Consider the following 72089-nt stretch of genomic DNA (forward strand, 5'->3'; position numbering starts at 1 on the left):
TGCTATGAGGATAAACATGTAGGATACCAGAACAATAAGAAGAGACACAATCAAATCAAAAGCTGCAAAGATCATAACAATAAATGCGATTTCCTCTGCATGTGAACAGAGTAGAGACAGCAAGGGGATACAGTCACAGTAGAAATGGTTAATGACATTGTAGCCACAGAAGGATGAAGTAAAAATCTTCACTGTGATGAGAAGAGACACAAATGTGCAGTAGAGATAAGGCATTGACATAAGAACCCAACATAGTTTTTGGGACATGAGGACAGTGTAGAGCAGAGGCTTACAGATGGCCACATAGCGGTCATAGGACATCGCAGAGAGAATGAATAGCTCACTACCAATGAATACAAGAAAGAAAGCTAGTTGTGTGGCACAAAGATTAAATGAAATTGTATTTTGATCTACAACAAAATTTTCCAACATTTTGGGTCCCACAGCTGTAGAATATCCAAGATCTGTAATAGCCAGGTGTCTGAGAAAGAAGTACATGGGTGTTTGCAGGCGTGAGTCCACTGTGGTGAGAACAATGATTCCCAAATTACCTACCATTGAGGTCATGTATATGGCAAGGAACAGCCCAAATAATGGGGCCTGCAATTCAGAGTGGTCACTGATACCCATTAGGATGAATTCAGTCATTACTGTGAGATTGTGTTCCTTCATTCTCCTGCATCAAAAAAAAAAAAAAAAAAAAAAAAAAAAAAAAAAAACCAAAAAACCAAAAACAACAAATAACAAACAAACAAACAAAACAAAACAAAACAAAACAAAACAAAACAAAAACAAAGAAGAAAAAACAGTGAATAGCTCTTACATACTTGGCATAAAAAATATACATTATGCTGCACCATTAGATTATGATGTATCAAAATTGTGTGTGTACACGTGCTTGTGTGAATGTGCTTGAAAATATACACTTTATACTTTTGTTTAAAAGATATATATACATGTATACATACACACACACACACACACACACACACACATATATATATGGGCAGATTCATGAATATATAGATGATTGTTTTACATGATCCTTAACACATAACAGTACTATATTTATAATGATATTTATAGTATACAGTGAAAAAGGCTTTCACTATCATGTAATACCAAAATGGTATTAATAAGGCATTGAATTGTGTTTGAGAAAAACACAATTTGAATTATTAATAAATTTTTTTAAAAACTGAAATAGATAAATATAGCAGTATATGCTACATGATATCTGTATGGAATAAATAATAAAATAGTTATAAAATATATACCTGTGCCAATACATTTATAGGTCAAAAATAAAAGAATATTTGAACATTAAAATTTTTATTTGTAAAAATTAGTTGTATGTTGATGTGGAAGAGGAAATCTCACCATAGTAGACTCATGCCTGCAAACACCCATGTACTTATTACAGTATCTTACCTCTACCCAAAGAAATTAAGGCAACTAATGACTGCCAAGGGATGTGAGTCCCTTCATTGGTTGTTCAAACAAAAATAGTTTTTGTGAAACTATAAACACATAAACAGCAAAAACTAACTCACCTTGCTTTATTTATGTACTTCGGCATGTGTGAATATATGTGTATATATGGGTGTTTGTATATGTGTAAAATAATCTATGATAAAGAAGTCATAAGTCTGACAGGAGGGCATAAAGAAAGGGGCTAGAAAAAAAGATAGAAAGTTTTGAGAAGTAATGTTATTATATTTTGATTAAAATATAAAAATGATGTGGGATTAGTTAATTGTTATTTTAAAGTTCACAATTTCCAGATATTACCTGCATATGAATCTAATTTCTTTGTGATATTAATAGCTAATTTAATATTGTTATATATTTAATATATAGATAAATTAGAATTTCTATTGGCAAATCTGTAAGGTGTGTAGAATTCCATCAATTAAAACGTCATTATATTGAAAGAGATAAAGAGCAGACAATAGATGGAAACAAAATAACTAAATGTGCAGTTTAGTTTAATCAGATATTATTTTAAATACATTTAAAATTTCATCATCTGATACATTTTTCTAAAACCAATACTTAGTAATATATATTTTTAATATCTAATGGTCAAGAGTAATGTATATCTTGCAATCACATTTGTTGGGAGCTGCAGGAAAGACTATGAGGAGGTTGAGATAATACTTAGCTACATTCAGCCTGGGATATAAGAAAACTGGTCTTTAAAAATGTTTCATTAATAAAGAAAATTAAATTTCTATATAATCTTTACAAGTAAAGATATTCATCCAAAAAGTATAAAAATTAGTGAAAGTAATGTGTTATACTTTTCAATTCTGGATCATACAGCTTAGAATAATCTCATTATATAAAAAATAATGCAGATAATGTATCATAAACATAAAACCTAGAACTCATATTAACTTTGCTTACACAAACTTTACAAGGGACTAGGATTTATCAAAAACTCTATAGGGCTCTGTGCAGTACCTGGAGTGAAGCCAACTGCTTATAGAAAAACGAGCTTATACCTTCAAAATTTATTCCTAACAGACATGAGTGTATTTCCACTCACTGCCAATCTTCTGTACCACTTCTTATTTTAACTCAGTAGTTTAGAATGTAACTGCATACATGTTCTTGAGACTTATTTTTCTGTATATGTGTGAATAGCTACATGTATGTATGTGCACTCAGTACATACCTGGAGGCCAGAAAAGGTCATTAAATTAGAGCTACAAACAATAATCTGTCATCATATGGATGCTCAGAAACAAATCTGGGACTGTGTAAAAGCAGCAAGTGCTTTTAACTGCTGAGTCCTCTCTTCAACCCTTTAGTTACATTTCTATTGTTAATACAGAATACAATTATCGATGCAAATAAGAAAAAAGTCTCTATATGAAACATCTTTTGCTGTTGTTGGGAAGGAAAAGTATCACAAGATATGTCAATTGTTCCATGACTCTAGAAGTAATCTTCTAAGAAAATATAATTTTAATATGTGTTTTTATTTTTAAATTGTGATAATTTAATTAAAAGAAGTTTTAGATATGTGGGTTTTTATTCTGTGTAAGTGTTTGCATGTGTGTGTGTCTGTTCCTCTGTGTGTAAGGTTTGTCAGGTTTTAGTGATAAATATTTGTTGAAGAGAGTTAGTGTTGACCATCAGGATGAATTTTATCATCATTCTGAGACTGTTGCTAAACTTAGCACATCTCTTAGTGGCTTGACCCAAATTAAACAGTCATTTTGACTATATGTAATTTTTTACAATATCTCAAGGTAAGTTTTTTACATAAATTATCCTATTATTCATGCCCATGGACAATTTCACATTCATTGAAACTTGTTAATTTTTCCAAAGCAAATTATCAGAATTTTGTTGTGCAAGATCCTGGGGAAATAATGGGATATCTGAACAAATTAATAAGAAAAAGAAAGACTACTGGCTTTGATGTCACATAAATAAGACTAATAAAAACCTTTATTTGTAAGAATGATATCTTAAAAGAAAACAATTACATTCAGTAATTCATGTTATGTTTCTACATTGCATTATTATAGAGATAAATATCATATATTAAAGGTGTTTATATATACATATATAATTGTGTGTAGTATACTCATATTCACTTATTTAACATTCATATATAGGAATATCAAAGTCATTTATAGAATCTTCAGTGTAATATAACTGACAAAAATGTCCCCATGATTCGTAGCACATTATTCTAAAATAATTCTAAGTACCGGTAACAGTGCAGAGGTTATTATTTGCATCATGGTGCCAAAACAATACATCAAAGTAAGTAGCTGTTACATCAGGTCAAAATTATAACCACCAATATCCTTAGTGTTTTAATGACACACTTCACAGCAGAAATTGGAAAGACAGCTCTCTCTAGAAATACAATCACACAATTATGCATACAACTTGTGGATATTAATTGCATTTCATAGGAAACAGTCTCTATGAATGTTACTACCTGGGAAAGATTCTTAGTACTATTCAACTCTGACCCCATCTATGCATCTTCCTTATAGATGAACACATATCAGATCATAACCTTAAATAAATGCAGGGTTATTTAGGGTTTAAGTCTTGCTTTTGGTTCTTATAACAGTTGTATTTGTAATCATGAAACACAACACTGTAGCTGCACCTAATAAACATCTATAGTCTGCTATGTAAATGGAGATAATACTGTTTTATCTCAGCTATATTTAAATTTAGTGGATAGAAATATATTGCTGTTTCATATTTTACATACACAGAGCTTATATTTATCTTTTAACACTATAATCAAGAAAAATTAATTAATTCCCACAATGAAATACATGGCATTGTGCCATTGCCACAGACTGGAATATTTAAAAATACTTTCATACTGACAACGTGTTAGTATTTAAGAAAATTAGCAATGAGTCTCACACAAGCCTTCATTTATAGAATGACTGAGAATCAACACAGATCTATAGTCTCTAAAGGCCTAAGTGTTTACAAGGATGTTGAATGTATTCATCTTTCTAATTCCTCTCTAACACAGAACAAAACAAACAACAAAAGTCCCACCATGCAATCTTTACTTTTAAATCAATGCTTTCTCTTCATTTCTGTCATATTTTGTCATACAAAATAATATGCCAACATAAATAATTTCCAAACTAAAATAACAAAGGTCATTTTTCCAGACTGAGTGTGAGAATGTTCTCTTTTAATTTAGTAGTAGATAGAGAAAATAAATATGAAGAATAGAGCACATGGGTCTGGCTACTGCTGCATATCATGGAAAAAATCACAGACAGAATCAAAAATGAGCACTTACGCTACCCAGGAAGACCACAGCACCACCTCACCATTACCACTGCTACTGGGCACACACAGAATCTCAGGAAAGAAGTTGGTTTTCTTACCTGCAAAGAGATTTCTCTTCTAATTATTTGATCTGTTATTTAACATGGAATTTTTAAGATAATTTATACTTTTTTTTAACTTTAGAGACTTCCCTCTAAGGAATTACTGAGTAATTTGTTGATTACACTGGAGAATTTCATATGGTCTGTTGTCAGGGACAACTTCTTTCTCTCTCTCCCTCTCTCTAATAAAACCTGTTTCTGAGTTTTGTCCAAAAATATTGGCAGTTACAAGCAGGGTATCCTGCCATGCGTAATAATAAATGTAATCTTATAGAGAGCACCCTAAATGAAGTATATCACTTATAGGGCAAATACTGCCAGCTGACTTGTCCATATCCTTAGGTCTAGAGTAATGCACCCTTATAGTACTAAAGATTGTATTCAAAGGAACAAATTGTGAAAAATGATTATTCATTAATAAGTATACACAGAATATGAATTATAAAAATAATGTACTGAAACAATCTGGGAAGAAGTTTGCTGTATTACCGTACTGTGTATTTGAAAAACTAAAAGAACCAATTTGATATTTAGCACAATAAAATGCAATAAAAAAGGCAAGAGAAGTTGTAATATGTTTCTTGTGAAAGTTGGGCATAAATAGCTATTGACATCTCTGAAAAAAAAAAAAACTTTTCCGTTGACACCCTTTTTCTGTTGACAAAACACTTACTGATATAAATGTAGGAAGACTTAGACTGCAATGTCCATATAGGTCAGTCTTCCTCAGGGACATTAGTATCAGGATGAGTTGCCATTATCTGCAGAGAGAAGCTGTCAATGGAGGGAATGCTGATGATACAATTAGATGGTTTCTTAATTCCTAATGATGATTCTATAAAATTCCTAAATTTATACTATTAATCATTGAGCCCTTTATAAAGGGGGCCACAATTAGGACTCTGCAAGCCCTTACATGTCATGATTTAATTGCACTAAGAGAAAAATCAGGAGTGTAACAGATTTACAATCAAACATTTCTTTCAGACAAACTCTGAAACCATTATCTGATAAAGGTCATAAAAGGGATTAAATAATTTATTGTAGGTTCAAGGACAGAATATATAAATGTAGGAAGACTTTTGACTGGATTTATCTATACAAAATTTCAATATGAATAAGAAACTAGACAGATGATTTGCTTCCTAATTTGACATTACAATTACTGATTTAAACTCTCAATAATACTATGGAGCTCCCAGGCACTAAACCATCAACCAAAGGGTTCACATGTAGCGACCAATGCCTCCAGCACCATATGTAGCAGAGGATGGCCTTGTTGGGCATCAAAGAGAGGAGAGGCTCTTGGACCTGTGAGGGATGGATTCCCCATTTTAAGGGAATGCCAACAGGAGTGGGTGAGTGGGTGGTGTAGGAACACCCTTGTAGAAGCTCGGGAAAGGGGGATGGGTTAGGGGGGTTCCAGAGGGTAAGCCGGGAAAAGGGATAACATTTAAAATTTAAATAAAGAAAATATCCAATCCAAAAAAAAAAAAAAGAAGAAGAAGAAGAAGAAAAAAAAGAATGTTTAGTTAGATAACTATTCTCAATGGAAAAACATGTAAACATCTCTTTTACCTACTCATTAAATTTTCTGATTTGAGTTTATGTTTAAACTCATTGTGACCTTTTGAAAAAAGATGCTTAGAGTACTATGTTATCTAATCACCTGAACAAAAACAAGAACTACAAATGATGATAATGGAGAGATGAGAAGAGACAAAGGAGAGCAGAGCAGAACAGAGTAGAGGGAGCAGACAAGCTTCTTCTCTGCATGAGACATGTTTTTCCTTAACAGCAAAGCTTCCTCTTACTGAAAAGAACAGAGCTTTTTGTCTTACAGATGTGGGTTTCCTTCGTTTATCAAAATTAGAAGGTTTTTCTTTCTCTATGCAATAAAAATTTGACCTATTTTTCATCCAAAATGAGTGAGTTCTTTCTGCACTGGGGCTTGGTCTTGGTCTTTTGCTCCATCCACAAAGTATATATATATATGCATATATATGCATATGTAAATCTCTCTCTCTCTCTCTCTCTCTCTCTCTCTCTCTCTCTCTCTCTCTCTCTCTCTCTGTGTGTGTGTGTGTGTGTGTGTGTGTGTGTGTGTGTTTGAATTGATGAAATAGATAGCTGAGTGGCTTAGTCTGGCCAAAGGATATGTGTGTAAGAATATGTGTATATGAATGTATGTATGAATATATGTGTGTTTCTGGACATATTTACTTGTGTTAATCACTTGGGGAGTGTTGCTGGAGAGATGGCTCAGCAGTTAAGAGTACTGACTGGGACAACCGCCAGCTACCCACAACACCCACCACATGATCTTAAGACTTCTGGTGAGTGGAACACAGCATCTGCTCCAATCTAATCACAGGGGACCTAAGACTGCATTAGTTAGGGAAGCAGAAAACCCAGTCTGAGTAGGGGCACAAGTCCCTTCCGGTCCAAGCAGCACCGGGGTAGCTAGGGCGCAGAGTCGGCTGACACCCGCCAGCTACCCAAAACACCCACCATGGGATCTTAAGACTTCTGAGGATTGAGATCTGCCCAGCACAGGAGCACTTTGCCTGAGCATCAGCAGCAGACTTCTTGGTGCCAGGACCCTGCCGAGTGTACCCTGCACAGACATCTTGGTTCCAGGACCCCGCCGAGTGTATCCTACACAGCTACAGAGAATACCAGATGGCGAAAGGCAAACGTAAGAATCCTACTAACAGAAAGCAAGACCACTCACCATCATCTGAACGCAGCACTTCCACCCCACCTAGTCCTAGGCACCCCAACACAACTGAAAAGCTAGACCCGGATTTAAAAGCATATCTCATGATGATGGTCGAGGACATCAAGAAGGATTTTAATAACTCACTTAAAGAAATACAGGAGAACACTGCTAAAGAGTTACAAGTCCTTAAAGAAAAACAGGAAAACACAACCAAACAGGTAGAAGTCCTTATAGAAAAAAACAGAAAAACACATCCAAACAGGTGATGGAAATGAACAAAACCATAACTAGACATAAAAAGGGAAGTAGACACAATAAAGAAAACCCAAAGTGAGGGAATGCTGGAGATAGAAACCCTAGGAAAGAAATCTGGAACCATACATGCCAGCATCAGCAACAGAATGCAAGAGATAGAAGAGAGAATCTCAGGTGCAGAAGATTCCTTAGAGAACATTGGCACAACAATCAAAGAAAATACAAAATGCAGAAGGATCCTAACTCAAAACATCCAGGAAATCCAGGACACAAGGAGAAGACCAAACCTACGGAAAATAGGAGTTGATGAGAATGATTTTCAACTTAAAGGGCCAGCAAATATATTCAACAAAATTATAGAAGGAAACTTCCCAAATCTAAAGAAAGAAATGCCCATGAAAATACAGGAAGCCTACAGAACTCCAAATAGACTGGACCAGAAAAGAAATTCCTCCCGACACATAATAATCAGAACAACAAATGCACTAAATAAAGATAGAATATTAAAAGCAGTAAGAGAGAAAGGTCAAGTAACATATAAAGGCAGGCCTATCAGAATTACACCAGACTTTTCACCAGAGTCAATGAAAGCCAGAAGAGCCTGGACAGATGTTATACAGACACTAAGAGAACACAAATGCCAACCCAGGCTACTATACCCGGCCAAACTCTCAATTACCATAGATGGAGAAACCAAAGTATTCCATGACAAAACCAAATTTACACATTATCTTTCCACGAATCCAGCCCTTCAAAGGATAATAACAGAAAAAAAAACAATACAAAAACAATACAAGGATGGAAATCACACCCTAGAAAAAGCAAGAAAGTATTCCCTCAACAAACCAAAAAGAAGACAGCCACAAGAACAAAATGCCAACTTTAACAACAAAAATAAAAGGAAGCAACATTTACTTTTCCTTAATATCTCTTAATATTAATATCAATGGACTCGATTCCCCAATAAAAAGACATAGACTAACAGACTGGCTACACAAACAGAACCCAACATTCTGCTGTTTACAGGAAACCCATCTCAGGGAAAAAGACAGACACTACCTCACAGTGAAAGGCTGGAAAACAATTTTCCAAGCAAATGGTCTGAAGAAACAAGCTGGAGTAGCGATTCTAATATCGAATAAAATCGACTTCCAACCCAAAGTTATCAAAAAAGACAAGGAGGGACACTTCATATTCATCAAAGGTAAAATCCTCCAAGAGGAACTCTCAATGCTGAATATCTATGCCCCAAATGCAAGGGTAGCCACATTATTTAAAGACACATTAGTAAAGCTCAAAACACACATTGCACCTCACACAATAATAGTGGGAGACTTCAACACACCACTTTCATCAATGGACAGATTGGGGAAACAGAAACTAAACAGGGACACAGTGAACCTAACAGAAGTTATGAAACAAATGGACTTAAAAGATATCTACAGAACACTTTATCCTAAAACAAAAGGATTTACCTTCTTCTCAGCCTTCATGGGGCCTTCTCCAAAATTGACCATATAATTGGTCACAAAACAGGCCTCAACACATACAAATATATTGAAATCATCCCATGCATCCTATCAGACCACCATGGACTAAGGCTGATCTTCAATAACAACATAAATAATGGAAAGCCAACATTCACGTGGAAACTGAACAACACTCTTCTCAATGACACCTTGGTCAAGGAAGGAATAAAGAAAGAAATTAAAGACTTTTTAGAGTTTAATGAAAATGAAGCAACAACATACTTAAACCTATGGGACACAATGAAAGCATTTCTAAGAGGGAAACTCATAGCTCTGAGTGCCTCCAAAAAGAAACTAGAAAGAACATAAACTAGCAGCTTGACAACACATCTAAAAGCTCTAGAAAAAAAAAGGAAGAAAATTCACCCAAGAGGAGTAGATGGCAGGAAATAATCAAACTCAGGGGTGAAATCAAACAAGTGGAAACAAGAAGAACTATTCAAAGAATTAATGATTAAGTCAATCAAGGAGTTGGTTCTTTGAAAAAATCAACAAGATAGGTAAACCCTTAGCCAGTCTCATTAGAGGGCACAGGGACAGCATCCTAATTAACAAAATAAGAAATGAAAAGGGAGACATAACAACAGATCCTGGAGAAATCCAAAACACCATCAGATCCTTCTACAAAAGGCTATACTCAACAAAACGGGAAAACCTGGACGAAATGGACAAATTTCTAGACAGATGCTAGGTACCAAAGATAAATCAGGATCAAGTTAAAGATCTAAACAGTCCCATATCCCCTAAAGAAATAGAAGCAGTCATTAATAGTCTCCCAGCCAAAAAAGCCCAGGACCAGATGGGTTTAGTGCAGAGTTCTACCATACCTTCAAAGAAGATCTAACTCCAGTTCTGCATAAACTATTCCACAAAGTAGAAGTAGAAGGAACTCTACCCAACTCATTCTATGAAGCCACAATTACTCTCATACCTAAACCACAGAAAGATCGAAAAAGATAGAGAACTTCAGACCAATTCCCCTTATAAATATAGATGCAAAAATCCTCAATAAAATTCTCGCTAACCAAATCCAAGAACACATTAAAGCAATCATCCATCCTGACCAAGTAGTTTTTATTCCAGGGATGCAGGGTTGGTTTAATATACAGAAATCCATCAACGTAATCCATTATATAAACAAACTCAAAGACAAAAACCACATGATCATCTCCTTAGATGGGGAAAAAGCATTCGACAAGATCCAACACCCATTCATGATAAAAGTCTTGGAAAGATCAGGAATTCAAGGCCCATACCTAACCATGATAAAAGCAATCTACAGCAAACCAGTAGCCAACATCAAAGTAAATGGAGAGAAGCTTGAAGCAATCCCACTAAAATCAGGGACTAGACAAGGCTGCTCACTTTCTCCCTACCTTTTCAACATAGTACTTGAAGTATTAGCCAGAGCAATTCGACAACAAAAGGAGATCAAGGGGATACAAATTGGAAAAGAGGAAGTCAAAATATGACTTTTTGCAGATGATATGATAGTATATATAAGTGACCCTAAAATTTCCACCAGAGAACTCCTAAAACTGATAAACAGCTTCGGTGAAGTAGCTGGATATAAAATTAACTCAAACAAGTAAATGGCCTTTCTCTATACAAAGAATAAACAGGCTGAGAAAGAAATTAGGGAAACAACACCCTTCTCAAGAGTCACAAATAATATAAAATATCTTGGCGTGACTCTAACTAAGGACATGGAAGATCTATATGATAAGAACTTCAAGTCTCTGAAGAAAGAAATTAAAGAAGATCTCAGAAGATGGAAAGAACTCCCATGCTCATGGATTGGCAGGATCAACATTGTAAAAATGGCTATCTTGCCAAAAGCAATCTACAGATTCAATGCAATCCCCATCAAAATTCCAACTCAATTCTTCAACGAATTAGAAAGAGCAATTTGCAAATTCATCTGGAATAACAAAAAACCTAGGATAGCAAAAAGTCTTCTCAAGGATAAAAGAACCTCTGGTGGAATCACCATCCCTGACCTAAAGCTTTACTACAGAGCAATTGTGATAAAAACTGCATGGTACTGGTATAGTGACAGATAAGTAGACCAATGGACTAGAATTGAAGACCCAAAATGAACCCACACACATATGGCCACTTGATCTTCGACAAGGGAGCTAAAACCATCCACTGGAAGAAAGATAGCATTTTCAACAAATGGTGCTGTCACAACTGGTTGTTATCATGTAGTAGAATGCAAATCGATCCATTCCTATCTCCTTGTACTAAGGTCAAATCTAAGTGGATCAAGGAACTTCACATAAAACCAGAGACACTGAAACTTATAGAGGAGAAAGTGGGGAAAAGCCTCGAAGATATGGGCATAGGGGAAAAATTCCTGAATAGAACAGCAATGGCTTGTGCTGTAAGATCGAGAATGGACAAATGGGACCTCATGAAACTGTAAAGCTTCTGTAAGGCAAAAGACACCGTTAATAAGACAAAAAGACCACCAACAGATTGGGAAAGGCTCTTTACCTATCCTAAATCAGATAGGAGACTAATATCCAATATATAAAAAGAACTGAAGAGGGTGGACTCCAGAAAATCAAATAACCCCATTAAAAATGGGGCTCAGAATTGAACAAAGAATTCTCACCTGAGGAATATCGAATGGCAGAGAAGCATCCGAAAAAATGTTCAACATCCTGAATTATCAGGGAAATGCAAATCAAAAGTACACTGAGATTCCACCTCACACCAGTCAGAATGGCTAAGATCAAAAATTCAGGTGACAGCAGATGCTGGCAAGGATGTGGAGAAAGAGGAACACTCCTCCATTGTTGCTGGGATTGTAAGCTTGTACAACCACTCTGGAAATCAGTCTGGTGGTTCCTTAGAAAATTGGACATAATTCTACTGGAGGATCCAGCAATACCTCTTCTGGGTATATATCCAGAAGATGTCCCAACCTGTATGAGGGACACATGCTCAGCCTTATTTATAATAGCCAGAAGCTGGAAAGAACTCAGATGCCCCTCAACAGAGCAATGGATACAGAAAATGTGGTACATTTACACAATGGAGTACTACTCAGCTATTAACAAGAATGAATTTACAAAATTCCTAGGCAAATGGATGGACCTGGAGGGCATCATCCTGAGCAAGGTAACCCAATCACAAAGGAACTCACACAATATGTACTTACTGATAAGTGGATACTAGCCCAAAACTTAGGATACCCAAGATATAAGATACAATTTGCCAAATGCATGAAACTCTAGAAGAATGAAGACCAAAGTATGGACACTGTGCCCCTTCTTAGAATTGGGAACAAAACACCCACGGAAGGAGTTACAGAGACAAAGTTTGGAGCTGCGACAAAAGGATGGACCATCTAGAGACTGCCATATCTAGGGATCCACCACATAATCAGCTTGCAAACGCTGACACTACTGCATACACTAGCAATATTTTGCTGAAAGGACCCAGATATAGCTGTCTCTTGTGAGACTAGGCCGGGGCCTAGTAAACACATAAGTGGATGATCACAGTCAGCTATTGGATGGATCACAGTGCCCCCAATGGAGGAGCTAGAGAAAGTATCCAAGGAGCTAATGAGATCTGCAACCCTGTAGGTCCAATAGCATTATGAACTAACCAGTACCCCCTGGAGCTCTTGTCTCTAGCTACATATGTATCAAAAGATGGTCTATTTGTCCATCACTGGAAAGAGAGGCCCATTGGACACACAAACTTTATATGCCCCAGTACTGGGGAATGCCAGGGCCAAAAAAATGGGAATGGGTGGGTAGGGAAGTGGTGGGGGGGAGGGTATGGGGGACTTTTGGGTTAGTATTGGAAATGTTATTGAGGAAAATACGTAATAAAAAAAAAGGAAAAAAAAAAGAAAAAAGAGTACTGACTGCTCTTCCAGAGGTCCTGAGTTCAATTCCCAACAACCACATGGTGGCTCACAACCATCTGTAATGGAATATCATGCCCTCTTCTGTCTGAAGACAGCTACAGTGTACTCATAAAATCAATCTTTTTTAGTGAGCTCCAGGACAGCCAGGGCTATACAGAGAAATCCTGTCTCGAAAAACCAAAACAACAAAAACAAAAACAAAAACAAACAAAAAAAAAACAATTTTTTTAAGTACTTTTCTTTCTGCAAACATGACTCTTTTTTCCTGATTTAGTAAAATTTTATTGGTTGAGTCCTTCCTCTTGGCTAGCCAATGAGAAGAATGGTTCCTGGGCAAAACAGAAAACAAGCCTTAGCAATAAATCTTCTACTAAATTATCCACTGCTACACAACATATGTTAATTGCCAGAGAATGTTAATGTAAACAGGAGATAAGTTTTCTAGTGCTTATTCAAGCACAGAGAATTATAAGGTAAAAGTATAGAGTAAAGGTTATATTTTTCCAGTGCTCATCAAGCATGGAATATTATATGGTAAGTTTTTAAAGTAATTAACAGTTAAGTTTTTCATTGATTATCAAACACAGAAAAGTATAAAGTTAGTTTATAAAGTAAGCAAGAGTTCAGTTTTCTAGTTCTTATTCAAGCACAGAAAATTATGAAGTAAATAATAAGAAAGATGAGTTGTTTCCTCAGTCTTTAGTGAAGCACAGAACAGTAATAAAGATTTAAGTTTTTCCCACAGAGCATCAAGATTTAAGTCTTCAGTGCTTAATGCAGCAAAAAATAAAAGAGTTATGTTTTTAGCACAGAACAGTAAGAGTTATGTCTCCACCATTTAATAAAACTCAGAAATTTATTAAGTAAAATGAAGCATAGAGTGTTAAAGATGAATGAAACCAGTGTTTTTTTGTGAAAGAATAAGCAAAGAAGTATTTAGATTTGCACAAGCTGTCAGCTTCAGAATTCAGAACAGTTAAAAGGTCAGAGATTATCACATAATTAATTAATTAATTAATTATTCTTAATTTTAATTATTTAAATGCAATTTATACAACAAACATTAATAATATTGAGCATTTTGAAAATTAAATAATATACAAAAGTTTGTTCAATGTTATATTCATATCCTTTCATTCCTTAAAAATATCATTAATGAATATTTAATACTATCCATAATTGACGATCCTATATCTAATGTTGAATACTAAATTGTTTCAAAACGTACAAAATATTCTTTGGAAGTTGAGCATAGTCAAAGAGCACAAAATATTAAAAATAAGTCATGAGGTGAGAGAGCCATCCTGTATCCCGGGTCCTTCAGAGACCTGGCTATGAAAGAGAGACTGCAGATTGAAGCAACATAGCTTCTTGGACAGGCCCCATTTTGGGCCATCATCTTCAGCCAGGATGCAGTTCTGAGCTCCAGACATCTGTGCTCCTCCCCCATCAGAGGAGAGGTGGCCTGCAGAGAGTACTCTGACCACTGAGACCCAGTAGAGAGTTGGACTCCCAGGAGTGCTTGACAGAGGCTAACAGAATCACAGGAGGAACAAGCTCCAGCCAGAGACAGCTATAACAACTAATGCCTGAGATTATCAGATGGCAAAAGGCAAACATACGAATCTTACTAACAGAAACAAAGACTGCTCACCATCATCAGAACCCAGAACTTCCACCTCAGCAAGTCTGGGATACACCAACACACCTGAAAAGCAAGATTCAGATTTAAAATCATATCTCATGATGTTGGTAAAGGATTTTAAGAAGGAAATTAATAACTCACTTAAAGAAATACAGGAGAACACTGCTAAACAGATAGAGGGCCTTAAACAGTAAGCACAAAAATCCCTTAAAGAATTACAGGAAAACACTGCTAAACAAGTAGAAGCCCTTAAAGAAAAAACACAAAAATCCCTTAAAGAATTCCAGGAAAATACAACCAAACAGGTGATGGAATTAAACAAAACCATCCAAGATCTAAAAATGGAAGTAGAAAAAAATAAAAAAACCCAAAGGGAGACAACTCTGGAGATAGAAACCCCAGGAAAGAAATCAGGAATCATAGATGCGAGCATCAGCAACAGAATACAAGAGATGGAAGAGAGAATCTCAGATGCTTTAACAACAAAAATAACAGGAAGCAAAGATTACTTTTTTAAAAGTATCTCAATATCAATGGACTCAATTCCCATAAAAAAGACAGAGACTAACAGACTGGCTATGCAAACAGGACACAACATTTTGCTGCTTACAGGAAACCCAGCACACAGACAAACACAGACCCTACCTCAGAGTGAAAGGCAGGAAAACATTTTTCCAAGCAAATGGTCAGAAGAAACAAGCTGGAGTAGCCATTCTAATATCGAATAAAATTGACATCCAACCCAAAGTTATCAAGAAAGATGGGGGGGGGCACTTCATACTCATCAAAGGTAAAATGTAGCAAGATAAACTCTCAATCCTGAATATCTATGCTCCAAATGCAAGGGCAGTCACATTCATTAAAGAAACTTTAGTAAAGCTCAAAATACACATTTCCCCTCACATAATTATAGTGAGCCCTAGTCTATGGTGATCTTATAGGGTGCAGGGGATTATTTCAGTCTTCTTATATCTGTTGAGGCCTGTTTTGTGACCAATTATATGATCAGTTTTGAGGAAGGTACCATGAGGTTCTGAGAAGAAGTTATATTCTTTTGCTTTTGGATAAAATGTTCTATAGATATGTTAGATCCATTTGGTTCATAACATCTGTTTGTTTCACAGTGTCTCTGTTTAGTTTGTTTCCATGATCTGTCCATTGCTGAGAGTGGGGTGTTGAAGTCTCCCACTGTTGGTGAACTTGCATTTGGGGCACAGATGTTCAGAATTGAGAGTTCATCTTGATAGATTTTACTTTGACCAGTATGAAGTGTCCGTCCTTATCTTTTCTTGATAACTTTTGGTTGAGAGTTGGTTTTATTTGATATTAGAATGGTTACACCAGCCAGTTTCTTAGGACAATTTGCTTGGAAAATTGTTTTCCAATCTTTTGCTCTGAGGTAGTGTCTGACTTTATCACTGTGCTGCATTTCCTGTATGCAGCAAAATTTTGGGACCTGTTTGCATATCCAGTCTGTTAGTCTATGTCTTTTGGGGAGAATTGAGTCCACAAATGTTAAGAGATATTAAAGAAAAGTGATTGTTACTCCCTGTTACTTTTGTTGTTAGAGGTGGACTTAGGTTTGTGTAGTTATCTTCTTTTGAGTTTGTTGAAAGATTACTGTCTTACTTTTTCTAAGGTGTAGTTTCCTTCCTTGTGTTGGTGTTTTCCATCTACTTTCCTTAGTAGGTCTGGATTTATAGAAAGATATTGTGTAAATTTGGTTTTGTCATGGAATATCTTGGTTTCTTCATATAAGGTAATTGAAAGTTTTACTGGCATTATCCAAATGCTTGGACTGGCGCTTGTGTTCTCTTAGGATCTATATGATATCTACCCAGGATCTTCTTGCTTTCATAATCTCTGGCAAGAAGTCTGGTGTAATTCTGATATGTCAGCCTTTATACTTTACTTGACATTTTTCCCTTACTGCTTTTAATATTCTTTCTTTGTTTAGTGTATTCCGTGTTTTGATTACTTTTTTTTAAGTACACTGTAGCTGTCTTCAGACACTCCAGAAGAGGGCATCAGATAACATGATAGATGGTTGTGAGCCACCATGTGGTTGCTGGGATTTGAACTCATGGCCATTGGAAGAGCAGTCAGTGCTCTTAACTACTGAGCAATCCTCTCCAGCCCTGGTGTTTTGATTATTATGTGACAGGAGGAATTTCTTTTCTCATCCAGTCTATTTGCAGTTCCGTAGGCTTCTTGTATGTTCATGGGCATCTCTTTCTTAAGGATAGGGAAGTTTCTTCTATAATTCTGTTGAAGATATTTACTGACCCTTTGACTTGGGAATCTTTGTTCTCTTCTATACCTAATATCCTTAGGTTTGGTCTTTTCATTGTGTCCTGGAATTCCTGGATGTTTTGTGTTAGGAGCTTTTTGCTTTTGCATTTTTTTTGAGGTTTGTGTCAATGTTTTCTATGGTATCTTCTGTACCTGAGATTTTCTCTTCTATCTGTTGTATTCTGTTGGTGATGCTTGAATCTATGACTCCTGATCTCTTTCCTAGGTTTTCTGTCTCCCAGGTTGTCTCCCTTTGTGATTTCTTTCTTTTCTTTTCTTTTCTTTTTTTAATTTCAATTTTTAGATCTTGGATGGTTTTGTTTATTTCCTTCCCCTGTTTATTATATTCTCCTGTAATCCTTTCAAGGATTATTGTGTTTTTTCTTTAAGGGGTTCTAACTATTTACCTGTGTTTTCCTGTATTTCTTTAAGAGAGTTATTCACGTCCTTTTTAAATTCCTCTATAACCATCATGAGAAGTGATTTTAGATCCAAGTCTTGCTTTTCCTGTGTGATAGTATATCCAGGACTTGCCATGTTGGGAGAACTGGATTCTGATGATGCCAAGTAACCTTGGTTTCTGTTGCTTATGTTCTTGCCCTTGTCTCTTGCCATCTGATTATCTTTAATGCTACTTGCCCTAGCTATATCTGACTGGAGCCTGTCCTTCTTGTTATCCTGCTTGTGGCACAATGCCCCAGAGTTCAGCTGTTTCTGTGATCCTGTGATTCAGGGATCCTGTGATCCTGAGATCCTGGGTGTGTCAGGTCTCCTGGGAGTCAAGCTGCCCCTGGGACCATGAGATCCTGGTGTGACTAAGCTCCTGGATCTAGGGATCCTGGGATCCTGTGGAACTGGGCATGTTAAAGTGCCTAAGAGTGGAGCTTCCTCTGGGTGTTGGACTGGCTGAGAGTTTGCACCCAAAGTCTGCTCAGGGCACAGGCTCAGACCAGATGAAAGCCGTGCCACTGGTAGTGCAGAGTTCCTGGGTAACTGGGTCCTGCTGGTCCCATTTTCTCCCATTGTTGGGGCAGATGTTATATCTTCCTCAGCTCTTATCCTATGATCCTGGGCATGTTAGAACACTTAGGAGTGGAACTTACTCTGGGTTTTGTGGGACAAGCTGTGAGTTCAACTCCAAGGAGTGTTCAGGGCACCAGCCCAGACAGGAAGAGGATCATCATGTTTTTTACCTGTATCCAATGCTGTGTTTTGCTTTAGCACCTGTTCCCCAAGCCTGGACAGACTCACAACATTCCTGGAAATGTTGTGCATGTGAGCATCCTATCAATTACTAAGGCTTCAAGATTACAGAGTAAGATGAGTGTTGAACTTATTTTTAAAAATGAAAAAAAGGAAGAAAAATGGAAAAATATATTCTATCAATTAAGAATAAAATTTAATGTTTCTACCTTTTCCAACCATACATTTTTGAGGTCTGAAGAGATGCCTCGATAGGTATTCTGTGTTCTGTAAGTATGAGAACATTTCTTCCCATGATCCAGATACACACAACAACTTAAGCATGGAAAATCATGTTTATAATCCCTAAATTGGTAGATGGAGATAATCAGTCCAGTGAGAAGACTGGCCAGTAAGTCATGATGAAGTGGGAAGCAAACTGTCACTGACAGAACTGTTTCAAGGCAATAAGTATATATTGAAAGAGGAAGAATAACAAAAGTTCTGCTCTGGCCTCTGAATATGCGTGCCTATGTGTATGCCCACACTCTTTTTTTATTATTATTAGATATTTTCTTCATTTACATTTTAAATGCTATCCCTAAAGCCCCCTATACCCTCTCCCCACCCTGCTCCCCAACCTACCCACTCCTGCTTCCTGTCCCTGGCATTCCCCTGTACTGAGGCATATGATCTTCCCAAGACCAAGGGCATTTTCTCCCATTGATGGCCGACTAGGCCATCCTCTGCTTCATATGCAACTAGAGACACAGCTCTGGGGGATACTGGTTAGTTCATATTGTTGTTCCTCCTATAGGGTTGCAGACCTACCAGGTGATCCATCCCATACACAACCGCCAAACCCAGACACTATTGCATATACCAGAAAGATTTTGCTGACAGGACCCTGATATAGCTCTCTCTTGTGAGGCTAGCCTAGTGCCTGGCAAATACAGAAGTGGATGCTATTTGGAGTTCTATAGGCCTCTTGTATGTTTATGGGAATCTCTTTCTTTAAGTTAGGGAAGATATATATATATATATATATATATATATATATATATATATATTCTTCATTTACATTTCAAATTGCTATCCCCTTTCCTAGTGTCCCCTCGGAAAATCCTCAATCCCCTTGCCCTACCTCCTGTTCCCCAACCCACCCATTCCTGCTTCCTGGCCCTAGAAGATTTCTTCATTAATTTTGTTGTAGATATTTACTGGTTCTTTAAGTGGGGGATCTTCACTCTCTTCTATACCTTTTATCCTTACGTTTCATCTTTTCATTGTGTCCTGGATTTCCTGGATGTTTTGTGTTAGGAGCTTTTTGTTTTTTTCATTTTCTTTGAGTGTTGTGTCAGTGTTTTCCATGGTATGTTCTGTACCTGAGATTCTCTCTTCTATCTCTTGTATTCTGTTGGTGATGCTTACATCTATGACTCCTGATCTCTTTGTTAGGTTTTCTATCTCCAGGGTTGTCTCCCTTTATAATTCCTTTATTGTTTCTATTTCCATTTTTAGATCCTGTAAGGTTTTTTCAATTCCTTCACCTGTTTGGTTATATTTTCCTGTAATTCTTTAAGGGATTATTGTGTTTTCTCTTTAAGGATTTCTACCTGTTTACCTGTGTTCTCCTGTATTTCTTTAAGGGAGTTATTTTTGTTCTTCTGAAAGTCCCCTATCGTCATCATGAGATGTGATTTTAAATCACAGTCTTGCTTTTTTGGTGTGTTGGAGTATCCAGGGCTTGCCATGGTAGGAGAACTGGTTTCTGATGATGCCAAGTAGTCTTGTTTTTTTGTTACTTATGTTCTATCCCTTGCTTCTCACCATATGGTTATCTCTGGTGTTAGCTGGTCTCCTGTTTCTGACTGTGGCTTTGTCCTCCTGCAAACCTGTGTGTCAGTACTCCTGGGAGACCAGTTCTCTCTGGGAGGAATTTGGGTACACAGAACTGTATCACAGGGTCAGCTCTAGTGTGCAGCCAGAAACTGGAAGGATCCTGTTCTAGCTGTTCCTTGTTTCCTGAGTCCTGATGGATTTGGGTGGGTCCCTCTTGTGCTAGGAATTGGAGGAAAAGTAGTGGTCTTACCTGTGCTCATAGGTGTGTTGGCACTCCTGGAATATCAGATCTCTTTAGGTGGTATTTGAGTATGTAGCTCTGTGGCACAGGATCATCTCTGGGAACAGATAGAAAACTATAAGGGATTTCTAATCTTTTTATGAAAATGAGTGTTCTGATCACATAACTTAATGTGATTATGAAATAATCCACAGAAACATAAGAAATCTAATTAGAAGTACTATGATGACTGAAAAGGAGAGATATGAAAAAATCAACATAGATACTGGGAAAACCCCTTATAACAGGAATGCTACAAAGAGGAAATCAATTCCTCATATACATTCAGTTATTTTTCACATCCAAATAGCATACACATTGTTCTTCGTGCTAATGGTGCATAGACATAAATACATGCTGTCACACTGGATAAATTCCTTTATTAATATTCTACAGTTTATCACTCTAATAAAGAAGAATTCTCAGCATCTTGAAGGCCTTGCTATTCAATTCTATCCTCAGACTGACATGGTAGAAGGAGAGAAATGATACTTGCAAGTTGTCCTCTGGTCTTTATGATGAGACATGCATATACATATACATATAAAAGTAAAATTTAAAAGGCAAAGACATTTTTGACAGATATATTTATAACATTTTCAAATGTAGTAGTACAAAGAAAGGCAATCTTTAAATATATGATCTCTCTTGTGTGCAAAATAAACATTCTGAAAAACGACATAGGCAGTTTTCAACCAAATCTTGCTGGTGGAACTTTTGTGCATGTAATATTTGTAAAAGTATATTGTATATCTTTCTCAATGTCTTTTGTAAGGCATTTGGATATCTTTCTTTCTCAAATTTTACATAAATGGATTTAACATGGTGAGGATCACGCTATAAAAGATGTAAACCATTTATCACTGTCCAAGAAGTGACTGGACTGGGGCTGACCACTGTCAGAAGGGACTCACAGGTGAAAAACGCCTTGTGTCTCTCCTCAGAAGAGTTCATCGTGAGAATGGAGATGAGGAAGAGCAAGTAAGATACAGACACAGGATGACCAGAAGAAAGGACATTGAAATAAAATCTACCAAGACCACCATGAGTGTTTCAATTTCATGAGTGATTGAGAAGGTCAAAGATCACAAGGGAACGCTGTCACAGTAGAAATAATTGATGATATTATAGTCACAAAAGACAAAGTGAAAGTATTAATGGTAATTAGAAGAAAAAAAATGTGCAATACAAATAAAGAATAACTACCAATGTGTCCAACACCCATTTTAATATGATGACTGTGTAGAACAGAGACTTACAGATGACCATATATTGATCATAAGACATTGAAGATATAATAAAAACTTTACTAATTATATCTCCAGATGTTCTACAAATTTGCAATTCTCCCAGCAATGGAAGAGTGTACCCCAATTTCCACATCCTTTCCAACATGTGCTATTGCTTGAGTTTTTTATCTTAGCTATTCTGATTTGTGCAAGATGGACTCTCAGAGTCACTTTGATTTCCATTTCCCTGTTGACTAAGGATGTTGCATATACCCAAATGATATTCCACCATACCACAAGAGCACGTGCTCCACTATGTTCATAACAGCTTTATTGATAAAAGCTAGAAAATGGAATCAACCCAGATGTCCCTCAATTAAAGGATGGATACAGAAAATGTAATTCCTTTAAAGAATGGGATACCAGGATAGTAAAAAGGACCATTGCCAGGATAGGAGGGTTGGTGAGCAAGAGAGAGAGAAATAACAGGAAATAAATGCTCTGGTCATGGAAATCTAAAAAGGAGTGATATTTTAGGGTGTGGTAAGGAAGTAAATGGTGCAGATGGGAGGAAATTAAGGGGCAATAGATACAAGAGATCTGATAGCATAAATGGAAATGGAGGGCTGGGAAGGGAGAAGAGGAAGGATTAAATGCAGATAAAACAGAGAGGTGTATAAAATATCATGGATGCTTGCAAATGCGTAAGGAAACATGTATGAATGATTTAACTAAGTAAAAACCTGTTAGCACGTTTCTCCTCTGGCTTGAAAGACTTCCCTCCAGGAGATGAGAACTAGATTACAAATCATAATGTCTGGCATAAGAAGTCCTGGTTTGATGTGTGGACCATGGCTCTCAAAGCGACTCCCAAACATACCACCTTTTAATTTACCCTTAATTATCCCAAGGAGGTGGAAGGTAAGTTCCTATTGCTACAGATTCAGTGCAATTCAAAAGTTATGCCTGAGCTAGAATTGTCCTGAACAGCTCCTCAATTTTGATTAGCTTTTGTAATACCAGAGGACATTATGAATGCTTTCAAATTAGAGAGCCAATGTTCTGTCCTGTTTTCTTGTGATGCCTATGAATATTAATGAATACCATGTCTCATAACTCTAAAAGCATACAGTGAAAACGGTTAGCTCTGTAACTGGTCCTAATTTGGTCAATGAAAAAGAAACCAAAAACTGTTATTAAAAATAATTAAATCAACTAATTACTTAGTACTAGTGAAGTCATGTTATTAGAGGAAAATCCACAACCATTAATTTTCTTTTTCTTTTTATTAGATATTTTCTTTATTTACATTTCAAATGTTATCCCCTTTCCTGGTTTCTCCTCTGAAAACCCTCTATACGCTCCCCACTCCTCCTGCTCACCAACCCACCCACTCCTGCTTCCTGGCCCTGGCATTCCCATATACTGGGACATAGAACCTTCACAGGACCAAGGGCCTCTCCTTCCATTGATGACAGACTAGGCCATCCTTTGCTGCATATAAAGCTAGAGCATCTGACAAACATCTGTCCTTATATCAACCGATAAGTGTGGTCTTTACCTCTATCAAATATCAAATACATGTCTCTTTGCAACAGATAAAGATCATTAAAGAGGACTGTAATACATCAAAATTCAATTATTTACAACCCATTTCCAATGAATATTCCTGCATTTAAGACTCAGGGACCATTGTAGCAGAGCATTAGATAGATTGTAAGAGTCAGGAGATCAGGGCACTTGTCTTGAAACTGGGTCTCCAAGTAATTTTAGAAAATATTCCCGTAATGTCTTACCAACATGACAGGCTAAATGTGTGCTGGAGAATTGTGGCAATGGGAATTCCAAAGTTGACACAGAAAAGCCAATCTGTCTCCAGCACTATGAAAGAACTACAGGCATTAAAAAATGTGGGAAGCAGGGTGAAAAGTTTTGCCCATGGAAGCGCACACTTGTTCATCCAACATAAAATAATTCTCCCTGAAAACATATAAACAAGTAATAATATAGTATCTCAAGGGGCTATGTTTGTGAATAGTTCTAAACACACATATGTGTATAACAACAATTAATGAACAAAAGAGTTCATAAATTTGAAAGAAAAAATCAGTATATTGAGTGTGTGGAGAATTAAAAGGAAATGATTTAACTATATTAACTGAAAAAGTAAAAAAATAAATGAGCAATATAAAAATCTTCTGTCTCTCTCTCTCTCTCTGTGTGTGTCACTCTCTGTTTCTCTCTGTCCCTCTGTCTTTCTGTCTCTCTGTGTCTCTCTATGTCTCTCTGTCTCTCTGTCTGCCTGTCTCTCTCTCTCTCTCTCTCTCTGTGTCTGTCTCTCTGTCCCTCCCTGTCTCTCTCTCTGTCTCTCTCTCTCTCTCTTGCTCTCTTAAGTCCTCTCTTTCCTGTCTCTTCTCTTGAGAGTTAAACACTTTCTATCTTTGACTCATTCAGTCAAACTTCTCTGAATGGTCACTTTTTCTGCCCATCTTCTTCAACATACTCACTTTACCTTCATTAATCTTGATTAAAGTTGTCTACTAAGGGTGTGTCTGTATTTCAGCCAGAGGGATTAAAGGTGTATTATTCACATACCCAGAAGTTCTTGGAATATGATCCCCTTCCAGAAGAGCCTTTTGCTTGATTATAATTCCTCTAAAACTGTGGCGAATTTTAGTCTTGTCCTATGGATCCAATAAAATTAGACATTCTACCTCTCCTGGCTATGATACATACAATAATCACCTTTCAGTTTTCTAATTAGCAGGACCCATTGAGCTATCCCCCTACCTGACTATTCTGGTTTTCTATGGATTCATCTGTTTGCTATTGTGAAGGTGGTTTCTGCTGTAGGGATGAGAAAAGTTCTCTATATATGTGGCTCTCCTCACAAGAGTGTCCATTTAGCATGGAACAGTCCTCTTTATGTATGTGAGACTGAGTGCTATCTATGCTTTGATGCATGACATGATAGAGTTTTTACTTTATGCCGCTTTGTTCCCCATGCTGAAGATCATCTTTATCTACGGTCTGGTGTAAAAGAGTTCATGAAAAGGCTCATGGAGATATGTTGCTTTTTAAGTATAGTACATATTTACAATTAAATAAACATAAATAATAATACTGACTATATTTCTCTGTTGTCAGAATCTAGAAAACAGATGTTCGTTTTATGCTACAGTATATTATTTCTTGTTATATAATTAAATAAAAGGTTGATTAATTCATCCATGTTCTATTTTAATACATACACTTCATGCCTCTTCTACCTTAATAAGTATTTCCAAAACATATCCATTTATTTACTGTGCTGAATACATTTTCCCTTCAGGATTGTGGAAGAGTCATTTAAGTTGACATTTTTCTTTATTCATCTCCATATAGAGATCTGTGCTCACTAAAAATATTCTAATAAAATATTAGTCATTCTTTTAAGAATTACATTTAGTAACTTATGTCCAGGTACAGACTGCAAACCTCTTCAGCTTCTTAAGTACTTTCTCTAGCTCCTTCATTGGAGGTCATATGCTCAGTCCAATGTATGGCTATGAGCATCCACTTCTGTATTTGTCAGGCACTGGCAAAGCCTCTCAGGAGAGAGCTATATCAGGTTCCTATCAGCAAGTACTTGTTGACATCCACAGCAGTGTCTGGGTTTGGTGATTGTATATGGTTTGGATCCCCAAGTGGGGCAGTCTCTGGATGGTCATTCCTACAGTCCTACTCCACACTTTGTCTCTGTAACTCCTTCCATGGGTGTTCTGTTTCCCATTCTAAGAAGAACTGAAGTATCCACACTTTGATCTTCCTTCTTCTTGAGTTTCATGTGTTTTGCAAATTGTATCTTGGGTATTCTGATTTTCTGAGCTAATATCCACTTAACAGTAAGGGAATATCATGTCTGTTCTTTTGTGATTGGTTTACCTCACTCAGGATGATATCGTTCAGATCGATCCATTTGCCTACTAATTTCATAAATTCATTCTTTTTAATAGCTGAGTAGTTCTCCATTGTGTAAATGTACCACATTTTCTGTATCCATTTCTCTGTTGAGGGACATCTGTGTTCTTTCCAGTGTCTCACTATTATAAATAAGGCTGCTATGAACATAGTGGAGCATGTGTCCTTATTAAAAGTTGGAACATCTTCTGGGTATATGCCTAGGAGTGGTATTGCTGTGTCTTCAGGTATATGTTCAATTTTCTGAGGAACTGCCAAACTGATTTCCAGAGTGGTTGTACAAGCTTGCCATCACACCAACAATGGAGGAGTGTTCCTCTTTCTCTATTTCCTTGCCAGCATCTGCTGTCATCTTAGTTTTTTATCTTAGCCATTCTGACTAGTGTGAGGTGGAATCTCAGGGTTGTTTTGATTTGCATTTCCCTGATGATTAAGGATGTTGAACATTTTTTAGGTGCTTCTCAGCCATTCAGTATTCTTTAGTTGAGAATTATTTGTTTAGCTCTGTACTGCATTTTTTAATAGGGTATTTGTTTTTCTGGAATCCAACTTCTTGAGTTCTTTATATATATATTGGATATTATCCCCCTATTGGATGTAGGATTGGTAAAGATCTTTTCTCAATCTGTTGGATGCCTTTTGGTCTCATTAACAGTGTCTTTTGCCTTACAGAAGCTTTGCAATTTTTTTCTTTTTTTTTTTTTTATTACGTATTTTCCTCAATTACATTTAGAATGCTAGCCCAAAAGTCCCCCATACCCTCCCCCCCACTCCCCTACCCACCCATTCCCATTTTTTGGCGCTGGCATTCCCCTGTACTGGGGCATATAAAATTTGCGTGTCCAATGGGCCTCTCTTTCCAGTGATGGCTTACTGGGCTATCTTTTGATACATATGCAGCTAGAGTCAAGAGCTCCGGGGTTAGTTCATAATGTTGTTGCACCTACAGGGTTGCAGATCTCTTTAGCTCCTTGGTTGCTTTCTCTAGCGCCTCCATTGGGGGCCCTGTGATCCATCCAATAGCTGACGGTGAGCATCTACTTCTGTGTTTGCTAGGCCCCAGCCTAGTCTCACAAGAGACAGCTATATCAGGGTCCTTTGAGCAAACGCTTGCTAGTGAATGCAATGGTGTCATCGTTTGAAGGCTAATTATGGGATGGATCCCTGGATATGGCAGTCTCTAGATGGTCCATCCTTTTGTCTCAGCTCCATGAGGTCCCGTTTGTTGATTCTTGATCTTTCTTTCTTTCTTTCTTTCTTTCTTTCTTTCTTTCTTTCTTTCTTTCTTTCTTTCTTCCTTCCTTCCTTCCTTCCTTCCTTCCTTCCTTCCTTCCTTCCTTTATTTATTTATTGGTTTTTTGAGACAGGTTTTCTCTGTGTAGCTGTGGCTGACCTGGAACTCATTCTGTAGACTAGGCTGGCCTTGAACTCAGAAATCTGCCTGCCTCTGCCTCCCAAGAGCTGGGATTAAAGGCATATGCCACCTTTCCATTCTTGATCTTACAGCACAAACCATTAGTATTCTGTTCAGAAAATGTCCCCCTATGCCCTTATACTTGAGGCTCCTCCCCACTTTCTCCTCTATAAGTTTCAGTGTATCTGGTTTTATATGGAGGTCCTTGATCTACTTGGACTTGAGCTTAGTACAAGGAGATAAGAATGGATCGATTTACATTCTTCTACATGCTAATCATCAGTTGAGCCAGCACCATTTGTTGAAAATGCTGCATTTATATTCATACATATACATACACATACACACACACACACACACACACACACACATACATATCATATTTCCTATGCAGTCAAAACATGGATCAACTAGGAATAATTATTATGTATAAGTAAAAAACTAATTTTCTTCAAATTATTAAATTTGACATGCTTTGTTTTGGGATTGATCAAACCAAAACCAGATTTTAATTTAATTTAATATTAAACATACTACTTTATTGACTAGTACATAGTGACATTTTAGGAGACAACATGGAACAATTGGAAAAGGAATAGATTTTTATGCTTTCAACAGATATTTGACTTTAGATAGATATGGTTGGGAATAGAATATAAATTCAGAAACAACCAAACAGTAAGAACAAACAAACAAACAAACAAACAAAAACAAAGAAAGAAATAAGGGGAGAAAGAGAAAGAGAGAGAGAGAGAGACAGAGACAGAGACAGACTAAAATTGCCTACTCTATGAACTCAAGTAATTGAAATTTAACTCTGCAGCAGAACTAATATTGTTATATTTCACTGGGCAACATTAACAGTATATCGTCTCTTTCATCTCTCTTGTTATCATTTCTTATCCTAATTCCCATATCCTCTCTCTTCTATTGTCATTCTCATGTGCATGCATTTAAATCTCATACCATCTTGATGAAGGATACTTTAAATCCAAATAAGTAAATTATATTTAAAGATGCTGAATTCCATCTGTTTTATAGCATTTTCACAAGGCTGTGAACTCAACATTACATAAGTAGAATTAGAGATGGAACTATGACTGCATGAGTGAAATATTTTTCCTATGTGAAAGAACATTAAGTTTAAACAAAGACAGAATTGCGTCAGTGTATTCATTTTCAGTACATTTTCCTAAGATCATTCCCTTTGTTTATCTTTTTTCTTTCTTTCTTTTTTTTTTTTAAGTGAGGACTTTCTGTCCCCGTGAAGAACATGGATTCTCCCAGGGGCTTCACTGTGGTGTTTAAAAGTTCCATAGGATGGGGTTTGTTCACATGTGTTATGACTTGACCATTATCTAACTGACCAAGCAGCTCAATTTTGTAAGTAAGTGTAGGCTTTTTCTTTATTTATAAGTGTTTTAAATGATAGAGTGGATTTCAAGTTTGAATACTTAATGTGTCTGAGTACTTAAATACAATATAAAACATCATATTTAACAGAGTTGTGTTGCAAATTGAGCCAATAACTTCTAAAAAGAAAAATGGATAAGGATGAAGAATCATTCACATATTTTGGAAATAATTCTCACGTTTGTTTTAATGTTTTGATAAATTAATTATAATAGAAAGCTAACTTTCAGTGAGTTTTTATGGATAGGATTTTTCCTCACTCAATTTTCTGTAAATTTGATTTCTGACGTAATTATTAAAATCTTATTATATTCATTTTACTGACAATGTATTAAAGGAATTTTAACCACTTCTTTTTCCACTCCTCAGGTTTTTTTAAGTGCAGGATTTTTCATTTAATATACCAAACAGAAATACTATCTTCTTTATTTTATGAAGTTATATTTTCAGATATTAATGGAGACAATGAAGACATAGTATAGTCATGGAGGAAGTATGCAGTGGGCTGGCGTGGAATTCAAATATTGAATGCTCCTTTATCTACTAGATAATAATCTGGCAAAGTATATTGTACACATATTTAAACCATAACTTCCTTCTTATAAGATGATATTTCAATATATTTCATAAGTTATCATGCATATCAAATAAGAGAAATGCCCACATTTTTTATAACCTATTATTGCTGTGCTTTATCATCTTCACACTTTTACTATAATTTTTATCTTGATTTTAATATTTTCAATATTATTGCCATTGATTTCATCATGAGGATTGAGAAATTTATTTCTAACTTATATTTTTTGATTGAGAATACTATAGTTCAAATACCTCATGCCTACATTTTGCATTTATATTAAATGAAATTAGATAGAATATTTGTAGCATTACTACACAAAATTTCTACTACATTTAATTGTAACTGAAGAGAAATATTTATTCAACTTTAATCTTGAAAAAATTATCCAGCTTTGGTGTTTCTTTGCCACAAAATTCTAACAGTGACCCATACAATAAATCAAGAAAAGCTCATTAGAAAAAAATTCATATCAACTCATAAACCATATTCTTTTTTCCAATCTATAGGAAAAATTTTTACTAAAATTTTTATTTGCCGAAGAATTAGGATAATTTAAGTAAACCAATATTTATTATACTAATATTTTCCCAGACCAGAAAAGTAGTTACATAGATATACTTTTTTCTTATACAATAATGAAGAGAGTCACTTTATTTAAATTCAAAAGAAGATATTATGATATATACATTTTTCCTGTTTTGGTTTCACTAATTGCTCAGTGTATTATTTTAGCAGTAACTTAACATGCCTGTAACATTCTGTTACAAAAAATAAAATTTCAGACTTATAGTTTATACACATATATCCTGTAAGTTATTAAAATGTTTATTCAAGTAAACACATCTTAATGGATCCATAAAATTCTCTTCAGTTACCTGTGTTTATGTGGTAAAAGGAGTCAATTGTGACCACATTAATCTTAATTAGAATTTCTCTAAACTCACACTGTCTGTAAATGAGGCTTCTCACATAGTCTAACATCAGGATTTAGACTGAGTGCACTTCTTAGTCCTCTACACTTGCTTTATCTCAGATCTTAAAGTAGAAAATAAAATTATAGAGTTGCAGGATGTGTGACATTCCTTTGGTGAATAACAATCAAGATGAATATAGTTATGTTTGTTTAGCATACTATAAACAATTTTGAAACCCCATTTCCATATTAATTATTTCTACAGTTCTTACTCCCTGCCCTCTTTAGAAAACATGTCTGAATAAATTCCATTGCCAATCTTGACAGATAATGAGAAGGAAGAAAAGAGAGATAACAGAAGTCTATTGCATGTTTTTTCAAGTCCATAAATTTATATTTTGCAGATTTGTGTAATTAACTAATGAGATGATTTTATAGGCTAATTATTAAAATAATTTTCAAAATAAGATTATATATTAACATATTTTCATGTATTCTTAATTTTAATGTTTAAATTATTCATGTTTACACAAATGAAATTTGGTTATGTTTTTATATTTTACTCTATATGTGAAGTATTAAATATTTTTTGTTCTGTAAGTATACATTTGAAAGCATAATCTATATACTAGAACAAAACATGCACATAGAATTTGAAGACCTTCTGGGACAATGTAATTACATAACTTCCTTCCTGTTTTAAAATTACTTAAATTCTTTTTATTGATTTTAATAAAAATATAAACTACTAAGGAAGACTGTTTCATGTACTTACAGCTAAAGGAGAACTACTATACAAGTCTGTGCTTTTTGTTATAACAATTTGAAAGTGAAGAAAGTCCAACTATATTCATGAAAATAGAATTTTGTGAACAAACAGACCCAGGACTATGGTAATATCAATGGAAACACTAAAACGGAAGGGTGAGGGAATTTTCATGGGGCTTATCCTAAATAGATTCCAGGTAATTAATGCATTTCTAGGAAAAGAGAACTAGTTCCTCCCAGGTATAAAATTGGTAAAGGTTGTCCAGTTGTCCAGGGCAGAGTGGTCATCCCTGAAAGCATATACATACAGAAAAGAAAAGCGGACCCAGAGGTTGTGCTTTAATAATTGTACATTCCTATTTATATTTCTAAGAACAATAATAAAAGAAAAATCAGCTATCAAGTTGGGAGTTTGTGTAGTGGCACACAGGAGATATTTAACAGTAGCATACCTGAATGAGGTGAAGAAGGAAAGGGAGAGGACATGATTCAATATATTTCAGTGAAATATATTGAAATACATACATACATACATACACACATAGTATAAATACATACATAAACAATATTTTAAAAGAAAAATGCAGTATAATGAAAATAATTTTTTAAAGTATAACTTGAACAGAGTGATAGAAAACTATTTAAATAACAAAGCTACTTTAGTTGTTGGATTTTTAACTTTACATGCAAGTGTAATTTATCTTTTTCCTTTACCCCTTATAGTGAAATCTCTACAATTTCATCAAATTATTTATCATTGTCCTTCTCATTACCCTATGGTAGTCACGATGCCCTAAGAATCAAACATGGACACAGCTTTATAGGAACTTCCTGGGGAAATATATAAATAAAAACCAGAATGGAAAAGATCACATCAGCTGTGGATGTCCACAATATTCCATTAAAGAACATGACTGAAGCCACCATGTTTATTCTCTTAGGATTCACAGATGACTTTGAACTCCAAGTCTTCCTGTTTTTACTGTTTCTTGCTATTTATCTCTTCACTCTGGTAGGAAACTTTGGACTGGTTGTTTTGGTCATTGGGGATTGTCGGCTACACAACCCCATGTACTATTTCCTAAGTGTTTTGTCTTTCCTGGATGCTTGCTATTCTACAGTTGTTACACCCAAAATGTTGGTCAACTTTCTAAGTGAAAATAAGTCCATTTCATTCCTTGCATGTGCAACCCAAATGCTTCTCTTTGTTTCGTTGGGAACCACAGAATGCTTTCTCCTGGCAGCAATGGCTTATGACCGATATGTAGCCATCTACAACCCACTTCTGTATACAGTGGCCATGTCACCCAGAGTATACCTGCCACTCATCATTGCTTCCTATGCTGGTGGAGTTGTGCATGGTGCTATCCACACAGTGGCCACTTTCAGTCTGTCCTTCTGTGGATCCAATGAAATTAAGCATGTCTTCTGTGACATCCCTGCATTGCTTGCTCTTTCTTGTTCTGATACCCACACAAATGAGCTTCTAGTCTTGTACTTGGTGGGCTTGATTGAGATTGTTACCATCCTGATTGTTCTGGTCTCCTATGGATTCATCCTCTTTGCCATTCTGAACATGCATTCTGCTGAGGGTAGGAGGAAAGTGTTCTCTACATGTGGCTCTCACCTCACTGGAGTCTCTATTTACCATGGTACAATCCTTTTCACTTATATGAGGCCTAGTTCCAGTTATGCTTCAAATCATGACATGGTAGTGTCAATATTTTACACCATTGTGATACCCATGTTGAATCCTATCATCTATAGTTTGAGGAACAAAGATGTAAAAGTAGCATTTAATAAATTGTGGAGAAAATGTGATTCATAATTAATGTATAGTTATATAACAAAACAAAATTACTTTGTTTATTCCAATTTACATGAAATATACATTGCTACAAATTACAAACATGCCCTGGTTTAATTAGTAGTGTTTTATATATTCATGATTATATTAAAATCATTAATCTTCTTTTTCATGTACCATTTTTAAAGAAGAAAATTTTCTCCTGTGTATCAAATTAATTTGAAATAATTTATAGCTATTTTATGTCAAGCTGTTCTTGGGTACTATTATATGATTTTTGTGTGTTTCTATTAAATAGAGACTGTATTCACAAGAGCCTTTGATTAAATAATTGTCATGTAGCTTGTGGTAAACTGTTAACTTGAATTATGTAACATAGAGCCCATTCAAGATTCCTTATGGAGTATTTCTCAAAGAGTACTTTCTTTTCTCAAAAAATCTCTCACAGACTGACATACATTCAAGCTTTTGGGCTTATTATTTCAAGTAAATTTTTTTTCCTGCTAGCAAGTCATTTCCTTGACACTCACATGAATTAATTGGATCCATTATAAACCTACTACAACACAGTCATAATATTTGTTGATGATTCTTGTTACTGGTACTATTAAAATAAAAAAAATCCCATAAAATTTAGGGGTAGGAAATAAATACTCAAACACACACATATGCACAAGGACACACACATGAGGGCATATATATATTATACATATATGTGTGTATGTATACATATACATACATATGTGTTTGTGAGTATTATGTATACATATTTATGTCTGTGTATATATAGGCTTCCCTGAGAGCTGATACAGCAGTAGAGTTCTGTCTGGGACTCCTGTGATCCTTGATCATTGCTCAGTTGCTAGACTTGATTAAACTGTCAGTTTGCCCATGAGATACAACCATATATTGTCATTCAGCAAAAGTTATATCTATTTAAAAAGTACACAGAATGAAAACTAACACACTGTATTGTTATATCCATCTACCTTTTTAACTTAACTTTATTTCGTTAGTAGAAATTTTGTGTAGAAATCAATACTTTTTTCCAAGAAAACACTGTTTACTTCCAAGTTATTTTATGCTCTGAAATAATCAGAAAAATCTAACCAAAGCATTATAATTAAAGAATATTTTACTTTTACAATAATTTGTTGAGCTGGAGAAATGGATCAGTGGTTAAGAACACTGGCTGTTCTTCCAAAGTACCCAGGTTTAGTTTTCAGCATTCACATAGCACCTCACAACTCGCTGTAACTCTCCAGTATCTGTATCTGACACATACACACACACACAAAAGCACATAAAAAGGTGTTTGTTACATTTATTCTCTCTCCCTCTCCTTCTCCCCCTCCCCTCCCCCTCCCCTCCCCCTCCCCCTCCTTTCTCTCTCCTTCTCCTCCCTTCCTCTCCCTCTCCCCTCCCCCTCCCTCTCCCTCTCCCTTTCCCTTTTTTTCTCTCTCTCTCTCTCTGTGTGTGTGTGTGTGTGTGTTTATGCACTCACATGCATGGTTGAATGCCATGGAACATGGGTGAAAGCCAGAGGACGACTTGGGGACAAGAGTCTATTCTATTCTCTATTCTCTCCTTCTACCATAGATACCCTCAGATTGGTAAGCACCAGGCCTTTATCTGTATCAAGCACATTATCGACTTATCCATCTCTTAAGCCCATATTGTTCCTTTGGTTTGATTGTTTTTCACTGGTCTATGATTTTCTTAATGTTTAAAAATTATTTCGTCCATTTTTGAGAGTGTAATATAATTAGATCTCCTTCTTTCCTTCCTTCCAAACAAATTCTCCCACACATTTCTCTTTACCCTCTTTTGAATTCATGTCCTCTAGTTACAAGGCCACTCCTACATACAATACGCAGTAACACACACACACACACACACACACACACACACACACTCATGCCACAGAATAATGTTCTTTTTCAGAATTAAATTTGAAATGTGACTTTAATGTCTATGAAAATGATTACCTGATAACAGTCGCTTCTTGTTTCACTTGATCAGTTATGCTGGGAGAACCCATTCATTTCTACTATCCAATAAGGTTTTGCTGGGAAAAAAATGCACTAGGTGAGTTTGGGTGAATTGACCAAGTTAAGAAAGACAAATACATCATGGTTTCTCTAGCATGTGGGTCCTCCTTGTGTATGTTTACCATGGAGGTCATGAAATTCATAAAATAAGGAAAAGGTCAATGAGGTGGAATTCCTTAAGGGAAATGGATATAAAAGAATGGAGATGCAATTAAATTCAAGGGGGAATTTGACAGAACATGGAAATCAATAGTCATGGATAAAGGGGTAATTATATGAAAATTCAGTACAGAAAACTAAAAGCTAACATGTAAAATGAATTTAAAGGAAAAGATCCTGCTTAGATGAAAAATTATGTTCCTAGACACTATGGGTTATTAGTATAAGGTGTGAGATGCATCCATAAAAGTCATTGGTTATAGAGACACAAAAGGCTCCAAAAAATCAATAGCTCTTACCTTTCCTCTTGACTGTTCACCAGAAATGATAGTAAGACCCTATTACTAAAGACAGCATAGGTCAGAGTTACATAGTATTGAAAAATCAAGCTACAACTATTTATTTTCTTGCTACCTACTAGGTTAAACACTTACTAGAAGGCTCCTTTGGAGGCTGATGAAGGAAAATACATCAACAATCTTAAACAGCCTTTAATTCTACAAACTGCAATGCCAACCTTCTAAGCAAGATGTTCCCATTGGTGCCATAGTGGTATTAACTGATGTATACTTAAATTAACTGTTCTCTGATTTGACTTAATGGGAGAAGGGCTCACTGTATACTCTTCAATACTGAGTTACTGGTTTCTGAAAGATACTGGGAGAGTAGGAGTCATTATCTTCAGGTCTGTGCCATAGTTGGGCCCACCAATTCTGCACTCACTAAGAGTGTTTTCTTTAATATCAGTACATTCTTAAACAGAAAAATAACACATAGACTTCTCACATTGAAAAGACAGAAAATCCTGAGAGATAGCTTACCACCATCTCACAAATTCCCTTCTAAAAGCATTATATTATTAAAAGTCTCTTTAAAAATAACTTCCCAATTGTCCCATAGCAGAACACTTGTATTAGTAGATCATATGGTCAAATTAAAATATTCTACCTCTTTTAAACTCATAGACTTCTCATGTGAAAACTAAATTTAATATATTCAAATAGGTTCAAATATTTTTCATTCTCTTCAACATAAATTCAAAGTTTAGTTAAATCATATAGAAGTGAGACAGACACAAGACCCAATTTGACCTAAATGATGTTTACTCCAACAGTATCCCAAATAAGTCAAACATATTATATGCTTTCATAGTAAAATCATAGGCTAGGATAATGTCAAGGAAAAAAGTCACAATGAAGAGATGTCTAACAAGTGAGTTTAATACCCAGTTGACAAACAACATAATAGTTACTTTGTATTGTGTCTACTAGGTCCTTCTAGGGCAGATTATTGTGATATCCCACACTTTGTTAATCCTCCCTTATGCTTGACTGAGAAGCTGAGAAAATGAGGAGCTGAGTAGAACATATATATTTTAGCTCTTGTGAATTGAAGTAGCATGCTATGGTTTTCCTGGGACAGGCTACTGAATCACACTGGTGACTGGATAGTCTTCAAATCTTAGGAGTTGTTCTGATTTTAGTATCTACTAAGCATCATCACAGTAGATGTTATGTTTAGTAGCTTTAGCTCTATAGTTGTTCATTTGCCCAACTATTTGGCTACTATAAGGAGAGAGTGATGCAGGCCTTTCATTCTTCAACAATAGCTGTTATAGTGCATGTGTTCATATCATGTGAAACTATTGCTATAAAAGGATGAAACCTCATTAATAATATTACCTCATGTTAGGCATACAATATTAACCAATGCTAATCAACAAATTTGCCTGAAAGTTACTTGTTCAGGCTGGGAGACAAAGGCCATGATCATAACTTTGGACTGTGAGCTTTGGAGCTCTTAATAAAACTAACTGGGACCTCCAGATGCAGATAAGGCTCTTTAATTTGGTGATGGAATTCTGTTGAACACACTAAAATTGTGCAGCAAGTGGGAGTGAGGGATATAAGGACAGAGTTTCTCTGTGTTGATTTTGCTTCCCTTACTTTCATTCTGTTGACCAGGCTGGCCTTGAATAGAGAGAACTATGTACCACTGCCTTCTGAATCTTGTGATTAAAGGCATGTATCACCACTGCTAATATTTATGGGTTGATGGATTAGAAAATACATTTTTTTTCGTATAGAATGGTACTTCTTAGTGAGTTAGCTCAAAGCAAATTAAAAATATTGAAATAACCCTTGAGCTAATTCTCAAAACATAATTGAAAATGCAGAAGAGAGCATTGCTCTAAAATATTCAGACATTGAATCTAGGGAGCAGTAAAACAACGCTACAGAACAGCTAGGTGACACTTCAAACAACTGGAAGAACCATACTGCTGCCTCACATATCATTGCACCTTGCTTGCCATCTAAAATTAATGCTGAGATGTCTTTTTTTCTTGACTCTAGTGAGTGTTTTATTGCAACCACTCAGCCCTTTATCTTTTCAACTTCCCCCTCAAATTTGCCTACAATTTCACAGTTTTTCTATGACTTTGTGGCTTTTTATAATACCATGTGACTCTTCCAATCTTGCTCCTGTTGATATGAGCTCATTCCAGAGCTCAGTTTATCACTGCCTTATGCTTAGTTTTCAGGCCTAATTGGAAAGCCCTGGTATCAGGTGCTGAGTCTCCTCAGGCCATTAGTGCTGACTCCAATTACTCTGGAGAAAACTCACTGAACACTGCCCTTAACTGTAAACTACCCAAACTTTACCTTTGGAATTCATCTTAGGAAACCTGTAGCCTAACCTCTTGGCATCAGACCTTAAGGGCCCCAAATTTATTCACTTTTGCAACTAAATAAGGCCTTATTATCTCTCAGATAACTGAACCAATTGTCCCCCTATAAGACTATTATGTATACTTTCTGTACCTCAAGATTTATATGTATATTAGGCATGGTTAAACAATTTATAAAGTCCATTATAAAAAGCTCAACTTAAAACTCATACCACAGGGTTGATAGTTAAAAAAATCTATATTCATGAAATTTTACAGGAACCACGTGCTATGTCAGTATTTTGGGAAATAAACAGCCTCTGTCTTGCTATCATGTTTGTTGTTGTCCCTGACTGAGATGTAGACAGCCATATAATTGTCAGCAAACTTTCCTAAGATTGGAGAGCTTGGATGCCATGTGACTTCACTGACACATTGATTAAAGGTGACCATATGGTGTAAGTTAAACACAAAGGTAGGTCTCCAGAATATTTTAAATTGGGATGAAATTTTGTGTGGTAATTCTTTTCCTGAGACTAAAGTAGTAGATGAAGAAAATCATTTAAAGAGACTTATTAAACTTAGAATTTAAAAACATCTCATTACATTCAGTAAAGAATTCCAATATATTATCCAATCTTGCAACCTCATCTTCCATGAATTTTATATAATTCTCTCCAACAATCTTCTCCCACAAAAGCTTAGATGAGTTGTAGAACACAATAGGGCACATGCAGATGAAATCTGCCAAACTAAAGCTACTCACCCAATTGAGGAAGAAACAGTCTTAGACCAGGATCCAAAATGGACCTATATTATCCCAGGGGAACATTTTTGCTATGGCTTTCCCCTTGGCTGGTCTCTATAAGGCAGCTCTGAAAACAACAAATATGAAAATAATCCAGCTATTTACCAGAACAAAATTAGAAACCCATCTCAATTACTAGACTGCCTTACAATGTGTCTCTTAATACTTAATAAATATGTGATAGGTAATGCTGGGACCCCAGATGGGAAACAACTCTTTACAACTTACTTTTTTGCCTATTTGTCCAAAGTTTCCCTGACACTAGAGCCAAACTTAAACACCTAGAGAGGGGACATCTGACTCCATAAGATGTATTAGCAATGGTCTTCAGGGTGTACCATGTAAGAGATGAGAAGTTCATAAACAAAAATGTCCAGTGTTCCTTAAACACTTTCATCTGGCCATACTAACTGTCTAGGCTCCCTCACTTCTCACAACCCAAAGATCTCTGAGTCCCTGTTTTAAATTTGTTCAGGCATGTTTCTGAGCCTGTATATGCCAAAGCCCTCACAATATCCCTCAACAATGCATACAAGGACATCAAAAGGGAAGTTGGGTTATTGGCCACACCCATAGCTTTCATAGAATCAGAATATCAAACCTGATCACATTTCAGCCAACCTCTTAGGTTTGACCATGTGTGACTGAGAGGGCCCAGCCATCCTTGACCTGACCACTGCCATCTCCAGCAAGGAACCACAGGTAGTAAAAATGGTAAAACTTGATCCACACATTGGCTGTACCTTGGACCACTACAGATTTGTAGCAGATATGAAGCTTAATCTTCATGTGAGTCCCTTAAAAGGCTGGCTTTGATTCTGTTGCCTACCATTGAGTCCCTTTTCCCTAACTGTACTCTGTTGTTTGGCTACAGTGGAAGAGGATTCAGTTAGGCTTAATAAAGCTGGATATCCCAGGGTGGAGTGGAACAATATGGGGTTTTCCCCTTCTCTGAGAGAAGAGAAGGGGGCTAAGGGAGTGTCTTTCGACTGACAAGAGAGGAGGGTTAGGAGCAGTGATCATAATGTAAAGTGAATAAATAAATAAGTTATAAATTATATAGTTATCTTTATTTCTGTAGTATGTCCCTGCAAATGAGCCATTCTGACACCTCTACTCTATTAAAATTCCTGTCTGTCCAGGGATACAGTTTCACACTCTAAAGTCCATCTGTCTATCACTCAAGTTACTTATCTAAAACTAGCTATTACTCCAATCCACAAGGATAAATAGAAAACCCTAGAAAGAACACAATCAAACCATTCACAGTTCCCACCAAAGACAAAATTATAAACTTCCTAGGGATGGCTGTTTTCTTATACTGTGGTTTTCCTACTTGTTTGTCCCCTATATGAAGTGTTCCTCTGCTCCTCACATATGCCCCTCCTTGCACCAATTGCCAAGCCTTTTCTTTTTTTCTTTTATTAATTATCCCACTCATTTACATTTCAAATGATATCACACTACCTAGTTACCACCCTCCACCAAACCCCATCCCATGACATCTCACTTCCCAGTTACCCCTCCACAACTCCTCCATCCCACATCTGCCCTCTCAACTCCCTTTTGCCTGTATAAGAGTGTGTCTCCACCCACACACACTCTCCTGCCTTACCTCTCCAGCATCTCCCTCCTCTGGGGCAATAAACGTTCAGGGATCAAGGAAATCCAATCCCATCCCGTTGATGTCAGGCAAGACCATCCTCTGCTACATATGTGCCTGGAGCCATGGATCCGTCTCTTGAGAAGTGGGTGGTAAACCTAGCCTATATTGTTCTTCTTATAAGATTGCAATTCCCTTTGCTCCTCTAGGCCTTCTGCCACCTCCCCCACCAGGTTCCCAAAGTTCAGACTGATGGTTGGTTGTTTCCAAGCATTTGCATCTTCATTAGTCAGTTGTTGGCCTGACCTCCCCAGGAACTGCCATATGTGGTTGCTGTCTGTAAGCATCTCTTGACCACAGCAACAGTGTTGAATTTGGTGTCTGCAGACATGATGTGTCCCCAAGCAGGGCCGTTCCCTAGTTGACCCTTTCTTCAGTTTCTGTTCCATTTTTTTGTCCCTGTTCTTCCTTTGGACAAGAACATTTCTGGGTTAAATAAATAAATAAACTGAGATGAGTGGGTTGCCCCCATCCTCAACGAGGGTCTGTGCCTATCTACTGGAGGTTATCTCTACAGGTTCTATTTCCCCCTTCCTTGTGCATTACTGCTAAAGTCAATCCTGTTGTGTACTGGGAGCCTCACGTTTCTCTGGTGTCAGGGACCCTTCACTGGCTATCCTCAGTTCCTCACTCCCCCTGCTACCTATTTTTCTTCAATTTCCTGACCCTCTGTACTTCTTTCATTTCTCCTCCAGATTGTGATAAGTCCACCCTTATTTCCTCCTCCTCCTTTCTACCTCCCTTGTCCCCCTCTCCTTCCACCACCCACAATCATCTTGCTTTCCCCTCAGTCCTGGACTGAAGCATCCTCCTCCTTGCCTTCCTTCCTTCTATGCTCTATATGGTCTATAGGTTGTATTATAGGCATTGTGAGATTTTGGGTTAGTATCCACTTATTATTGAGTACATACCATGTGTGTGCTTTTGTGTCTGCGTTACTTCACTTATGATATTTTCTAGTTCCATCCATTTGCCTGTGAATTTTGTGAAGTCATTGTTTTTAACTGCTGTGTAGTACTCCATTGTGTATATGTACCACATTTTCTGTATCCATTCTTCTGTTGAGGGACATCTGGATTGCTTCCATCTTCTGGTTATCATAAGAACATATGCTAAAAGCAGTGTTCTTAGCTATGCTAAGAACATAGTGAAGCAAGTGTCCTTGTTATATGATGAAGCATCTTTTGTGTATATGCCCAGGAGTGGTATAGCTGAGTCTCCAGGTAGAACTATGACCAGTTATCTAAGGAAGTGCCAGACTGATTTCCAAAGTGGTTTAAACATCTTGCAGTCCAACAAGTATTGGAGGAGGAGGAGTGTTCCTCTCTCACCACATCCTCGGCAACAACTGTTGTCATCAGCATTTTTATCTTAGCAATTCTGACTGTTGTGAGGTGGAATCTCAGGGTGTTTTCAATTTGCATTTCCCTGATGACAAATAATGTTGAACATTTCTGTAAGTGTTTCTCAGCCATTTGAGTTTCCTCGGTTGAGAAATCTCTATTTACCTCTGTACTCCACTTTTTAATAGGATTACTTGGCTCTCTGGAGTCTGTCTTCTTGAGTTCATTGTATATTTTGGATATTAGCTCTTTAACAGATACAGGGTTGGTAAAGATCTTTTCCTAACCTGTGGGTTGCTGCTTTGTCCTATTGATAGTATCCCTTGCTTTACAGAAGTCTTTCAATTTTATGAGGTCCCATTTGTTGATTGTTGCCCTTAAGCATAAGCCATTGGTGTTCTGTTCAGGAAGTTTTTCATCTGTGCCAAAGTCTTTGAGGCTCTTCCCCACTTTCTCTTCTATTAGATTCAGTGTAACTGGTTTTATGTCGAGGTCCTTGATCCACTTGGAGTTGGGCTGTGTGCAGGGAGATAAGGATGGATCAATTTGCATTTTTCTACATGTTGACCACCAGTTGAACCAGTACCATTAGTTAAAAATGCTGTCTTTTTTTTTTTTTTTTTTTTTTACTGCATGGTTTAACTCCTTTGTCAAAGATCAAGTGACAATAGGTGTGTGGGTTAATTTCTGGCTCTTCAATTCTATTCCATTGATTTATTTGCCTGTTTCTGTAACAGTATATTGCAGTTTTTATCATGATTGTTCTGTAGTACAGCTTGAGTTCAGGGATGGTGATTCCCCCAGAAGTTTTTTTTTTTGTTTTTTGGTTTTTTTTTTTTTATTATTATTATTGTTAAGACTAGTTTTCTCACTTTGGTCTTCTTTCTTCTTGATTTTCTTGTGTTTTGCAGATTGTAACTTGGGTATTCTAAGGTTCTGGGCTAATATCCACTTATATTAGTGCATATCCACTTATATTAGTACACTTGAGTGCATATCAAGTGGCTTCTTTTGTGATTGGGTTATCTCACTAATGATGAAATCCTCCAGATACATCCATTTGCCCAAGAATTTCATATATTCATTGTTTTTAATAGCTGAGTAGTACTCCATTGTGTAAATGTACCACATTTCCTCCTTAGAATGGGGAACAAAATATCCATGGAAGGTGTAACAGGGACAAAGTTTGGAGCTAAGATGAAAGGATGGACCATCCAGAGACTACCACACCCAGGAATCCCATAATTAGCAACCAAACCCAGACACTATTGCATATGCCAGCAAGATTTTCTGAAAGGACCTTGATATAGCTGTCTCTTGTGATGCTATGCCAGTTCCTGGCAAATACAGATATGGATGCTCACAGTCACCTATAGGATGGAACACAGGGCCCCCAATGGAGGAGCTAGAGAAAGTACCCAAGGAGCTGAAGTGGTCTGCAACCCTATAGGTGGAACAACAGTATGAACTAACCAGTACCCTCAGAGCTCCTGTCTCTAGCTGCATATGTAGCAGAGGATGGCCTAGTAGGCCATCACTGAGAAGAGAGGCCCCTTGGTCTTGCAAACTTTGAAGTGGGAGTGGGTAGGTAGGGGAGCAGGGCGGGGTGGGGGTTATAGGGAACTTTTGGGATAGCATTTGAAATCACACCAGCCAGAATGGCTAAGATAAAAAATTCAGGTGACAGCAGATGCTGGCGAGGTTGTAGAGAAAGAGGAACACTCCTCCATTGTTGATGGAATTGCAAGCTTGTACAACCACTCTGGAAATCAGTCTGGTGGTTCCTCAGAAAATTGTACACAGTACTACCGGAGGATCCCGCAATACCTCTCCTGGGCATATATCCAGAAGATGTTCCAACTGGTAAGAAGGACACATGCTCAACTATGTTCATAGCAGCCTTATTTGTAATAGCCAGAAGCTGGAAAGAACCCAGATGCCCCTCAACCGAAGAATGGATACAGAAAATGTGATACATTTACACAATGGAGTATTACTCAGCTATTAAAAAAAATGAATTTATGAAGTTCCTCGGCAAATGGATGGACCCGGAGGGCATCATCCTGAGTGAGGTAACCCAATCACAGAAGAACTCACATGATATGTACTCACTGATAAGTGGATATTAACACAGAAACTTAGAACACCCAAGATACAAGATACAATTTGCAAAAAACGTGAAACTCAAGAACGAAGACTAAGGTGTGGACACTTTGCTCCTTCTTAGAATTGAGAACAAAACACCCATGGAAGGGGTTACAGAGACAAAGTTTGGAGCTGAGATGAAAGAATGGACCTCTAGAGACTGCCATACCCAGGGATCCATCCCATAATCAGCACCCAGATGCTGACACCATTGCATACACTAACAAGATACTGCATAAAGGACCCTGATACAGCTGTCTCTTGCAAGACTATACCTGGGTCTAGCAATCATGTAAGTGGAGGCTCACAGTCAGCTATTGGATGGATCACAGGGCCCCCAATGGAGGAGCTAGAGAAAGTAACCAAGGAGCTAAAGGGGTCTGCAACCCTATAGGTGGAACAACAATATGAACTAACCAGTACCCCCAGAGTGCTTGTCTCTAGCTGCATATGTATCAGAAGATGACCTAGTCGGCCATCAGTGAAAACAGAGGCCCATTGGTCTTACAAACATTTTAGGCCTCAGTACAGGGGAATGCCAGGGCCAAGAAGTGAGAGTGGGGGGGAGAGTTGTATGGGGGGAGGGCTTGGGGGACTTATGGGGTAGCTTTGGAAATGTAAATGAAGAAAATACCTAATTAATAAAAAATAAATTAAAAAAGAAATGTAAATAAAGAAAATAGCTAATGTTTTTAAAAAGGCAAAAAAAAAAAAAGAATATTTTTTCTCTATCCTGGGTTTTTTATTGTGCCAGATAAATTTACAAATTGCTCTTTCTAACTCTATGAAGAATTGAGTAGGAATTTTGAGAAAGTTTACATTAAATTTGTAGATTGCTTTTGGTAAGCAATTGATTTTGGTTTGGCCCTTATTTAAATCCTGCCAATCTGTGAGCATGGAATATCGTTCAATCTTCTGAGGTCTTCTTTGATTTCTTTCCCTTCCTTGACTACTTTCTTCAGAGACTTGAAGTTCTTGTCATACAATCCTTGCTTGGTTAGAGTCACACTAATGTATTTTATATTATTTATGACTATTGTGAAGGGTGTTTTTTCCCTAATTTCTTTCTCATTCTTTTTATGCTTTGAATAGAGGAAGGCTTCTGATTTTTTTAAGTTAATTTTATATCCAGGCACTTTGCTGAAGTTGTTTATCAGTTGTAGGAGCTCTCAGGTAGAACTTTTGGGGTGGCTTATGCATACTTTCATATCATCAGCAAACAGTGATATCTTGACTTCCTCCCTTTCAATTTGTATACCTTTGATCTCTTTTTGTTGTCTAATTTCTATGGCAAGAACTTTGAGTACCATATTAAATAGGTAGGAAGAAATTGAGCATCCTTGTCTAGTCCCTGATTTTAATGGGACTACTTTGGTTTTCCCCCCCACTTAGTTTGATCTTGGCTATTGGATTACTGAATATTGCTTTTATTATATTTAGCTATGCACCTTAATTTCCTGATCTCTCCAATACTTTTAACATGAATGGGTTGTCCTTTGTCACAGGCTTTTCCCACATCTAATGGGATGATCATGTGTTTTTTTTTCCTTTGAGTTTGTTTATATATTGGATTATATTGGTAGATTTCCATGTATTGAACCCTCCCTGCATCCCTGGGATGAAGTCTACTTGATCATGGAGGATGGTCATTTTGATGTGTTGGGTTGGATTTGTGAGAGTCTGAGTGAGTATTTTTGCATCTATATTCAAAGGGAAATTGGTCTTTAGAATTTTTTCTTTGTTGGGTCTTTCTGTGGTTTAGGTATCAGTGTAACTGTGGATAATACAAAGAATTGGCTAGTATTCCTTCTGTTTCTATTTCATGTAACAGTTGAGGAATACAGTATTAGATCTTTTTTGAAGGTCTGATAGAATTCTGCACTAAAACCATCTGGCCCTGGACTGGGTTTTGGTTGGAAGACTCTTAATGACTACATCTATTTCCTTTTGGGTTATGGTACTGTTAAATGGTGTATCTAATCCTGATTTAGCTTTGGTACCTGATATCTATCTAGAAAATCATCCATTTTATTCAAGTTTTCCAGTTTTGTTGAGTATAGACTTTTATAGTAGGATCTGATTTTTTTTTAATTTCCTCAGTTTTTGTTGTTATGTCTCCCTTTTGATTCTTGATTGTATTAATTTGGATACTGTCTCTGTGCCCTCTGGTTAGTCTGGCTAAGGGTGTGTCTATCTTTTTTATTTTCTGGAAGAACCAGCTCCTAGTTTTGTTGATTCTTTGTATAGTTCTGGTTGTTTCTACTTTTTTATTTCATCCCTGAGTTTGATTATTTCCTGCCATCTACTCCTCTTTGGTGTATTTGCTTCCTTTTGTTCTAGAGATTTCAGATGAGCTATTAAGCTGCTAGTGTATGATCTCTCCAATTTCTTTATGGAGGTCATCAGAATTAAGAGTTTTCCTCTTATCACTGCTTTCATTGTGTCCCATTAGTTTTGGTATGATGTGCCTTCATTTTCATTAAATTCTAAAAAGTCTTTAATTTCTTCTTTCTTTCTTCCTTTACCAAGTTATCGAGTAGAGAATTATTCAGCTTCCATGTGTGTCAATTGTTTTGTTTTTATTGAAGACTGGACTAGTCCGTGGTGATCTGATAGGATTGTTTCAATCTTTGTGTATCTATTGAGGTCTGTTTTGTGACCAGTTATATGGTCAATTTTGGAGAAGTTACCATGAGGTGCTGAGAAGATGGTATGTTCCTTTTTTTTTTAATGGAATGTTCTATAGAAATTTGTTAAATCCATTTGGTCCATAACTTCTGTTAGTTTCAGTGTATCTCTGTTTAGTTTGTGTTTCTATGATCTGTCCATTGCTGAGAGCAGAGTGTTGAAGTCTCCTACTATTATTGTGTGAGGTACAATGTGTGCTTTGAGCTTTAATAAAGTTTATTTATTAATGTGGGACATTTGGAGCATACATGTTCAGAACTGAGTGTTCATCTTGGTAGATTTTTCCTTTGACAAGTATGAAATGTACTTCCTTATATCTTTTATAACTTTTGTTTGAAAGTCAATTTTATTCAATATTTTTTCCAGTCTTTTACTCTGAGGTAGTATTTTGTTTGTCACTGAGGTGTGTTTCTTGTGTTCAGCAAAATGCTGGTTCTGGTTTATGTATCCAGTCTGTTAGTCTATTTCTTTATATTGGGAAATTGAATCCACTGATGTTACGAGATGTTAAAGAAAAGTGACTGTTGCTTCCTGTTATTTTTGTTATTAGAGGTGGAATTACGTTTGTGTAGTTATCTTCTTTGGGGTTTATTGGAAGAAGATTGCATTCTTGCTTTTTCTTGGGTGTAGTTTAACTCCCTGTGTTGGAGTTTTCCATCTATTATCCTTTGTAGGGTTGGATTTGTGGGAGACTATTATGTAAATTTCATTTTGACATGAAATATCTTGGTTTCTCCATCTATGGTAATTGAGAATATTGCTGGGTATAGTAGCCTGGGTTGGCATTTGTTTTCTCTTAGGGTCTGTATGACATTTGCCCAGGATCTTCTGGCTTTTATAGTCTCTGGTGAGAAGTCTGGTGTAATTCTGATAGGTCTGCCTTTATATGTTAATTGACCTTTTCCCTTACTGCTTTTATTATTCTTTCTTTGTTTTGTGCATTTGGTGCTTTGATTATTATGTGACAGGAGGAATTTCTTTTCTGGTCCAGTCTATTTGGAGTTCTGAAGGCTTCTTTTATATTCATGGGCATCACTTTTTTTAGGTTAGGGAAGTTTTCTTCTATAATTTTGTTGAAGACATTTACTGGCCCTTTAAGTTGGGAAACTGCTCTCTTATATACCTATTATCCTTAGATTTAATCTTTTCATTGTGTCCTAGATTTCTTAGATATTTTGTGTTGGGAGATGTTTGCTTTTTGTGTCTTCTTTGACTTTTTGTTAATATTTTTTATAATATCTTCTGCACCTGAGAATCTTCTATCTCTTGTATTTTGTTGGTGATGCTTCCTCTGGGTGTTGTGGGACTGGATCTCCTTACTGCTTTCGATATTTTTTCTTTGTTCTGTGCATTTGGTGTTTTAATTATTATATGACTAGAGGAATTTCTTTTCTGTTCCCATCTGTTTAGTGTTCTGTAGGCTTCTTGTAAGTTTATATTCTTTAGGTTAGGAAAGTTTTGTTCTATAATTTTGTTGAAGTTTTATGCTGGCCCTTTAAGTTAGGAATCTTACTCTCTTCTATACCTATTAGTCTCAGAATGGGTCTTTTCATTGTGTCCTGGATTTCTTGAATATTTTGAGATAGAAGCTTTTTGGTTTTTGTATTTTCCTTGACTGTTGTGTCTATGTCTTGTTTGTATCTTCTGCATCTGAGATTCTTTCTTCTTTGACTTGTATTTCTGTTGGTGATGCTTGTATCTGTTACTCCCTGTTCTCTTTCCTAAGTTTTCCATCTCCAGAGCTGTCTCCCTTTGAGTTTTCTTTAATGATTTGCTACGGCTCTGGTGGAGTCAGCTTGACAGATGAAAGTCTGGAAGCTTTCTCATGAGGAAAGAGTTTCAAGGAAACTTCCTCCTGGAGTTTTGGCCATCCCCCTAACCCATAAAATTAATTTTCCGCATTAGTCTAGTGTATAGATCCACATGCCCTCTATTAAGCATTACCCTATAATAAGTGCCTTTTACGATTGTATCCTGAATTAGCTAAAGCCTCTCCCAGTGTTCCAAGATTCCAGTTAGCAGCAAGGAGATTAACCTATTCAGTAACTAATTAAGCACTACAATAAAATAAAAGCCATTATCTCAGTTGTCTACAGTAAGAGACTAAAATTCTCACTGAGATAAAAATTTCATTACAGACTACATTCCATACCACGAGTGATTTAATATACTATCCTAATAATGAGGATTCTCCAGACAAGATATAATTTAACAAGGCCTAGAGAATTTCGGGGTCAGTGACACTACATTATTCTTGAAGCTTGTCAAGAGTTAATAACCCCCTGGTGCTATTAACACTAAAGTGTGAAACTCTTGCCTGGCACAAAGTTGATCCGAGGCGGGGATGTTACTTTCTAGTGTTAAACATTTATCTGGTTCCTTTTGAAGTCACTCCTCTTGCACCTGGAAAACTTCAATGTGCCTTATTCTGTTATGATTTGCAATTTACTCTGTATTATAAAAAGTCTGAGGCTTGACCAGAACATTACATTCAGATCCAACACCTCTCTTGTGTGTTCGTCTGTTTGTCAATTCCTACGCTTTGCCTATCTGCTCTAGAGAACCCGTTCCAAGCAGACACAGGGCCCAGAGGGTCTGCGGCAATGATTCTACTTCCATTTTTAGATACTGAACAGTTTTGTTCAGTTCCTGAACATGTTTGATTGTGTTCTTTAAGGGAAATATTTGAGTCCTTCTTTAAATCCTTTATCATCTTTATGAAATGAGAGTTTATATCTGAATCTTATTTTAAGGGTGTGTTTGTGTATTCAGGACATACTGTTGTAAGAGAACTGGGTTCTGATGTTCCCAAGTTAAATTGGTTTTTGTTGCTTAAGTTCTTATGCTTGGCTCTCGCCATCTGTTTATTTCTGGTGTTATCTGGCCTCTGTGTCTCTGACCAGAACCTATCCTTCCTGTGACCCTGTGATCCTGGTGAGTCCAGCTTCAAATGAGGTTTGGGCTAAGTAGGATCCAGTCCATGCAGAAGCTCTACTCTTGGCTGGCACAGGTGGAAACTGGAAGGTGCCCAGGTCTCTGGCTGGGCAGGGAATATGTTTCCCTGGGTCCCAGGGTTACACAGGGTCTCAGGGTAGGGTTCATGGTCTCATCTGTGAAGATGGATGTGTCTGAATACCTGGGGGTAGAACTGTAACTGGGGTGTGGGCTGAGTGTGATAGGGTCTCTGTTCTTGACCACCACAGTTGGATGTCAAGTATCTTAATAAGCTTCATAGAGCCTTCCAAGTCCATACCACTAATCAACAGGACAAACTATCCTTTCAGCTGACAAAGAGATTCTGGCACACTTAATCATTATTTTGATCTGACTTAAGCTCCCGATTTGATTATCTTAAATCGTGAATGGATTCTTTGTTTCTGTTTGATTTTGCCACACACCGTGTTTGATTTGAAGTTCTAGAGTCTGACACTTCAGCTACCTCTTCACTCCACCTTCTCAAGCCATTTGTCTCTTGTCTGTGCCATGTATACTTCCCAGGGATACCACCACATGGGCAACTCCTTCCTAATAACCTCTGTGGCCTCACCAGGTAGGCAACTCTTTAGTTACCAAGATATGTATTCCTCTCCTTCTATTCGAATTCACACATTTTCCTTGCCTCCTCTCTGTAGGAAGTTTTCGAGGTCCATCAGGTTCCTTGGGCAGTTCTTTGGCCTTGAGATTTTGTCCCTTCTGAACTCTGGCTTTCTCCTGCAACTTTCACCAATTTCCTCTGCTCTCCTGGGTTTAAAGCTCTTACTACAAACAGCTTGACCTCAGTACAGCTGAATACCCAAACTTTCACAAACAAGTAATACAAACATCTTTTATATCTAAATTTGCTCTTCTCATGTGTTTCTTCCCATCTACACCTGACTGGGGTAACACGTCCATGTGGATATTTAACATCAAAGATAAACAAGACTTTAACCAGAAGTTTATTCAAATAAGGTTGGGAAATTTCTCTATATCAGACTGTTAAGTGCCAATCCAACTGTGTTTGCCTCTTATAAATTTTTCTTTCACTGAGCCTTAATCCCTGTATCTGCTTTCTCTTTGATCATAGAAAGATTTTTGTCAAAGATAGTTATGATGAAAAAAGTTAAATGATATTTTCTGTACATTCAACTTTGGGTGTGGGCAGTAAAGGATGAAACTATTGCTAAGGCCTCACTGAACTATATCATGAATATAGTCCTGGCAATGGATAGTATATAGAAGTGGAAAGAGGTTTATGTAGGGGAAAGATTAGAAAATCTTCCATGTGTTGAAATTTAGACAACCATAATTCAATTTTGTTGTTCTTGAGTTTTGCTATAATCCTAATACATACTGGTGTCTGTTTTCTTTTCTTGAGGAATTAAAGAATGAGACTGATTTTCTTCATAATAAAACAACAACAACAAAAACATATTCATTCCTTAAATTAAGAAGAAGAGAAACATCATCTGTATTGATTGACCCATAGGTTATGATTAAATTTCTAGAGACATATAATGAATATTTCACTGGAAACTTTGGGTGGAATTTTGTAGCAAAGCCCATCCTGCTTGCCATCAGTAATGCTCTAGGTATATTTTCTTGTGTATTGAGAGGGAAGAAGAAGTACAAAAGAAAATGGAGTCAGAGACTGGGACTTTATAAAAGTTATGTGTGTGTATGTGCAAGTGTCTGTGTGGCTGTGTGTTTGTGTGGCTGTGTATGTATGTGTCTATGTGTTTTACATATTGATTAGGTGGCATTTCATCAAGCTAGTCATATACAAATATAAAATTGTATAGAATTACAAATCTGAGAACTTAATATTTTTTTCCAGTGGAGAGGCTAGATAATTAGTTTTTAAAACATTGATCATATGAATATGTATCATATATTTGCAAATATTTCCATATATATACATACATACATACATAAATACATATATAAATACATACATACATACAAACATACATAGGATTCAGTGTTAAAAATAAACACCTACTGCTTCAGAATCTAGAAACACGGTCTTTAAAATATAGGTAGTCATAATAAAGTCTTTTGATGGGTATTAATCCAATATTCTTCCTATCCTTATAAGAACAGATTAGCAAAAGGATATATATAGAGAAAAACTTTAAAGATGACAATAAGAAAATATAAGCATCTGCAACCCACACAGAAAAGTCTAAGAATAATTTATCACTGAACTCTTTTTAATTTTAGAAGTCAAACATATAAAGAATATAAAGAATAAGTTTTTGCATAACCAGATTCTGTACACTTTCTTTTTATGAGAGTCCTAAAAACTACCACAATCCCTTCAGCATATTAGTAACTGTCTGTATCTGGAATATCTGTGAGCACAATTTTTTTTTTTTAAGAAACAAAGATATAACTCATCTCTAGATATGTAAATATGTAGAAATTTTAATGTAATCAATATTTAATTAGAATGAACATTTAAGAACTGCATAATACAAATAATGATACTTTAGAATAAAAATAAATGCAATTTCATGTGCTTCAAATCCAAAGATTGGAGTGGTGGTAGATGGATCATCATGTAAATTGCTTTCTTTGCATGTTTGAAGATGTGAATTTGAATCCCTTAGAACACATGCAAAGCCAACGTTGATAAGATGCATCTAATACCTCAGTACTTCTATGCTGAGATGAGTGGTAGAGATTTAGCTCATCCACAATATTCAAGGTAATTGAAAGTTATAGATCAGCTAACCTGTATGAGAAGGTACAAATGACAATGGTATTACGTGTGAAAGAATTAAAGACCAGTTTTAAAAAATACAGCAAAAAAATGAAAACTTCTTTTTAAGAACTTATGGCATAAGAAACACAGAAAAGTCATTTAATTTTTTAATTCTATGTTTAATATTAATTTTTTTCTCAAAACTCTTTTCATTGCCTCTTTTACATCTTTGTTTCTCAGACTGTAGATGATGGGGTTGAGCATGGGAATCCCAATGGTATAAAATGTAGACACTATCATGTCATGCTCCAGGGAATAGTTGGAACTAGGTCTTACATACATGAAGAGGATTGTGCCATAATAAATGGACACAGCAGTGAGGTGAGCTCCACATGTAGAGAAGACTTTTCTTCTCCCTTCAGATGAATTCATCTTCAGAATTGACAACAGGATAAAAGCATAGGAGACCAGGACAATCAGAATGGTGACTAGCTCGATGAAACTCACGAAGAAGAAGAGCAAGAGCTCATTTACATAAGTTTCAGAGCAGGAAATAGCAAGAAGAGGTGGTATATCACAGAATATATGTTTGACTTCATTGGACCGACAGAAAGACAGGCTGAAAGTGGCCACTGTGTGGATAATAGCATGCACAATTCCACCAGCATAGGATGCAATGATAAGTGGTATATAGACTCGAGGAGACATGCTCACTGCATACAGAAGTGGGTCATGAATGGCTACATATCGGTCATAAGCCATTGCTGCCAAAAGAAAGCATTCTGTGGTTCCAAATGTAACAGCAAGAAACATCTGTGTTGCACAACCATAAAATGAAATGATTTTGCTTTTAGACATAAAGCCTACTAGCATATTTGGGGTGATATCTGTAGAATAACAGGCATCTACAGAAGATAACACACTGAGAAAACAGTACATAGGGTTGTGGAGCTGAGAATCCCCAACAACTAAAATAATAAGTCCTACATTTCCTATCAGAGTAAAAATGTAAATTGCTAGAAAGAGGAGAAATAGAATGATCTGAAGTTCATTGTTGTCTGTGAGTCCCTTGAGAACAAAGAAAGTAGCTTCTGTGATGTTCCTCATTTTGGAATCTCATGAATGAATGTTGAAGATACGCGGGCTATGGTCCATAGTACTATGATAACAACAGATATTATGTAAGTGAATAAACTTAGACTAATTTATATACACCTATCAGTAGTCTAGGAGAAAATAGCTGTATCATATATTTACATAGTATAATCATATATGCCACTTAAATACAATGAAAAAGAGATACTGCTGTTTAATATTGTGGAGGTAGATACCCTACTAAAATGTTTTATTTGTCCAACACAATCAACATGAAAATTTCAATGAAATTCTTTACAGAAGAATTATAAGAATGAAACACTACAGAATTAATTGGAGATCAAAAGGATATTTCTGAACAATACAAATGGCCTTCTAGAAAATAATTGTAAAGCTATCTCAATATGTAATGTAGCACAAAACCCTAAGATAAAAGACAGTGTCTACCAGTACAAAACCCATATGTATAATATGGAATGGAAAGATATATAGAAGTAAACAAGTAAAAATGTAAATTGCTAGGAAGAGGAGAAATTTAACATTGTACCCTTTTTGCAAAGACTTCAAAACAAATATTAGAAATAATTTTCTTCAATGTGTTGAGATAGGAAAATGATGGTGATGGGTAGAAGAATGAAATTAGACAACAATCTTTAACTATGCTCCAAAACAATTCTAAGTATATCAATTACCATAAAGTTAAGATTGGCTTACTGAAAATGCTTGAGGAAAATACAGGAGAAGAACATTCTGAAAATACCTGTAAATACAGGCAAGAATATTCTAAAAAGAACTCTGGATGCATAGAATATAATCCTTCAAACTGACAATAAAAATTACAAGAGATTAAATAGCTCTGTCAGGCAAAGAAAATAATCATTATAATAAAAACTGTCTGTGTCACATCAAAACTAATTTTGTTCAATATTTATCACACAAGAGATTTTAATATCTACCATAATGAAATTCAGGTGAATCAATCCTTTTACACGCATGGGCCAAAGAATTGAATAGATAATTCTTAAAAAAAAAAAGGAAAGAAGGAAGGAAAGAAAGAAAGAAAGAAAGAAAGAAAGAAAGAAAGAAAGAAAGAAAGAATATTGAAAATTTGTATGATATTTTGTAAAAAAAAAAATTAAATTTCTTTCACTCCTCTACATATACCTCAAGTTCTCAAGTTTGACCATAGAGATAATTGAACATTCATGTTTTTTGCTAAATTATTTACAAATGATAAGTGGAACCAGCCTAGATATCCATTATCATGTGAATGTGTAGAAGAAATGTGGTGCAAAAACAAAGTTAAAATTGTACTGTACAGAACTAAAACTGAAATCATGTGGAAGAAATTGATGAAGATGGGATAATTTTTTAAAGAAAAATAAAGTAGAATTTGCAAAAGAATACTCATATTTGTTCTCACATGCAGAACTTGGATTTAAATTGTGTGTGTGTGTGTGTGTGTCTGTGTGTGTGTGTGTGTGTGTGTGTGTGTGTGTGTATGTGTGTGTGTGCATGTATGCTTGTGTTTGGTGGGGGATGTTTCTGCTTAGAAAATAATACATGTAACAAGATAACATCAAGGAAAATATTGAGAAATCAGAAAACCCATCAAGAGACAATTGCATAAAATTTATTTGGAAATCTATAAAATATAGCAATGATGTATTCCTAAGAAAGGATAGGTACTGAGATTTACAGAGTCTGGATATATTACATCTTTACATACATGAAAAATTCAAAATAAAGGATATCTTTGATATGACTTTGCCAAGAATTTTGAACTAAAGAAGCTTAAGTTGATGAGGTATAAGCATCTTTTTAAAAGAAATCATAAGAATGCTATAAAATTAAGTAATAAGTAATCAAAGGAAACTATCAGGCTGAATATAATACTTTAGATCACTTCAATGGGATATCTTTCTTGAGATTTGAATACAGAACATGGAAATTTAAAATGTGTGTTCTTTTTAAATCGTGAGCACAAGCCATGTATGGCATTAGAAGTGAGGTTTTATTTTATTCTCAAAATTTGTTTCTCTATTAAAATACATATACATCTGAATAAGTAAGGTATGTGATGGTTGATGGTCAAGTAAGACGACTACATGCAGGAGTACATTTTCGAAGAAGGTCCTATGACATACCACATAAACCAACAAAATGATTTTTTATAGTAGTATATGCTAATTTAGAAAGTATCCAATATTAGATCACAAAAAATAAGTATTAAATTTATATTATACAATATATGTGACTAGAGAACCAAGCCAAATATTTAATTCTTCAGCTCTACAAAATCTTTTGATTACTAATATTTGTTCCAATATTATTTTATCAGGATTATATCTAAAATATTTTGAATGGTATATTTTAATGAATTATATTTTCTCTTTATTTCTAGATTGATAATTTGTGAAGTATTGATTTACTATCTCTTCCATAGTTAGATACAGATAACCACCACACAGTTTGTTACATTAGCATTAGTTCAATTTCTTTTCAATTAATAAAATTGTAAAAACTATGCTATTGGGAATAATAATCTGAAGTAAATAGGGAACAAAATAATAACAGCAATAAGTAGAAAACAAAAGTGGATTCTATATAATAAGACAATTGATATCTTATTCTGCCAAAGTACTAGTCCCCTTGACAGGATATGGCTTCAGTGTATCCTTTCCATCTATTGTGGTAATTATTGTTAATTCTTTGAAATGTTTGTTTTTTTGGGACAATAAGAATACATACTATTAAATTTGGAACACTTCTATATACTCAAATGCATAAATCAATACTTGTTTTTATGTTTTCTAGGAAGAATTTATTTTCAACATTTTAATGAAATTTAATGTATATCAGGTATGGATAAGTATATTTTATTCATCTAAGTAATAATCAGTAATTAATAGATATTACACTATATACAATTAGCAAAACTGAGGTACAAAAATTTATGGTCTAGTGTTATAATCACTGTAAAAGTTCTGCAAGTTAACTAAAATTTATCTTACCTGGGAAGCCAAGAAATTCATGTTTATTCATTCAGGAATTATAGTCAATGTAGCATGTTTATATCTACTCAATCATATTTCCATGAATCCCCAAGAGATTAGCCCAGGGGGATATGCACCAATTAACAACTGGTTCAAAATAGCAACATAATGACTATTTCATCATAAAAGATTTAATATCTTAGAAAACATATTACAGGCCAATATTCATCAAATGAATAAAGTTTTTAGTGTGCCATTTTGAATTCTAACACAGAAACACTCTTTTAAATTGTTTAATTATTAGTGAGAAAATAATCAGATGGTAAATATCATGACATGGTTTTGAAATTTTGTTATAAATTTCACTTCTCTGACTTAATTTCCTTTCTCTGGTAATACAAGATGTTAAATGTTTCAATTAATTGTCAATTATAGTAAGGTATAACAATATGAAAAGTACCTTTTTTGAGTATCTAATGAGTGGGTTCATGAGTTTTTGACATGTCATACTTTTACTCAATTGAAATTTTAACCTAAATTCTTTAAATTAAGTCAATTACAAATATTAAGTTTAATAGATTATTATAATAAATACTTACAAAACTATAATATTTAAAAAGGCAAAGCATAAAATTCAGCCTTTGTTAGTTATATGATTCTATTAATTATGACTGCCATCAATTTTCATGAATAAAATCACATGTAATATATAATTTTTACAAACAAATAAACAGGCACAAATAACACTTGGACAAATAAGTAAAGAGAGCTGACCAAACAAATGGATGTGCAGAAATGTGCCAGAGAAATTTGATGTTGATAAATATAATGGGATGAAGCTCTTTTCCTCTAATCAATACTCTACATGCTTTTTACAATATTGAAATTGAAAAGGTAGAGAATATAAGGTTCTCATTTTGTGGATGAGCAGTGAGAAATCTAATACAATTTGGCATGCTATTATATTCCATGTTTGTAGTCTAAGAAATTGCAAGGATAAGTCAATAAAATTGCATTCCTAAAAATAGTCTAGGCTATATTGAAACACCAAGCTCAAAATCTCATGCAATCTTGAGGTAGTGTAGTTATTACCTCTTCAGTTAAATATCATGACTCAAAAGCAAATCTCAATAAATCTGAAGCAGCAAGTACCATTAATAATATAAAAAAATAAGAAAATGAAAATATGTAATACTTTCACAGGTTTGAACATATTATTAATAGACTGAATAGTGCATCTCTACAAAGAGGTCAATATTGGCCCAAAGCTTAACAACTTGTCAGCACATAAAACAGAGAACAATTCATAAGAACCTTTATTTAAGGATGAGCACACAGCAAAGATAGCACATGAGCAAAGAATATCATTCATATAAAGAATTATTCTACTAGTTAAAAGGACAAATAAGAAATTAAAATTTAGTATAAAATTGAATGGAAATGACTCATATCTGGCAAAATGGTATTCTTTTCTAATGAACTCCCAATATTGTTTTAAAACAGTTGAAAGAAAAAAACCTGAAAATTTTCCCATAATAAACCCAATAAGAAAGTACAGTTAAATGGTTGTGAACCATGTTCAAGTTCCAATCATCCTACTATGATTCAGTATAAATTAATCAATAAGGATACTGCATAAAACATACCAAAAAAAAATAACAGACAAAAATCACATGGGAATCTTAGTGGATGCCAAACAAACAATTGATAAATTAAGCATTTATTCACTGAGTAAAACAAATGTGATATAGAAAGAATGTTTGTCTTCATAAGGATATCTGTTTTCTTGGTAACAGCTAACTTAGGGCAAGAAGTAGTGCTGAAAGCCTTGTACAATTTGAGATAATTCAAACATGCCCCACCTTCATCATTTTTATTCCAAATAATACTAGAAGCTCTATACAGTAGTCATGAAAGAAAATGCAAGAAAGCACACCAAAAGGAGACAAGAAAATGTCAACATTTTTTCACAATTGTCAGAATCTTGCAGATAGAAAGACTTAAAATCTCAATCCAATAAAGGGATTTTAGCAAAGGCCCAAAATACAAAGGAAGTCAACACAGATCAATAAGTTAGCTATATATTATTAGTGCCAAATTAACAAATAGAGATCACAAAAAATGTCCTATTCATAACTGCTCCCAAAAATGATAAGGCTTTTATTCACATAAAGTAACCATTTGATGTGATGATGGATGCATATTACATGGAACATGAAACAAAAGATAATATTTTGGTGTACCTTAAATCTGCTATTAATATTATTTGTTTTTATGAAATTTAGAGGTAGAGAGATTTCAAGGATGTCTACTAATATCATGGGATAATATATAAATGTATGAATTAATGAGCATAAAAAATGTTGTCTAAACAGCCCCAACTTATATCCTAAGCAAAGATAAGTAGGAATCAAATGAGTTATCTAAAATCAAACATTCAAAGAAATGTCTTGAATATCATGAACCACAGTAAATATAGTCCAAGAAATAACATAGTTTACGAATGTCTGTTGTGTCCTCCTGAATGGCTGTATCATATCCTTTCCCCCTGATCATGAATTAATTTCCCTACATCTTTGAGATTTGGTGCTTTTGGTGTATATTAGGGTCTCTCTCTTTATATTTTGAATCCCTTAATGATCATGCTTACATAAGCTCATTTGTTCCTTTTCCTCAAATGGGCCTTCTGAATAGATTTTTTTACTTAGCTTTCAACTGACTTTGATGTTTATTTCTTGCTGCAATTCAAGATTTATTGGATGATTTAACAGCAGTCCTTTATCAAACTTGTGTCTTCGACATAATATCTGATATTCTGAGTTTTTATTTGTTTTAACAACTATATTTTCCAGCAGCATTTTAAAGAAAGTTTTATAATTTTATAGATTGGTACAAGGTAGTCCCAAGATTTGGAATGACCTAATAGAAATAAAATAAAATAAATGTCAATTAATTGTACCAATCACTAATAATAAGAAAATGTATATATTGCCTCAAATTCCTTGTTAAATGTCATCATACTCGTGGATTTATATCTTAATGATTCAAGTGAGTATGGAAATGCTTCTGTTAAATTTCAATATGCTGTATCTCTTTTTGTCAGTTATTTTTATTAATCATTCTATTTGTTTACATCTCAAATGATATCCCACTTTCAGGTTTCCCCCCTACAGGACCCGTATCCCACAACTTCCCTCTCCTTTAATGCAGAAAAAGCATTTAACAAAATACAACATACCTTCATGTTAAAAGTACTGGAGAGATATTTGAAGAAATATAACAATAAAAGCAATATAGCAATAAATGCAATAGACAGTAGACCAACAGTCAATATAAAATTAAATGGAGAGATACTTGAAGCAATACTACTAAAATCAGGGAAAGACAAGGATACCCACTCTCCCCATATCTATTCAATGCAGTACTCGAAGTGCTAGGTGGAACAATAAAACAACAAAAAGAGATTAAAGAGATATAAATTGGCAAAGAAGAAATAAAGTTATCACTATTTGAAGACAATATGATAGCATACATAAGCGATCCCAAAAACTATACCAAAGAAATTCTTAAGCTGATGAATAACTTCAGCAATGTAGCCAGATATAAAAGTCACTCAAATGAATCAGTAGCTTTCCTTTATACAAATGATAAACAGACTGAGAAAGAAATTAGGGGGAAAACATCTCCCTTCACAATAGCCACAAATAATATAAAATATCTTGGGGGTAACTCTAACCAAACAAGTGAAAGATCTGTACAACACTAATTTCAAGTCTTTCAAGAAAAAAATAGAAGAAGACCTCAGAAAATGGGGAGATCCCCCATGCTCGTGAATTGGTATAATTAACATGGTAAATATGGCCATCCTACCAAAGGCAAACTACAGAATCAGTGCAATCCCCATCAGAATCCCAACACAATTCTTCAAAGACGTGGAAAGACCACTTCTTTTTTTTTTTTTTTTTTAGGGTCAGATTTTTAATAACTCGAGACAAAAAAATTGATTCTCATTGAAATCTTTAGGGCAAATGTAAGAGTTATGGTATATGGAGGTAAGGAGGACATTGCTGTATAAAATCCATGTGTTTATGTCCCTTTTCTGCTCTTGGTGAATTGTGAAGGACCACTGGAAGGTCATATGGCTCACTGTTTCTTCTCAGCATTCCAGGTTGTTTTCCTCATTGCCTGCCACCATTGCATTTCCTGCTACCTCTGCTCAGTAAAGCTTTGCCTTGTAGTTTGTCTTGGATTTTACTCATTGAGAGATTGAGTTGCTTGGAGCTGAACTTGCATCCATCAGAATTCCCATAGCTGTGGATCAAACCAGGCCTGTTTCAGGAGCCTTTTGACGGTCTTGATAATCTAAAGTACTCACACTATCTTATCTGTGTAGCATTTAGCATGACTGTTCTTCAACACCATTTTCTCAGAGTTAAAATCAGCCTTAGTGGGCGTTGGGAGAAATGAGGACCTTCAGACAATTCTGGTAGTATAAAATTGGTTATGTCTGTTAGAAGCCATGTTCAGAAAGTGGAAAAGAAGTCCACTTTTACCCAGTGCTTCCAGAAAAAGGAGGAGTTATCCACAGAGTTTAGGGCGTTCAGGGTTGTAGTGGTCCTCAGAGCAGCCCTGAAGGAGAAGCTATCCTGATGTCCATCTGCTGAAGGATGAAAAGGCCCTGTGTGGTGCAGCCCTTCCATGAACTCAGTGTGAGATAATCCACGCAAGCTTTTGTCCTTCAAATTGTCAGCCTTATCCTACTCAAAATAGTTCTGACACAGTCACATTCTAGGGAGAAAAATGTTCCTTTGCATCCTGGTTGTAGACAGTTCCTATTACTCTGGGCTCATACCTTTGGACACCAAGTCAGTAAGGTGATGGAAAAGGGAGATCCTATTGGAAGAAACTGTTTACTTTGGGACAAGTCTGAAACAGTGAGCAACAACAAGAGACTGGTCCATCACCAACATGTGACCCTAGGCTGGGAAACAAACCTATTCTACACAGCCTTGGGAACTTGCTGAGCCAGATTGGATAATAGGACAAGAACCCTGAATCCCAGACTGGTATATGAGTGGAAAGCACACTTCTTAAAGTCATATGGAAAGGCAAAAAACAAAGAATAGCAAAAACAATACTTAACAATAAAAGAATGGCTAGGGAAATTACCATCCCTGAACTCAAGTTCTACTACAGAGCAATAGTGATTAAAACTGCATGATATTGGTACAGAGACATTCATCAATGGAATAGAATTGAGTATGTAGAAATAAAACCACACAATTACTTACACTTGTTCTTTGATAAAGAAGCTAAACATATACAATGGATAAAAGAAAGTATCTTCAACAAATGATGCTGGTCTAACTGGCTGTCCATATGTAGAAAAATAAAAATAGACTCGTATTTGTCACCTAGCACAAAGCTCAAGTCCAAGTGGATCAAGGACCTCAACATAAAACCAGATCCACTCAATCTAATAGAAGAGAAAGTGGGAAAGAGCCTTGAACTCATTGGCAAGAGGGAAAATGTCTTAAACATAACTGTAGTGGTTCATGCTCTAAGATAAATAATTGATAAATGGGACCTCATGAAACTAGAAAGCTTCTGTATGGCAAAAAGACATAGCCAATAAGACATATAGACAACCTACAGACTGGGAAAAAATGTTCACTAACCCCACATCCGATAGAGGGCTAACATACAAAATGTATAAAGGACTCAAGAAGTTAACCACCAAAAAACCAAACAACCCAATCAAAAAATGGGGTATAGAACTAAACAGAATTCACAACTGAGGAATCTTGAATGGCTGAGAAACACCTAAAGATATGTTCAAAGTCCTTAGTGATCAGAGAAATGCAAATCAAAATGACCCTAAGATTCCACCTTACACTACTCAGAATGGCTAAGATCAAAACCTCAGCACATGTTGTCAAGGATGTGGAGAATGAGGAACACTCCTCCACTGCTAGCAGGACAGCAAACTGGTACAACCACTGCAAATCAATCTAGAAGTTCCTCAGAATATTGGAAATAGATCTACCTGGAGAACTGGCCAATCTTGGGAATATACTAAAAAGATGTCCCACCATACCACAGTGTCACTTGTTCTACTATGTTCATAGAAGTTTTTTTTGTGATAGCCAGAAGCTGAAAACAACCCAGATATTCCACGACAGAACAATGGATACAGAAATTGTAGTTCACTTACACAATGGAATACTACTCAACTATTAAGAATGAGGACATCCTAAGTTGTGCAGGTAAATGGATGAAACTAGAAAATATCATCCTGAGTGAAGTAACTCAAACACAAAAGGACATGCATAGAATGTACTCACTAATAAGTGGATATTAGAAAAAAAAAAGATAAAGCCCACAGAACTCAAAAAGGGCACCAAGATGAGGGTCCCAAAGGAGTATGCCTCAGTCCTACTAAGGAGAGAGAAAAAAACCAACCACAAAGGGGAATAGATGGACATGAGAGGAAAAGGGGATAGGGGCATGGAGAGGAGAACCTGATCTGGTATTGGGTGGGGGAAAAGGACAGAAATCCCTTAGGCCCAGAAGAAAGAAGGGAAACATTCAACCTTGGGAGGTAGGAGGTTGGGAGGGCCCTCCAGGATGTACTAGAGACATGAGAGTTGAGTGACTGTCAGGACTCCAAGAGAAGCACCTTAGATGAAATGCCCTATATTGGGGAGATGGAACTTGTAGAGCCCACCTCCAGCAGAAAGACTGGGCATCAAGTGAGGTATGGGGTTGCCATCCCACAGTCAAACTTCTGACCCCTAATTGTTCCTGTCGGAAAGAAATGCAGGGATAGAAATGGAGAGAAGTGGGATCCAGCTCAAGAGGAGCTCCCAAGAGCTGACACTATTACTGAGCCTATAGAGCACTCACAAAAATGTATCATGACTTCTCTCCAAAAGACCCAAGAACCAGCTGAATCAGATGCAGATATTTGCACCCAACCACTGGACAGACACTGCTGAGCCCTGTGGTTGAATTAGGGGAAATTTGAAAGAAGCTGAAGAGGAGGGCAACCCTGTTGGAGGACCAGCAGTCTCAAATAACTTCGACCTCAGAGCTCTCAGATACTGAAAAACCAACCAGGCAGCATACACCAGCTGATTCCCCCCAATACACATACTGCAGAGGACGGCCTGGTCTGGGTTTAGTTAGAGAGGATACACCTAACCCTTAAGAGACTGTAGGATCCGGGAAATTTTGAGGTCTGATGGGTTGGGAGTAGGGGTTAGGAACATCTTCCTGGAGACAGGGAGCAGGGAGGAGGTATGGGATATGAAACAGCCAGGGGATGGACAGGGAGGGGAATGAAATCTGAAGTTTAAAATAAATAAATAAATAAAAATATTTTTCCTAGTCATAACATTTATTTTCATTTTTCTTTTTTTAATTAGATATTTTTGTTATTTACATTTCAAATATTATCCCCTTTCCTAGTTTCCTGTCCAAAAATCCCCTATCCCTTCCCTCCTCCCTCTGCTCCCCAACCCACTCACTCCCCCTTCCTGGACCTGGCATTCCTCTATACTGAGGCATAGAACCTTCACAAGACCATGGGCCTTTCCACCCATTGATGGCTGACTAGGCCTTCCTCTGTTACATACTCAGTTATAGACATGAGCCCCACTATATGTTTTCTTTGATTGATGGTGTAGTCCCAGGGAGCTCTGGGTGTACTGTTCAGTTAATATTGTTGGTCCCCTATAGGGCTGCAAACCCCTCCAGCACCTTGGGTACTTTCTCTAGCTCCTTTATTGGGGGCCCTTGGGGGCCCTGTGCTCAGTCCAATGGATGGATGTGAGCCCCCACTTCTGTGTTTCTCTGGCACTGGCAGAGACTCTCAGGACACAGCTATATCAGGCTCATGTCAGCAAAATCTTGTTGGCATCTGCAATAGTGTCTAGGTTTGGACTTTCTGGGTAGCATTTGAAATGTAAATGAAGAAAATATCTAATTAAAAAAAAAAAGAACAGATCAATTTGCATTCTTCTACTTGTTAACCACCAGTTGAGCCAGCACCGTTTGTTGAAAATGCTGTCTTTATTCCACTGGATGTTTTTAGCTCCTTTGTCAAAGATCAAGTGACCATGGGTTTGTTGGTTGATTTCTGGGTCTTCAATTCAATTCTATTGATCTACCTGTCTGTACAATGTAGTTTTTAATCACACTTGCTCTGTAGTATAGTTTGAGGAGAAGAATGCTGATTTCCTCAGAAGTTCTTTATTGTTAAAAATAGTTTTTGTTATCCTAGGATTTTTGTTATTCCAGATGAATTTGAAAATTGCCCTTTCTAAGTCTATGAAGAATTGAGTTGGAGTTTTGATTGGGATTGTATTGAATCTGTAGATTGATTTCGGCAAGATAGCCATTTTGACTATATTAATCCTGCCAATCCATGAGCATAGGATATCTTTCCAAATTCTGAGATCTTCGATTTCTTTCTTCAGAGACTTGAAGTTCTTGATATAAAGATCTCTTTCACTTCCTTAGTTAGAGTCACAACAAGGTATTTTATATTATTTGTGACTATTGTTATGGGTATTGTTTCTCTAATTTCTTTCTCAGCCTATTTATCCTTTGAGTCTAGGAAGGTCACTGATTTGTTTGAGTTAACTTTATATCCAGACACTTTGCTAAAGTTATTTATCAGGCTTAGGTGTTCTCTGGTGGATTTTTGGGGGGTCTTTTATTTTTTATTACGTATTTTCCTCAATTACATTTCCAATGCTAGCCCAAAAGTTCCCCATGCCCTCCCCCCCACTCCCCTACCTACCCTTTCCCACTTTTTGGCCCTGGCGTTCCCCTGTACTGGAGCATATAAAGTTTGCAAGTCCAATGGCCCTCTCTTTCCAGTGATGGCTGACTAGGCCATCTTTTGATACATATGTAGCTAGAGTCAAGAGCTCTGGGGTACTGGTTAGTTCATAATGTTGCACCTACAGGGTTGCAGATCTCTTTAGCTCCTTGGATACTTTCTCTAGCTCCTCCATTGGGGGCCCTGTGATCCATCCAATAGCTGACTGTGAGCATCCACTTATGTGCTTGTTAGGCCCCGGCCAAGTCTCACAAGAGACAGCTATATCAGGGTCCTTCCAGCAAACGCTTGCTAATGATGTCAATGGTTTGGAGGCTAATTATGGGATGGATCCCTGGATATGGCAGTCTCTAGATGGTCCATCCTTTTGTCTCAGCTCCAACCTTTGTCTCTGTAACTCCTTCCATGGGGGATTGTTTCCAATTCTAAGACGGGGCAAAGTGTCCACACTTTGGTCTTCGTTCTTCTTCAGTTTCATGTGTTTTGCAAATTGTATCTTATATCTTGTGTATACTAAGTTTCTGGGATAATATCCACTTATCATTGAGTACATATCATTTGAGTTCTTTTGTGATTGTGCTACCTCACTCGGGATGATGCGCTCCAGGTCCAACCATGTGCCTAGGAATTTCATAAATTCATTCCTTTTGATACCTGAGTAGTACTCCATTGTGTAAATGTACCACATTTTTTGTATCCATTCCTCTGTTGAGGGACATCTGGGTTCTTTTCAGCTTCTGGCTATTATAAATAAGGCTGCTATGAACATAGTGGAGCATGTGTCCTTCTTACCGGTTGGGACATCTTCTGGATATATGCCCAGGAGAGGTATTGCAGGATCCTCCGGTAGTACTATGTCCATTTAAGTATGCTATCATACCATCTGCAATTAGTAATATTTTGACTTCTTCCTTTCCAATTTCTATCCCTTTGACCTCCTTTTGTTGTCTAATTGCTCTGGCTAGGACTTCAAGTACTCTATTGAATAGGTAGGGAGAGAGGGACAGTTATTGCTATAAACTTTCCTCTTAGCTCTGCTTTAATTGTGTCTCATAAATTTTTTGTATGTTGTCTCTTGATTTTCACTGAATTCTAGAAAGTCTTTAATTTCTTACTTTATTTCTCCCCTGACCCAGGGATCATTGAGTTGAGAGTTATTCAGTTTCTGTGAGTGTGTAGGCTTTCTGTGTTTCTGTTCTTGTTGAAATCTAGCTTTAGTAGATGGTGGTCTGATAAGATACAAGGCATCATTTCCATTTTCTTGTATCTGGTGAGGCTTACTCTGTGAATACATATGTGGTCTATCTTGGAGAACAGTACATGAGGTTGTGAGAAGAAGGTATATTTTTCTATGTTTGGGTAGAATATTCCTCAGATGTCTGTTAGATACATTTGATTCACAATGTGAGTTTCGTTTCTTTGTTTAATTTTAGTCTGGCTGACCTATCAGTTGGTGAGATTTAGGTATTTTAGTCTTCCATTATTAATGTGTGAGGTTCTTTTACAAATGTGAGTGCCTTTAATTAGTGGCATAGGTATTCAGAATTGAGATATCATCTTGATATGTTTTTCTTTGATGAATATGATGTGTCCTTCAATGACTCTTTTGGTTGAAATTCTATTTTATTACATATGAGAATAGCTACTCCAGCTTGCTTCTTGGGTCTATTTGTTTGGAAAACTTTTTTTCTAGCCTTTTTGTCTGAGGTAATGTCTATCTTTATTCCTGGAGTGTGTTTCTTATATGAAGCAGTATGATCTAGTTTTAACATCTATTCTGTGAGCCTGTATCTTTTTTATTGGAAAATTAATTTCATTGAGGTTGAGAGATATTAATGACTAGTGATTGTTATTTCTTGTTATATTGACATTAGTATTATTAGTGTGTGTGTGTGTGTGTGTGTGTGTGTGTGTGTGTGTGTACTTCTGTTCTGTGTGTGTTTTTCTGACATGGAATTACTTATTTCCTGTATTACTTATTTGCTTATTTGCTTGAATTACTTATTTGCTTGGATGTAGGTATCCTTCTTGAGTAGAGTTTTTCTTCTAGTACATTCTGTAGGGCTAGATTTGTGGATCAATATTGTTTGAATTTGGATTTGTCTTGAAATATGTTGTGTTTTCCATCTATGGCAATTGAGAATTTTGCTGGATATAGTAGTCTTCGTTGTCATCAGTCCTTTCTTTAAGTGTTGTAAGATATCTGTCCAGGCATTTCTAGCTCTTAGAGTCTCTGTTGAGAAATCTGACGTAATTCTGATGGGTCAAGTTTTGAATGTTACCTGGCCTTTTGTTCATCACAATTTTTATGTTCTTTCTTTCTTCTGCATATTTCTGTTTTGATTATTATGTGTGTGGAGAATTTTCTTTTCTGGTCCAGTCTAATTTGTGTTCTATAAGCTTCTTGTATGTTTATAGGCTTCTCTTTCTTTAGTTTGGGGAAGTTTTCTTCTATAATTATTTTGAAAATATTTTCTGCTCTTTGAATCTAGGACTCTCTACCTTCTTCTACTCCTATTCTTAGGTTATGCCTTCTTATAGTATTCCAGATTTTCTGGATGTTTTGTGTCAAGAATTTTGTAGATTTAATATTTTTTAACTGATGTATCAATTTCTCCTATTGCTTCTTCTAAGCCTGAAAATTTCATGCATCTTTTCCATTCCGTTGTTGTTGCTTGCATCTTTTTTTGTTTGTTTGTTTATTTTTCCTGTTCTCTAGGTTTACATTCTCCAAGATTTACTTGGTTTGAGTTTTCTTTATTGCTTCTATTTCTACTTTCAGGTCCTGTAGAGTTTTATTTATTTTCTTCTCCTGATAAATTGTATTTCCTTGTAAATCTTTTATTTAGTTAGTTAATTTCTTTATTTATATTTCAAATTTTATCACCTTTCCTCATTTTTCCCTCCAAAAATCCCCCTTATCCCATTTCCCCTCCCCCTGTTCACTAACCCAGCCACTCCTGCTTCCCTGTCCTGCCATTCCCTTACTCTGAGGTCCTTCACAAGTCCAAAGACCTCTCTTTTCATTGATTTCCTACAAAGCCATCCTCTGCTACATATGTGGCTCGAGCTATGGGTCCCTTCATGTATACTCTTTGGTTGATGGTTTAGTCCCTGGGAGCCCTGGGGATTCTGGTTGGTTCACTTTGTTGTTCCTCCTATGGAGCTGCAAAACCCTTCAGCTCCTTGGGCCCTGTCTCTAGCTCCTCCACTGGACATCCTCTGCCAGGTCCAATAAATGCCTGCTTACATTCACCTCTGTATTTGCCAAGCACTGGCAGAGCCTCTCAGGAGAAAGCTATATCAGGCCCCTGTCAGCAAGCAATTGTTGGTGTCAATAATAGTGTCTGTGTTTGGTAACTGTATATGGATGGATCCCTAGGAGGGACAGTCACTGGATGGCCTTTCCTTCAGTTTCTGTTCCATACATTGTCTCTGTATCTCCTCCCGTGGGTATTTTGAACCCCCTTCTAAGAAGGACCGAAGTATCCACACTGTGGTCTTCCTTCTTCTTGAGCTTCATGTGGTCTATGAATTGTATCTTCGGTATTTCAAACTTCTGGTCTCATATCCACTTATCAGTGAGTGCATACCATATGTGTTCTTTGTGATTGGGTGACCTCACTCAAGATGATATTTTCTAGTTCCATCCATTTGCCTAAAATCTTCGTGAATTCGTTGCTTTTAATAGCTGAGTAGTACTCCATTGTGTAAATATACCACATTTTCTGTATCCATTCTTTTCTTGAAGGACATCTGGTTTCTTTCCAGCTTTTGGCTATTATAAGGCTGCTATGAACATAGTGGAGCATGTGTCCTTACTACATGTTGGAACATCTTCTGGGTCTATGTCCAGGATTGGTATAGCTGGGTCCTCAGGTCTTATGGGATGTATTTGTTTCCTTTTTAAAGACCTCTACCTGTTTGATTGTGTTTTCCTGTATTTCTTTAAAGAATTTATCCATTTCTTCTTTAATGGCCTCTATCATCTGTACAAGATTTGGATTAAGGTCATTTTTTTGTTTGTTTTTTTGTTTTTATGTTTGTTTGTATGTTTTTTTTTCTTTGAGACAGGGTTTCTCTGTATAGCCCTGGCTGTCCTGGACCTCACTTTGTAGACCAGGCTGACCTTGAACTCAGAAATCTGCCTGCCTCTGCCTCCCAAGTGCTTGGATTAAAGGCATGTGCCACCACCGCCCGGCTTAAGGTCATTTTCTTGTGATCCATTTATATTAGGACATACAGAGATTGCTGCAGTATGGTAGTTGTGCTCTGAAATTGTCAGATTTCCCTGTTTTGTTTTGTTTTTGTTTGTTTGTGTTTTTGTTTTTGTTTTTTATTGTGTCCTTTGTAGCACCTTCAGCCATCTGCCAGGTGTTCATGGATGTTCCTGTTGTAGAAGGGATTGGGAAAGGGCCTAATCTTAATGATTCAGTGTAGCAGGTCTCTAATGGGTATCTTTTCCCTGTATAGTTCTGGATCAGTGTGTCTGATGAAAACAGAATGAGAAATGGTAGGAAAATTGAGGTCAACAGGGAATAACAGGGAACTCAGGGCAGCTGGGGGTGACCCAGTGGACTCAGCAGAGAGGGAAGATGAGTATGGGAAAATCTAACCTTCCTGCTTCTGACCTTAATGATAGTTCTTTATTTGACAGTTTTTGTCTGCAGTGATTATGTCTGGTCATGTGCTCGTTATTAAATATATATATATATATATATATATATATATATATATATATAAATATATAGGAATATAACTATATGTGTTATATATACATATATATGAGTTACAATTCTACATATTAATATACTGCATTCTGAGGCAAGAAAAGAAAATATTTAAAATTGTATTTTATTTTTAACATTATACAGTTTATTATGTATAGTAATAATTATATTTATATGTACATTATAAATAAATATTTGGTTATAGTACATATTCATGATTATATATCATATTTGTAACCATCCCGTTGTTACCTCTACCATTTTATTTTCAGTTAGAATAAATCTATCTTGCATACTATTGGAAATTTTGACATATTTATTTTTAATTTTTTTAATCATCTTCCTACTTTATTTTTTTCCATTTTTTATTAGGTATTTAGCTCATTTACATTTCCAATGCTATACCAAAAGTCCCCCATACCCACCCCTCCTACTCCCCTACCCACCCACTTCCCCTTTTTGGCCCTGGCGTTCCCCTGTACTGGGGCATATAAAGTTGGCAAGTCCAATGGGCCTCTCTTTGCAGTGATGGTCGACTAGGCCATCCTTTGATACATATGCAGCTAGAGACAAGAGCTCCGGGGTACTGCTTAGTTCATATTGTTGTTCCACCTATAGGGTTGCAGTTCCCTTTAGTTCCTTGGGTGCTTTCTCTAGTTCTTCCATTGGGAGCCCTGTGGTCCATTCAATAGCTGACTGTGAGCTTAACTGTTGAAAGAATATTTAATTTAGCAATACTATAATTTTATGAGATCTCAATAGGTAATTTCTCTAGAATATCTAGATAAAAGGGAGATATTTTCAAGAGAAGGAAACTGAATTTTAGGTATGTTTTCTAAGCACATAATTAGTATTGGAGTTGTACCTCTTTTCTGTTATATTAATTTCTTGGTCTTATGTATATATGCTCCTTTTTTTGAGAAATGATTTAACACCAATCAATTTGCATCATATTCACTCTCAAATTATTCATTTGCTTGTTGTAGAAAAACCTAAATCACCTGGGTATTTTTCTATCCTGAGAGAATCAACATGTTCTCTCCCTGGGGCATCCTGTATAGTTCAAGAAAATTTCAAAGGGCTGGCATGAGAAGGAAAATATACAATTTTCACAGATTGCTGTATGTGACTGAAGCAATCATTTTGAGTGTAAGAGGAAAATCTATTATATACAGAATATTTAGAAACTCTGAATTTTAAATTATATTACATGTTTTTACATGCAAGTTTTCTTTAATTTTTAAAATTCTGTAGTATCATTTTACTTTTGAGAGTATACTATAATTACATTATTTCTTTTTCCCATCTTCTCCCTACGTATCCTCCCATATATCTATCCCTGCTCTCCTTCAATTTCATGACATCTTTTCTCACTAATTGTTATTCTATGCATATGTTTGTACATATATATTACTAACTCAGTCATGCAATGTTACTTATATTTATGTTTTTACAGCTGATTATTTTTGCACTGTGTAAACAAGAGCGATGGAATTTCCGAGGAAAAAGCATATCAATTGACTTTATATCTAATTTAGTGATAAGATTCTACTTAAAAATTTGTGTACTGAAATTGAAGCATATGTCTCCTATGGAGACTTATTGTGTCTTAATTCGGCCACATATTTGTTGATTTGAAATCTGTTTTTCCTTCCACAAGAAAAGTTAGGTTATGAGAAGTAAAAATTGAGGGTTATATTTCAAATTAGGAAAAATATGAAATGCATACAACTTTTAAAGACTGAAAATCAAAACTGCTTTGTGTTCTCTGGAAATTTTGTTGTTATTAAGTGTTTTTTAAAAAATGTTAAGAGTTTAATATAGAACCATTCACTCTTTTCATTGAATTTTCTTATATAAATTACCTACTTCATGAAACGAATCAGGTATGTAATTCTGTGTTCATTTCAAGACTGAATGAATCCTAAGTATTGATACATCACCAAAAGTCCACAACAAATCCCCTGAAACTAGCACAATAGAGATGCCTTGCAAATTGTGACATGGTCTAGTTGATTCACAGTTCTAAATTCAATAAAAGTATGTTGAGTCATTTAAAGGTTGTCAGATTTACTATAAAAGATAACACACACACACACGCACACATACACACACACACACACACACACACACATTCTATCAACCCTTCTAGTATTAGTATTGGGATAAAGAAGGACCTAAGTTACTTTTTTCTTCATGTCATCAATGTGTTTCTGATACTACTGGAGTATATGTGTGTTGTGACAAAGTTGATTTATTTCATATATTTTTCCATAATGATCATTATTTGTTAAAACATTAGGTCTATATATGTTTTTAACTTTATAATTTCTCTCTATTAAAGTCAATTAGATAAAAGTATTATCAATCCAAATTTATCTGTATGATATAGAAATGTTTATGTTGTAAGTATGTGTGATAAAATATTTAAATGATACATTTAATTTTGGCTACAGGGATTCTTATCAGACACATAATGAGAATTAGATAATTGGTTCTATATAATTTGGTGTTGAATGGAATATATTGCCAAATTTCTAAAACATCTTTGCTTTAAAACCAGAAGTGTGAGAAAGTTAATAATTTGCCAGAAA

General features: G+C 36.0%; 3 protein-coding genes and 2 pseudogenes across 4 annotated transcripts in view; 2 read left to right on the plus strand and 3 right to left on the minus strand.

Moving 5' to 3' along the window:
- The window catches only part of Olfr1090 (olfactory receptor 1090), a 942-nt gene extending 270 nt beyond the window's left edge, over nucleotides 1-672 (minus strand). The window contains exon 1 of the mRNA NM_146847.1: nucleotides 1-672. This exon is cut by the window's left edge and continues 270 nt beyond it. Coding sequence (NP_667058.1) covers nucleotides 1-672 — 672 coding nt within the window.
- On the minus strand, nucleotides 21249-21827 carry Olfr1091-ps1 (olfactory receptor 1091, pseudogene 1; annotated as a pseudogene).
- Olfr1092-ps1 (olfactory receptor 1092, pseudogene 1) lies at nucleotides 24347-24811 on the plus strand (annotated as a pseudogene).
- Olfr1093 (olfactory receptor 1093) lies at nucleotides 28481-32727 on the plus strand. Of its 2 annotated transcripts, NM_146366.2 has the most exons (3): nucleotides 28481-28517; nucleotides 30818-30933; nucleotides 31532-32727. In NM_146366.2, the coding sequence occupies exon 3, from the start codon at nucleotides 31668-31670 to the stop codon at nucleotides 32634-32636; it is 969 nt and encodes a 322-aa protein (NP_666478.1). In that variant the 5' UTR covers nucleotides 28481-28517; nucleotides 30818-30933; nucleotides 31532-31667; the 3' UTR covers nucleotides 32637-32727. The 2 variants fall into 2 exon arrangements, with proteins under 2 accessions (NP_666478.1, NP_001355135.1); NM_001368206.1 differs by lacking the exon at nucleotides 30818-30933.
- Nucleotides 32728-51956: 19229 nt separating this feature from the next.
- On the minus strand, nucleotides 51957-52933 carry Olfr141 (olfactory receptor 141). The gene has a single exon (NM_181818.2). The coding sequence runs from the start codon at nucleotides 52931-52933 to the stop codon at nucleotides 51986-51988; it is 948 nt and encodes a 315-aa protein (NP_861539.2). The 3' UTR covers nucleotides 51957-51985.
- Between the last annotated feature and the right edge of the window lie 19156 nt (nucleotides 52934-72089).

The sequence above is a fragment of the Mus musculus genome, chromosome 2 (genome assembly GCF_000001635.26).
Source record: "Mus musculus strain C57BL/6J chromosome 2, GRCm38.p6 C57BL/6J".
NCBI classification, from domain to species: Eukaryota; Metazoa; Chordata; class Mammalia; order Rodentia; family Muridae; genus Mus; species Mus musculus.

Excerpts from the sequence above, each read along its gene's own strand:
- Olfr141 (NM_181818.2), bottom strand. The coding sequence starts at position 52,933 with ATGAGGAACATCACAGAAGCTACTTTCTTTGTTCTCAAGGGACTCACA.
- Olfr1093 (NM_146366.2), top strand. The coding sequence starts at position 31,668 with ATGGAAAAGATCACATCAGCTGTGGATGTCCACAATATTCCATTAAAG.